At 35.1% G+C, this 72,089-nt stretch overlaps 2 protein-coding genes and 1 long non-coding RNA gene across 3 annotated transcripts; 1 reads left to right on the forward strand and 2 right to left on the reverse strand.

The window, feature by feature from the left end:
• Positions 1-22,825: 22,825 nt before the first annotated feature.
• Positions 22,826-24,348, reverse strand: LOC145596642 (uncharacterized). Its single transcript, XR_014103281.1, has 3 exons — positions 24,088-24,348; positions 23,560-23,634; positions 22,826-22,934 (listed from the first exon to the last, which is right to left on the reverse strand). It is a non-coding gene; the product is annotated as an uncharacterized LOC145596642 (long non-coding RNA).
• Positions 24,349-27,802: 3,454 nt separating this feature from the next.
• On the forward strand, positions 27,803-30,242 carry LOC145599341 (pentatricopeptide repeat-containing protein At1g32415, mitochondrial-like). Its single transcript, XM_081655737.1, has one exon. The coding sequence runs from the start codon at positions 27,827-27,829 to the stop codon at positions 30,047-30,049; it is 2,223 nt and encodes a 740-aa protein (XP_081511863.1). The 5' UTR covers positions 27,803-27,826; the 3' UTR covers positions 30,050-30,242.
• Positions 30,243-30,928: 686 nt separating this feature from the next.
• LOC145598555 (uncharacterized) lies at positions 30,929-41,407 on the reverse strand. Its single transcript, XM_081654929.1, has 10 exons — positions 41,173-41,407; positions 40,107-40,326; positions 39,857-40,011; positions 39,597-39,742; positions 38,921-38,983; positions 38,737-38,829; positions 35,850-36,011; positions 34,566-34,657; positions 32,586-32,737; positions 30,929-31,483 (listed from the first exon to the last, which is right to left on the reverse strand). Exons 1-10 carry the CDS (start codon positions 41,258-41,260, stop codon positions 31,179-31,181), a joined length of 1,476 nt encoding a protein of 491 aa, XP_081511055.1. The 5' UTR covers positions 41,261-41,407; the 3' UTR covers positions 30,929-31,178.
• Between the last annotated feature and the right edge of the window lie 30,682 nt (positions 41,408-72,089).

Below are 72,089 nucleotides of genomic sequence, written 5' to 3' on the forward strand. Positions count from 1 at the left end.
AGTCTCAACAAGTTGGAGTTGATTGTGATGAGACATTTAGTTCTGTAGTGAAGCCGGCAACAATTCGTACTGTTTTGAGTATTGCTATGGGTAAAGATTGGCCCATTCATCAGTTAGATGTCAAAAATGTGTTTCTTCATGGTGACCTCAAAGAAAAGGTTTATATGCATCAACCACCGGGATTTGTCAATCCTGATGCTCCTACTCATGTTTTTCGACTCAATAGGTCTCTTTATGGTCTTAAGCAAGCCCCTCGGGCTTGGTATAAACGGTTTGCTAATTATCTTTTGCAGATTGGTTTTGAATGCAGCAAAAGTGATAATTCCCTCTTTATTGTGAGACATGGTGCTAATGTTGCATATCTCTTACACTATGTCGATGACATTGTCCTCACAGCTTCCTCTGAACAGCTCAAGTGTGACATTATTGCTAGTCTTAAGTCCGAATTCTCCATGACCGACTTGGGGAAATTGAGTTATTTTTTGGGAATTTTTGTAACACGAACAAAGGACTTCATGATTCTTTGTCAGAGTAAGTATGCACAGGAAATTATTCACAGGGCAAAGATGGACAGTTGCAAGCCAGTTGTCACACCCGTCGACACTAAGTCGAAACTTGGAGCTCACGATGCTGAGCTAATGAAGGATCCCTCTCTCTACAAGAGCCTTGTAGGTGCACTTCAGTACCTCACTTTTACTAGACTTGACATTGCTTATGCCGTTCAGTAGATCTGTTTATTCATGCATGCTCCTAGGGAACCTCATTTTAACGCTCTTAAGCGTATTATTAGATATATCAAAGGCACTTTTAATCATGGACTACATTTGTATCGTTCTGCAATGACAAGACTTATTTCTTACACAGATGCCGATTGGGGCGGGTGCCCGGACACTCGGCGATCCACTTCTGGGTATTGTATTTATTTGGGTGATAATCTAGTCCCTTGGTCTGCAAAACAACAGGCTACATTGTCCAAATCAAGTGCCGAAGCAGAATATAGAGGCGTCGCTAATGTTGTTTCTGAATTATGTTGGCTCCGGAATCTTCTTCTAGAGTTACATTGCCCTATTCGACAGGCATCCTTGGTCTATTGTGATAATATTTCTGCGGTTTACCTATCTTCTAATCCGGTACAACATCAACATACAAAACACATTGAGATGGACATACATTTTGTACGCGACAAGGTCTCCCTGGGTGAGATCAAGGTCTTACATGTTCCATCTTCATACCAGTACGCAGACATTTTCATAAAAGGCTTACCTCACCAGTTATTTTTAAATTTCAGAGACAGTCTCAGCGTTCGACCTTCTCCCGCTTCGACTGCGGGGGTGTGTTAGATAATATGTTAATATTATCTTGTTAATATTCTGTAAAGATATATCTTGTGTAATTAGATTTCTCATGACTAGGGTATAAATCCTATACATATTGAATTAATGAGAATGCCTCCGATAAGGAGAATTACACTATTCTACAATATGATTTATGTTACAAAAAAAAAAGAAATTTAAATATGTCATACTTATACCAATCATGTTATATTTCAAAACTGACAACTCAAAATAAAAAACCTTCTAACTTTAATTTGTAATATGGTAATTTTCAACAGCAAATTGAATTTAAGATGTGAAACAACAAAGAATAGATTGACTCTAATAAAATTATAGTTTTATGAAATATTATCATTAAATTAGTAGCCCTATGAAATAGCAATTTATCACTAGTAAACGAAAATAATACCGGTTATTGGTAACCTTTTGTTTTTAATTTATATAATTCATGGTATTGATGAGGATTGTAGCTTAAAACTAGTTAAATTTTGTAACAGTGGTGTTACACTCAAGAGTTAGATTTTTGACTTTTATTGACCTCTTGACTTTGACCCGATTGACTTAGTAAATTGGACCTGAAAGTCGGTGAAAGATTTTGAGCTAAATAAACAAGGATAAATGAAAGTGGGTTGATATTAACTGATGGCCTAATATTAAAAGAGCTGTTTTAGAGGCAAAGTGGATAATTCAATTTTGAAAGAGAGTTGGTGCCAAGAAGCATAACTGCAAAATAGTTATGGGTGTCAGCCATAACCGCTCCAATTTGTCTAAAAATAGAAGCATGAAGACCGAAGGAAGGAGATACGCAAAGCAATCAACAACAAGAATTTCATTTCTTTTTTAGCTTTCTTAGTTTCCCTTGGTTTAGCTGCCAAGCAATAGCATAGTTTTCTTAGCATGTATTGAAGATTGTTTGTCTTTTCCAATTATATGGCCATGGAGGTAAGCTCTCCTTCAACTTATATAATTGTAGACCTGACTCTATCCTTTTATTAATGGATTGCTTTGACATCTTTTGTCATATATTCATCTACTTGTTTATTTAAGGAGTCTAATTAACTTGCTTTACTCTCTTTGGGAAAGCTTCCTTATTACTATTTGTTTTGTTACGTTAGCATGTTATCAATTTATGAAACCGGTAACTCGAGGGGCAACCCTCTATTACTTTAGAACAAGATAGGGTGTTTGCCTTGTTGGCAAAGAACAATATATATTTGCCTTAACAAGTGGTTAACAATTTTATTTAAAATTAAGTTCTCTTATTCTCCTTTATTCCTCTTTCCCCACGCACCTACTACGGCCTCATTGTTTCCTAAGTTAAAAACCATTAGCTAATTATCTTCTAATCATCATCCTCATTCATGGATGGAACATATTTAAAAGTAGTTTGGTGGGATGTTGTATTTTTAGAGAAAAAAAAAACCTAGGGGTGAGGAGATGGTATGATTGGTTTCTTAGGGTTCTCACGCAATAATGCGTGTAACTCTTGCCAATTAGGCGAAGTAAGATATCATGGCAAACTGAAGTAAATTACTACACTTGTACATATATAGTTGCTACGATAGAAAAGAGAGAAGAGAAGATATGAAGCAAAAGAAATTATTGAGGTTAATTTTTTTACTAGTTAGTAAAGAGAAGGCTATTTCGAACTAAGTCTCTCATTGGTCAACTCGCCTCAGCTACTCAGGCGATACCCTTTTAGAGTGGAGGAAAGTTGTAATACCTGTGTATTTTGAAATATATAAAAGATAAAAATCAGATTTTATTTCATATCTTTTACATTATATCCTATTATTTGATAGAAGGTTAAAACCCTATTTTAATTTAAATATGAATCTACGTTTTTTTTAGCATGTATAACTATTTATTTTTATTATAACCAATATTCATATGTATGAAGCCGTCAGTTTTGTGATATTTTGACCGAGAGTTCTTGCCTTTTACAATTGATTATCAATATCATGCAATCTTGAGCAATGTTTTTTTTTTTTTTGAAGTCAACCATCGTGATCGTCAAAGCATGTTAGTAGTAAATATTTATACTCATGATTCCATTATCATTTATCACCTTCATGCAAGTCAGTTACCAAGGCCTTCGCGATTCCTTTTTGTCGGGGCTGTAGATTATGGGATTGGTTTAGTCCGAAAGGTAATCACACCAAACTTTGGAGATGTTTGTATGATATTTAGTATTATTATATGTGATATGATTTATTATTTGTACTCTTTGCATAAAAATTATCATGATATTGTATGATTTGATTTGAATATCGTATTATTTTGTTATATATAATTTATTGTACAATAATTTCTAGAGTTTTAAATGTTGCTGCTATAGAGAGTATTGTTTTATTGAAGTTTTAGGGTTATTAATGCAGAGTATTGTATTTTGGATTGTGAGTTAATTATATTTGGGAACTATTGCTCTAAGAGTTGAGGTATTCATGAATCGAATTGTTATGTTATTTGGGAACACGTGCCATTATCAATCATCAATCAATAACTTATTACTACAACACACACCGAGAGTGACACGTGTCACATCATGGCGTCGTTTTTTCCTCCAAAACTCCCCTTCCCTTTTTATTTATTTTTTATTTTATTTTAATTTTTTTTGTTAACATTTTGATTCTATAATAATATAATTCCAAAAATTTTATGTTATCTTTATGACAATTTTTTTTTTTTGTTAATTTTTTTATTTTGATTCTATGAATATCATTCCAAATATTTTGTATTGCATGTCTTTATGACAAATATATTCTTATATTTTACTTGGTGTTCATAATTTTTCTATACACATTTACCTAAATAATTATTCCAAATTCTTTTAAATTGTCTTTCAAATGGAGTATTATTAATTTTGTTAAAAAAGTAATAATAAATTGATTCATATAATAGATGTTAAAGAAATTACTTTAAAAAAACACTTTTTCTTCTATTTCAATATGACTATATATTCAAATAAATTATAATTTTGTTTCTAAAACTTTACTACCATACTACGTATATATTATTACAAATTAAGGACTTATAGATTATATTATAACTATTAAATAAATGTTGTGTTTGACAATTATATCGTATATCTAATTCTAGGAAAAGGTAAAATATCAATTAATTTTAGTCTATTATTTGATTAGTTTTTTTAATGTCTATTAAACATTCATTTAAAAATAATTATTTACTAATACAGCCACCGGACCTGATCAAACCAAGCCCTGCTAAAAAAAACTATCGGGTTTAGACAGCCCAAAAAATCCATTTTTGTTTAATTATTTGCTTGCTTATTAATATAAATTATGACATTAGAATTTCTATATTTTATGTGTATGTTTTATCAAATTTTATTTGTTGGATATTCTTACAAAAATTAGCCTTACTGTGCATAGCACAGGCCTTAAGCTAGTTGAGATATTGTTTATTAGCCAGTGAATGGTTATTTGATCAGACTGTGAAATTAAATGTTGGGTATTATTGTTTAGTTCTTGGTTTGAGGTTCAGTGTTATATACCTTAGTCCTTGGCATGTTGGTAAGGTGATGATAATCATGAGTTAAGAATGAGGTACAATCTTTATTTATATTTTTCTATAGTCCTCTACAGTGGGATTTGGCCCGTATGTGGCCTGGTTCAAGGTGTTTTTTTTCTAGTTATTGAGAGTATTCAAGTTTTTATATTTGTTGGTTTGTTATTCGAATCACCCATGTCCAAGGCTAGGTATAGAACAAAGAGCATGGCACACTTGTTGGTTAGATGAGTTAAATGAGTAAAGTTCCGTATTAATATTCGATGTTGGGTTTGACAAAGGTTTTGAACTACATTGTTTAATTGAGCTAGTATTGTAACTATTCTATTATTCTCTATATTTTGATATGTTACGTGATGATTACTCAGCTTTTTGCTAATGTGTGTGTTATTTAGTTGTACTGTGCTACTTGCTTGTGTTTGTGTCCATGTCTTTTTTTTATGGTGGCCTTGCAATGATCTATTTTGAAATTTGTCTTTAATGGTGAGCAGACAAGATTATTTTACCAATTTGATCAAGTGATTGTAGCTAAAGGAGCTCAAGTGTTTTGATTAGTTTGTTTATAACGAGTTTGTAAAGGTTTATTAATAGCTCACCTAGTTTATTGAGTTGTAATTATTGGGATTTTGTAAGCCTTACCACTTAATTGATATGTTGTCAAGTGTGGCGGTGATACCTCTGATTTAGGTGTATGCTTCCGCAGTTTTATTCAAAGGTTGTTTATTTTTCCTTTAATTCTTGTTTATTTTCAGTTAGTGAATCGGGGGTGTTACAAAAGTGTAAGGCATCCCTACCCCCAAGTTTCCTCTATTGAGAATTGGTACCAAAACCTCATGGTTGTGTGATAATTAATGATTCTTACCGCTAGACTAAGTACTATTTGGTGTGAAATTGGGGTTGGAAAAATGGAAATTAAAATATTTCAACCTTTCACCTTTCTTCCCTTAAAAATCCAACCTTCTGATTATCCCATAAAAATCCAATTTTTACCTCTAGCTTCATCTAAAGATCCAATCGGCTTATAAATTGTTAAATAGGTTAATAATTTTTTTTTTCTTTTCTAAATCTCTTTCTTCCTTCTTTCAAAAAAGAAAAAAAAACCTCTTTCCTCCCACTTTAAAAAAAAAAAATAAAAAAAAAACAAAACAAAAACTCTTTACTCCCATCATGGCCACCCGCCCACCCTCTTCTATGGCTACCTACCACCATAGCCCTACCCATTTCCACCCTTAAACTCCCTGAACAACGTGAAACCCTCGCCATCACTTAAAACACCAACCACCACAAGCCCTCAACACCAGACCCACTAACTAGGGGTGAGCATGGGACGGGTACCCGTACCGTTAGTACTAATGGTTCGGGTACCCGATAACCAAAATCACTAAAAGTGATACCCATAATCGGAACCAATAAGTTCGGGTACCCGGATTTCGGGTAACCAAATTTTCGGATTGTGGCAAGGAGCCCTAGGTTTATTAAGGCAGAGAAAGGAAAAGAGAAAGCAGCTGAAGTTGGTGTTTCTGCAGTTATAAATGAGAAAGGTAGGTTGAAAGGGAAAGGGTCAGCAAAGACAAAAGCTCTAAAGTTTGATGATGTTGAGGATGCTGAATTTGATTACTCAAGTGAAGATTTAATTGATGAGGACTTGGACTGGGAACCTGGTAAGGAAGAATATGATGAAGGGGATGAGGAGTGGTTTACTGAAGGGTCAAAGGATATTCTAGAAAAGGTGACCAGAAGCTTGAAGAAAGGGTTGGGGAGTGAAACTGAAGAAGGGGCTGTGAAAGATAAAAGGTCAGAGCTGAGGGAAGACCTTGATATTGGAGATCTGCAACTGAACCTAGAGAATGAAGGTGATTCAGATAACTCTAGGAGTTTGTGTGGTTCTGATGAAGAAGAGGACACTGCTCCATGGTTCAGTGCTGAAGTGGACTTTGAGAACCCTATTCAGTTGAAGTTAAACCAAAAATTCAGCAATGCTCAAGTGCTAAGGAGGGCACTTAAACTTCATGCAGTTCAGAACAGGTATGAGTTCTACTTTTTGCATAATGACAGTTCTAGGATTACAATACAATGTAGGTATAGATGTGATTGTGAGTTTAACACTTCAACTTGTAGAATTCCTTCTTGTACATGTGTGGGGGGGAGTGAAGTGTCAATTTAAGGTCTTTGCTTCAAAACTTGTTAAGCAGCAAACTTTGCAAATCTAAAACATAAAATTGAAACACACTTGTTTAAGAGTGAGGAAGAACAGGATGCTTACAGCAGAGTATATAGCAGAGAGGTATTTAGAGGAGTTTAGGAGTAACCCTAGCTGGAGAATTAAGGTGATTAGGGCTAGGATTCTGAATGATTTAGGAATTGAAGTGACTTATTTTAAGGCATGGATAGCAAGGTGTAGGGCAAAGTTGATTATATTTGGTTATGCTAGGGAGCAGTATGCAAGGGTGTGGGATTATGGGAAAGTTGTGATGTACAACCCTGGTTCTGGGTGTAATATTGTTGTTGATGGTATTGATAGCCCAGAGCCACCCTTGTTTCTCAGAATGTTCATTTGTTTAAGACCTCTCAGAGATGGTTTTGCAAGAGGTTGTAGGCCACTTATTGGGCTGGATGGTTGTCACCTCAAAGGTGCCTACCCTCGGCAGATTTTGGTGGCAGTGGCTAAAGATGGGAACAACAATTTGTTCCCCTTAGCCTGGGCCATACGGGAGGTGGAAAACAAGGAAACTTGGGGTTGGTTTTTAGAGTCTCTAATGGCTATGTTCACACATGACCAAGGAGCTGGGCTTACCATCATGTCTGATAGGCAAAAGGTAATAATACCTTACTTTTTTCTTCTAATCTCTTTTTTTTTTGTCTATGTTTGAGTTACTAATATGTTCATTTATATTTGCCTTTTTTTAGGGTTTGATTGAAGCAATGGCTGATATTATTCCCAAAGCAGACCAAAGGTTTTGTGTTAGGCATATTTGGGCCAACTTCAAGCTCAAATTCACTGGATCAACATTTAAGGAGCTTTTCTGGAGTGCTGCTAGGGCTAACACTTTTGTAAGTGATCTTGTTTCCTGTAAAATGCTAAGTTAAGATTTATATGTCTAGTTTTTCATGTTATGTTTTACAACATGTTAAGGTGTAAAACGCTGTGTTTGAGATTGCATTTGATAGACACATGTTTTGTGACTTTAGTTGTTGTGTATGATTTTATATGTATAACCTATGTAGTACTTGTCCTGATGTTAATACATTGCAATTTGTCAGTTTGAGTATGAAATAGCCATGGAGTCTATCAAATTTCTTGATAAAGCTGCATATGAGTACCTAGTGAGTATTCCTCCCAAGCATTGGTGTAGACATGCTTTTCCACCAACTGCCAAGTCCAACATGTTGTTGAACAACATGTGTGAGACTTTCAATGCAGTAATCAGACCTGCAAGAGATAAACCAATTCTCACCCAAATGGAATGGATAAGGAAGTATATAATGAACAGGAATAATGAAAAGTGGGAAGATTCAAAAAATGTTAAGAGCAACTTAGTGCCATATGTGAGGCATGTTCTACATAGGATAGATTTTGTGGCAAGGGGCTGTGTGGTGCAGCCATCAAGGGACAACACATATGAAGTGCAGCTTTAGGATGACCAGGTGTTGGTTGATTTGGAGAAAGAAACCTGCACATGTTACCATTGGGAACTCACTGGGATTCCATGTGTTCATGCTTATGCATGCATGCTGGATATAAGGGGTGACATAGAGGCTTATGTTGACCCTAACTATACAATGCAAACATACAGAGCTGCTTATGAACCTGTTGTCCAACCAATGCCAGGTCCCAAACAATGGGAAAAAGTCAAAATGAGAGAACCACAACCCCCTACTTTTAAAGTGCAGCCAGTGTAATCCCCCGTATTTATAAATATATTATAAATGAATTTTTATTTTATTTATAATATTTATGTGTGTTTTTCCGGATTTAAGTTTTAAAGTTCCAAATTATTTTTGGGTTGATTATTGATTTTGCTCTAAAAGGATTTTTAATTGTCCATTCTACAATTTATGCCATACATATTAAACAAAGCTAGCCCATTTCATTTATCTAATTGGCCCATTAATTTTATGAGGCCCAATCTTAAAACTAACCCTACACCACTCTCTCTCCTATAAATACCCCATACATCCCCAAATTTTTCCCCACACAAAAGGTTAGTCTTATTTTTTTCCTCCTCTTTATTTTCTTTATTTTATTTTTCCTTTATTTTCTTTTTCCTTTTTCTTTTTTTTCTTCCTTTCTTTTCCTTTTCTTTTTTTCTCTTTCTTTTCTGTTCCTCCTACCTACGTGAGCCATGCTCACCTTGCTGCCACCCTTATGCCGCCAGCCACCACCGGCGCCCCCCCTGCCGTCGTCGCCGCCTGGTCGCCGGCGACCACCAGCCCAGCCACCACTCGTGGCTGCTCCTTCCTCTCTCCCCTTTGTTTTTCTTATTTTGCTTCAAAATTATTACTTTTGTTTTGGGTTTTGTTTTTGTATTATAAAGATTATATTTTTAGTATCAAAATCATGTTTTTGATAGCTTAAACCTATAATTTCATATTTTAATTGTGTTATATATTTTCAGATTTTATAATTAATAAACCTAGGGTTTTAATTTAATCAAATTGTGATTTTAGGGTTCTAATGAGCAATTAATTTGGGGCTTTTGTTCCTATTGTATTTACAATGATTAATTAACCATAAAAACATGTTTTAAAGGAAGTTTTAAGGACTTTAATGAAAATTATATTGCTGGAAATTTTTGTAAGTATTAATTTGTGATTATTGGTTGTTTTCTAGGAAGTGATTTTTCTCTAGGAGACTTTTAAGTAATTAAAAGTGGCGCAAAGGATTGTTTACACGAGGTGCGTACATGTCTACTTCGTTGTAAGTAGTATCATGTTTAGGTACCAAAGAAAAGAACTTAGTTTCATGATTAGAGAACACTTGGATGGAAATTGTTTGGTTATACATTTGATTAATTCATGTATTTATGTTTATGAGGCATGTTTTGGTGAATTAATTATGCTTGTATGGAATTATGGATGCAAGTATGTGGAATTATATTAGATTAATTGTTTGTATGGAATGTTGATACAAACATATTTTATTGGATTGGTTTATTAACCACATTTGGATGATTAAAGGATTGGAATTGAATGGTTTAAGTGGAATGAATTTATTAATTATTCCACAAGGTTATTATTTATTTATTTATTTATTTATTACTCAATCATGACTTATTAGTATGTTGAGTAAAGGTGGATTAAGCCGAAATGGCTAGGTGGGTTGACTATGTTCAAAAATTTTGGATAATTTGGAAGTTTAATGGAATTAAAGGTCAATTTGTGATGTGATCACCATTGTCCTAAATAAGATTAAAAGTGAATTGATGTATGATTGTTATGTATGGTCTTCTTGATTGAGTCGGCTATTAATTAAAATTGTAATCACGTAAAGTGAAACATGGATGAGCAATTGTAGACACCCATTTGTGTCTCCCCAAAACCAAACCCAGTGATGAATACCTTTCGCGTCGAATGATAATCGAATGAGGTGAAAGTGTGAAAAGTCAAGTGTTGCGGTTAGTTTTTATTAAAATTCTTTTCTTTCTGTTTTCGAAAACCCACTCTATTTTATGAAGACGTCCAATACGGTTTAGTTTGGTCCATGATAAGGGTCCAATAATGGTGTAGTTGGATGGGGCTTGAAAAGACCTTTCCAACGATATATTATAAGCCCAATTCCGATGAATAATGAGGAAGTTATGGCCAAAATACTAAACTGGGCTCAAACCGGATTTTTACCTACGACCCAATGATCATGAGGAGGGTCCAAGGGTTTAATCCTATTCCTAAACTAATTAGGATTGATTAGAATCTTCTATAAGTTTCTAAAATATCTTAATTATCCTTTTTTGAAAAGATAAGATTAAGGAATTTGATTTAAATATAAACTTTCCTTTTTTAAAGTCCTAATTCTATTCGAATTTAAACATGTTCAAAGACAGTCAGATATTATTTTCGTGCCTCATATTTTTTAACCAAATTTTATATGGTTGGATAGATCTTGAAATTATCTTTCCAATGATATATTATAATATTAATTCCGAGCTATAACGAAAAAGATATGAAAGGAATACGAAACTCTATCCAAAACTGACACCGTCCTACTATTTCGGCCATATCTTTTTATCTACAAAAGATTTTAATCTGATTCTACTTGTATTAGAAAGTAGATTTCAAGAGCTTTCCAACTACATATTATATGACTTATTTGGACTTCTAGCTCAAAAGATATGATAAAAACGAAATCTGCAAAAAAAACTGTCTTGTCGCGAAATGACAAGCCTGTCGCCTGGCGACAGGTCGAGTTTCTGGCGACAGGTCTAGTTTTCTGGCGACAGAGTGGAGTTTTATTCCTTATCAAATTCTATGATTTTCCGGACTATTTTCCTATAAATAGGGTCCTCGACCTCTGTATTCAATCATCAACTCTCATCAAGAATCATCCCAATTCTCTCTATTCTCTGTTGAGCAATATATTCTTTCTTTCTCTCTTTCTAAACTAGCCTTTTATTAAACACAATACCGCATACACAAGATTTAGAAACACCTAGCCAAGTTCGAAGTTGCCTTCGCCCTAGACGTGAAAGGTTTATACTTTTCTGAGGGTTTGGTCCCAAATCCAGTCTAAACTTTTTAACTCTTTCTTTTAATTTATTTTATTTAATTATTTAATTGTTCTTTATTATTTTCATTGAAGTTTACTAACTTGTGTATTTTATTATTAGAAAGAGGTACGAGGCATCAAAGTATGTAATCATTACTCTCTTTCAATGTAGAAAGCATGTTTATATTATTTTAATTCCTAGTATCATGTTAGGATGTTATTATTGTTTTCTAGTATCATGTTTAGGATGCCTTTACTCTTTTCTAATATCATGTTAGCATGTTAGTACCATGTTAGGTTAAAAGCTTTGATCTTTAATGTTTAGTGACATGCTAGGATTTGTTATTAATCTTGTTAGTATCATGCCTAGGATCTTGCTATTATAATTAAGCTTTATTATGCCTTATCATGATTATAATTATATTATGATTATTATTATATTATTCTTATTATTATGTTGCTTGATATTTTATTGTTATTGCTTGATCACGCCTTTTATTCGTGTTTAAAGGGAATTTGTACTTGAAATCACGCTTAATAAGATAATTAATAATTTGGTTTAGGCTAATATGATTTTAATTCAAGTGATCGCCAATAATAGTTTTATTTGTTCATTAATATTCAACCAACATAGATAAACAGGTTTAGGGTTAACCTAATGTTTGCATGTTAGTTAGAAAGCGCACATGAATACGAGTAGAACAAAGTAGAGGCCTATTTTATAGGGCGGGTCCTTTCTTTTGTAGATTGGATTCGTACCCTCATCCCCGAACCCTATTTGGTTCAAGACCTTATGGAGTTTACGATCTCCTGGATCGTTTTGGATTTACAAGTTCCTAAAACTTGTTGGCGACTCTTTTGCTCTAGCTTTCTTCCCTTTGGAATGCCACCATACTTAAGTGTATGATCACAGTGGGGTTCAAGCTTGGGGTTATGATGCTTGAAATATTCCCTACAGTTTTTGGCGACTCCACTGGGGAGGATTTCTATTTTAATTCCTGAAATTTATTTTGGCAATGATTTAGAATGAGCGGATGAGACTCGAAAAATTCTAAGTATTTATTGTGCGTAATTTTGATTAACATTATTGTCATGTGCATAAAAAGGTCCTCATGGGATAGACCAATGAGTCAAAAACATAGGATTTTACACGAAGGAAATTTGAGAAATTTCTTTCACAACTAGAATCGAAATAATACTGTGAAATCTGGAAAATTCTAAGAACACACATACCTGCTGAGGCATGTAGGAACTAGCGTCTAGAAATTAGAGACCGTCACCTGTAAAGAGCTTCTATCGCCTGGCGACAGTTCTGTCGCTTGGCGATAGAGGTTCTTTTGCGGCGACAGTTCCTGTAGTCTGGCGCCAAGTTCTTCCAATACCGAGCCAGGACTCTGCCTTCTTGTTTTGACCATTTCTAGTACTGTTGGCTCGATTCTACTTCCTGATTGAGCTTTTCTCACTTTTTTGAAACCCATATGTGTTCTACATATGGACATAAGCCTCTGGGGGTTCACGCTTCATCTGCCCAATCGAACGCTCCTAGCAACGACGGGTACATGCAAGTTTGTGAATCCACCAAACCATGGAAGCAAGTTTTTAACTTACGGGGTCCCATCCATACGCGCCAACCCTTCACGGTTAGGCTTCCGCGCGATGCATCCGGACTCATTGACCTAACCTATATCCTTGAACTTTAGAGAACTAGAGCCATGGTTAGGTTGCAAACTCATTGCATCATATTGTGACTACTTGACTACTTGTGCATCTCTTACTTATGCATAGCTTATGTGACTAAACTAACCGTTTGGTTTGACTTGTGTTTGTAAATAAGGTTTAATAAACTAACCAATGAATAAAGGACTTTGTTTAATTGATTAATTAATTAATTTGAACTAATAAAATTCCCTTAAGTCGAGTCAAATTCCTTTAAGTCAACCCGGATTTTTATTCCCGTATACTGCACAAGCGTCAACTTGTTTTGGTCATAGCCGGAGTTCTAGGAAGAACCATGAGTCGTACAACCTATGGATCTGTAGCCCCCGAGTTTTATGTTTAATTTGGCGTTGGTTTCGTCCCAATCAGAGTCACCGATCAAAAGTTATGACTTAAATACCACAGCCTGTCCAGTTTAGTGCATATACGTGAAGTTTTAATTTAGTCTTTGCTTGAGTCTAGTCACACAGTCTAGCCACATGGTCATGACACAAGTCTTAACATGTCACCAACACTCACTAGTCTTAGCACGCACTTTGTATATGTCATCATGACCATGTCTTAGGTTCATGCATGAGTCGATTTTTCCGTCATTTGAGTTAGGGTCCATTCTATTCCTAATTCTTCCATATTTCTTCATCTACATCTTCTTCCTACTCTCCACATACTTTCCTCCATATTTCTCCATCTACATCATCTTCCCACTCTCCACATACTTTCTCTACACATATCATTCCCTTCATTCTTTCATGATCTCTTTCCATCTATGCATGTTGAATCGAATTTGAGTCATGTGATTGACAAGAAAAAAAGTAATGATGAGACAAAACACAAGGCAAGCTTCTCACCAAGATTTCATGCTTTCTTCTTCTTTTTTCAAACCATTCCCCAATAAGTCTAGCATAGGCACCCTTTGTCTACCTTAGATTTATTACATAGGTTTTTTTTATTTATTTTGTTCCCCTTTAATAAATGAGCATTTCTTTTCTCACATATGATCATTGCATTGCATTGCATTATTCAAAAAAAAAAAAAATTCATGTCGAATTAAGCACAAGGCATACCCATGATTAGAGGCACCCCTTGTAGCCCATACATTATACCGTCTTCACCCTTTATATATACAATCCTTTTTTGATAAAACACTTTGAGCCTCGTCTAACGATAGACCTTACATTTTTCTTTAACCCACATCTACCTAACCTTGGGATGGGATGGTGTGTAACTTATGCAAGTTTTAAATATGAAAGCTTGAGTGATCTCAAAAGAATAAAAATAAAAATATAAAAATAAATAAAAGTGTACAAAAGGGCAAGTGTTCCAATGTCTTTGATATGAAAATATCTTTGATAAGAACACGTCTCAGATTGCGTCTCTTATCGAGTGCTCGGTACCGTGCCTGAGAAACATGAATGCCAAGTGAGTGATAGACCGCATGATCGGGATTGCCCACACTTATAAAAATAAAAAAAATGCAAAAGCAAAAAAAGAGAAGAGCAAAAAATAAACAAAAAAAAGAAAGAGAGCTCAAAAGTAAGAAAACTCAAGCATAAAAATACAAAGATTCAAAAGCAAGGTTGCACACCTTGGGGGCTTATCTAGGTCTTGAGCCTTTATCCCCTTCTTCTTCAACCTTTAGCCTAACCACGTTACAACCCTTAAAAAGACCTTTTTGAGGTATACACACACTTGCGCAAGGTTCGGCTAGAGCTACGTTTGGCCTGATTCCTAACGGATACGTAGGCAACCTCACAATGAGGTGCGGCCACAATAAAAATGCATTCATTTTCACATTCACACACTTACACCATGATCATATCAAGGGATCTCCAATGCTCATCCCTATTCATTTAGAGCTAGACTTGGGGGCTTGATCCTTACATCATTAGCCTACCTAGCCTAAGAGTCATCATTATTTGACTCTTATCAAATGATACTTTTCCATACACTTAGCCTTTGCAGCCTAACTTTAGTGTCACTTTCACACACTGCACAAATACATGACCAAATAGACTTCCAATTAGGAACCCTTTGTCATGAATTCTTAACATAACGTTGAAGCATGCTTTGTCATATCAACATCACTCATCACTCATAATCATCATTGTATCAAAAAGTATGAAGTGCATAGCCTCCGCGCCTAAGTTACCCAAATACTTTCATCATTGAGTCAACAATTAAGATAGTTTAGGAGGAATTAATCCTTGCACCTTGAGGGACAATATCGAACGCGTATATTTGATTAAGCTCATTCAACATGCACCATCAAACACTTTGATTCTTTATCACGTCTTTCTTTTTCAGGAGAAAGTCGGTACCCTCCACAAAAATGACGGAAAATTTTTGCTTTTTTTGCACATCACACACGAGTCATGTACATTGAGTCATGTCATGTCATATCACATCGAGTTGAGTCTAACACATGTGTCAAAACACATTAAGTCACACGTGTCAATTCACCTTGAGTCAACCTCAAGTCAGTCAGTCACATTGGGTCAACCTCAAGTTAGTAAGTCAACCCTAAGAAACACATCAAGCCTTAGGTCAACCCTAAGAAAAACAATAGCAAAGTCTATTTTGGCGATTCTTTTGATTTTTACAGGAATACAACCATTCAACAAAGCTCCTGTTCGCAGCCTATCAAACGATCTCAAAGCTCTTTTGTTCAGAGACGCGTGGACATATCATCAAGCTCTTTTGCTCAGAGACACGTGGGCATCCTTTCAAAGCTCTTTTGTTCAGAGACACGTGGACATATCATCAAAGCTCTTTTTTTCAAAGACGCGTGGACATATCATCAAGCTCTTTTGCTCAGAGACGCGTGGGCCTCCTTTCAAGCTCTTTTGTTCAGAGACGCGTGGGCATCTCATCATCAAGCTCTTTGTTCAGAGATGAGTGAACAATCCTCAAAAAAGACTCCATTTTACAGAGACGAGTGAACATCAACAACAGCAAGATGGCATTCCCTAGCTTGTGGAAAGTTGTCACAGCAACAAAAACGGTTACCCCCAGAGACGTATGCTCGACGGTGCAAGATACGCGTTTCTTAACTCTTTTATCTGTTTAACTAACATTGTTTTACAGGTTTCGGCGTTATAAGAATGATTTGGGATCGCAGAACGTTCTAAATCATTCTCCGTCCCTATCGATACTTTGACTTTTGTTTTCGAAACATGAGTTTCTCCAAACTCAGTCAAAGTGGGGGCTTCTGTAGACACCCATTTGTGTCTCCCCAAAACCAAACCCACTGATGAATACCTTTCGCGTCGAATGATAATCGAATGAGGTGAAAGTGTGAAAAGTCAAGTGTTGCGGTTAGTTTTTATTAAAATTCTTTTCTTTCTGTTTTCGAAAACCCACTCTATTTTATGAAAACGTCCAATCCAGTTTAGTTTGGTCCATGATAATGGTCCAATAATGCTGTAGTTGGATGGGGCTTGAATTATAAGCCCAATTCCGATGAATAATGAGGAAGTTATGGCCAAAATACTAAACTGGGCTCAAACCGGATTTTTACCTACGACCCAATGATCATGAGGAGGGTCCAAGGGTTTAATCCTATTCCTAAACTAATTAGGATTGATTAGAATCTTCTATAAGTTTCTAAAATATCTTAATTATCCTTTTTTGAAAAGATAAGATTAAGGAATTTGATTTAAATATAAACTTTCCTTTTTTATAAAAACTTTCCTTTTTTAAAGTCCTAATTCTATTCGAATTTAAACATGTTCAAAGACAGTCAGATATTATTTTTGTGCCTCATATTTTTTATCCAAATTTTATATGGTTGGATAGATCTTGAAATTATCCTTCCAATGATATATTATAATATTAATTCCGAGCTATAACAAAAAGGATATGAAAGGAATATGAAACTCTATCCAAAACTGACACCGTCCTACTATTTCGGCCATATCTTTTTATCTACAAAATATTTTAATCTGATTTCAATTGTATTAGAAAGTAGACTTCAAGAGATTTCCAACGACATATTATATGACTTATTTGGACTTCTAGATCAAAAGATATGATAAAAACAAAATCCGCAAAAAAAAAAACTGTCTTGTCGCGAAATGACAAGCCTGTCGCCTGGCGACAGGTCGAGTTTCTGGCGACAGGTCTAGTTTTCTGGCGACAGAGTGGAGTTTTATTCCTTATCAAATTCTATGATTTTCCGGACTATTTTCCTATAAATAGGGTCCTCGACCTCTATTTTCAATCATCTACTCTCATCAAGAATCATCCCAATTCTCTCTATTCTCTGTTGAGCAATATATTCTTTCTTTCTCTCTTTCTAAACTAGCCTTTTATTAAACAGAATACCGCATACACAAGATTTAGAAACACCTAGCCAAGTTCGAAGTTGCCTTCGCCCTAGACGTGAAAGGTTTATACTTTTCTGAGGGTTTGGTTTCAAATCCAGTCTAAACTTTTTAACTCTTTCTTTTAATTTATTTTATTTAATTATTTAATTGTTCTTTATTATTTTCATTGAAGTTTACTAACTTGTGTATTTTATTATTAGAAAGAGGTACGAGGCATCAAAGTATGTAATCATTACTCTCTTTCAATGTAGATAGCATGTTTATATTATCTTAATTCCTAGTATCATGTTAGGATGTTATTATTGCTTTCTAGTATCATGTTTAGGATGCCTTTACTCTTTTCTAATATCATGTTAGCATGTTAGTACCATGTTAGGTTAAAAGCTTTGATCTTTAATGTTTAGTGACATTCTAGGATTTGTTATTAATCTTGTTAGTATCATGCCTAGGATCTTGCTATTATATTTAAGCTTTATTATGCCTTATCATGATTATAATTATAATATGATTATTATTATATTATGCTTATTATTATGTTGCTTGATATTTTATTGTTATTGCTTGATCACGTCTTTTATTTGTGTTTAAAGGGAATTTGTACTTGAAATCACGCTTAATAAGATAATTAATAATTTGGTTTAGGCTAATATGATTTTAATTCAAGTGATTGCCAATAATAGTTTTATTTGTGCATTAATATTCAACCAACATAGATTAAACAGGTTTAGGGTTAATTTAATGTTTCCATGTTAGTCAGAAAGCGCACATGAATACGAGCAGAACAAAGTAGAGGCCTATTTTATTGGGCGGGTCCTTTCTTTTGTAGATTGGATTCGTACCCTCATCCCCAAACCCTATTTGGTTCAAGACCTTATGGAGTTGACGATCTCCTGGATCGTTTTGGGTTTACAAGTTCCTAAAACTTGTTGGCGACTCTTTTGCTCTAGCTTTCTTCCCTTTGGAATGCCACCATACTTAAGTGTATGATCACAGTGGGGTTCAAGCTTGGGGTTATGATGCTTGAAATATTCCCTACAGCAATAAAACTCTGGAAAGCGTGCACTTCTAGAGTATTGACAATTATGGGTTGGGGGTACACGGTGGTAGCCCGTGGCTTTTCGAGGCTTGTTTGATCAACATGTCCTCTTCTCTTTTGGTATTTACATTTTATTTTATAATGAAAGTTAGATGGGATCCTAGACAAACTTTGTGAGAATGGAGTCGCGCCTATTCTTGCATCACGCTAAACTTTTATTTCAAATGGTCATTTGGGACCAAAATGATTTGGTGGTTTGGACAACCTCGTCTATTGCTTACTCCAAATTAAATTAATGAATTAAATATAAAGAGTCAAGTGTTTGGAATTAGTTAGTAAGTATGTTGAGTCAGTTGAATTGTTTAAGTGTTGAGTCTTGATTAAATAAATTTGTGTTATATGTTTATTTACTTTAATTAGTTGAGCATGATAGGTTTTGTGCGTTGTAGCTTGTGTGTACTCAGCTTTGCTGATTGCGTGCTTTTGTGTGTGTTTTCTTTTGGTCATGGCCTTCGCCTTCCAATGACCCTGTGATGATCCAATTATTACACTTGTATTATTGGGGAGCAGTATTGCATAGGTTAGCTTGATGATGTGAAGTTTAGGGATTGGTCATTCGCATTGTCAAGGGATGGTGTGATTGAGCGTATTCGTCCTTTGTGTCGAACTTATCTATGCCTTGTTATTCATTTATGTTTTGGATTTTGATTATTGGTTTGGTTTTAAATAAGGGCCTTATATGGTTCCAATTTGTAAGCTTTGACTTATTGATTTTCTAAACTATGTTATTTTAAAGACTTAAGTTTGATTTTCCGCTGCGATACTTTGATAAGGCCTTAACGTTTTAACAAGTGGCGGTAGCATGCCAATGGTTCTCCACTAATTTATTTAAAGTGAGTGGTTTGGAAAAGGGAGAATTATTGAGGTGTTACAGCCAGGCAGACCAAAAAGCAAGAAAAGGAAGCTTGAGCCAGGGGCATGTTCAACTGCAGGTAGCACAACAAAGAGGAAGAAACAATGCAAACACTGTGGGGGTTTTGGGCATTATGCCAAGACCTGCAAACTACTTGCAGCACCAGAAATAGAAGTAAAAAACGCAGCAGGGAGACCCCCCTTGAACACAGCTTGGATGGTGGAGGAGAGAAAAAAGAAAGAGCTAAGGGCAACAAAAAAGGTAACCCTATTCAAGCTCAACTTGCTAACTCTGTTTTTGGTAGATTTTGAATTTACTACATGTCACTAATTGTTCCATTTTATGAAATCATGTCTGATAGATTGCAACAGAGGCAGGAACTGGAAGTCAACCTACCTCAACCCAACCTAGCTCCAGTTAAGCAAAAACAAAGAAAAAGCCTAGCTCTAGTCAACCTAGCTCAAGCAGCCAAACCCAAAGAAGGAGCCTCCAACCAAGGCAAGAACTCCCTCAAGTCAGCCTGCAGGACAACCAGCTCAGCAAACAAGTGTTGTGACAAGGGCCAAGATGCAGACCTTCAAGATGAACCTCACTTAGTGAATTCATGTGTCTAATTAGTGAACTATCTTCATTACTGAACGATCTGTTAGTTTCATGTATTTTGGTAGATTTTCTATTACTTTGATTGCCATCTGACAATTTAAAACTGGTATGTATATGTTGTGCATTGCTTTTAGTGCCTCCAAGGCAGTGTAAAGTAAGCTTCTTTTGTCAAACTACTTTTGAAGTGCTTACTTATTTTGCCAATGACCAAAATGCAAGAGTTTGTCATCTGTTACTATCTTCAAATGTTTGTCCAATTTTAAAGCATTTTTAAAGTCAACAAATCAGTAAATGCATAAAAAGGTTCAAACAAATACATCTATATATCATTGAAACCATTCTCATAACAACTCAAGCCATTACAAAATATTTAAATTAAGGTTCCATAACTTAGTTGATAGTAATATTTGTTAAAAACCCCTACCCATTAAGAAAACTACAACCATTGACAAGCTAATACAAATGATAATGCCCACCCAAACAAAACAGCTAATTGAACTACTCTTCCCTGCACTGCACTCTCTGTTCATTCTGCACCTGTCACCTTTTAAGGCCTTGCACCTAATCTTCAAATTATCAACTTCATTTAGTAGGTACATCCTTTGACCACTGATGTCTTCAACTTCCCTCTTCAATTCATTAACTTCACCCTTTAGCAGCTTCTTATCCAACAAGAGGTTGTTAATTACCCCTGTTTGCCAATCTGTCCCATCAGGTTGATCAACCCACTCAAAAGCTTTGCAGCCCCTTGTTTCTGTGATTGGATCATAGAACTAACAAGCTCTGAACTTCCTCCTTGGATTCTCCCTTGTCCAGCTAGTTAGCTTGCCCATTGGCACACCACAGTAGCATTTCTTTTCCTTAGAAGGGGAAGAGCTAACAAACGACATAATTTGCATCAAATTCAGAACAACAATTACATATACACATTTATACATCAACGAATCAACAATTTCAATAACAAATTTCAATTTTAATTAACTTATACGAAAACCCCCAAAAAGCTTAATTGATAAACCCTAGTTTTGCCCCAAATTTCAATTTCTGATACATAACACAATCTAACTATCAATTCGAGTAGATAAAGATTAAAATTAATACACCAATTGAATGTATGACATAATTAACAAACAACAAATCTAAATTTACCCAATTTGACTACACATAATTCATTGCATTCGTATAAACCCAAATACCTGTTTCAGTAGCTTCAAATTCTTCCACGAACAAAAATACAAGAAATTACTCCACTAATTTGTGTTATTTTGAAGCAAATCCATTTGTTTCAATGCTATATTAGGTTAAAATGGGGGATAATTGGGGAGAATCGTGCATATATAGAGGGATTCCAAAAAAGTATCCGTTGGAGTGGGACCCAGTAACAGTTCCATTAACGGAACAAAGATTTTGGTGGTAACTTCAAATTTTTATTTTTTTATGTGGTGTTAAAATAAACTTTTTTTTTTTATGGAGATGTTAAAATCCATTTTCACGCTTTTATCAGGTGTTAAAATCTAAAAAATCCTATATAAATTTTATGTTATTCTGTTTTAACGTAGTGTTATTTTAATTTACCTTTACGATTATAATGTTTGTATTATTCTATGCCAGAGCTGAGATTAAGAATAAAGTGCAACATCACCTTAGATTAATACCAAGTAAATTGCATTAAAATCATCATTAATTTAGAAAAAAAAAATTGTTGAAGAAATGAGAACAGGTGATTAAGAGAAAAACAAGAAGGATGAACTTGCAATTAGAAGACAGTTGATTGGATACACATATTATTTTAACAGAAAAATTTGGCAAAACAAATAATAATGTGAAGAAATATAAGAGGGAAAATAAGAGGGAGACCAAGAAGTTTTTATACTTACTACGTGTTTTAATAAGTTTTGTACTTTGACCGGTATATAATTTTAGACAATTTGATTGACTTAAATAAAACAAGAGGTGAGTGGGGTACTTGGAGTATTGATAAATTGTAAAATAGCAGTTAATAATTTATTAGAAAGTTATGAATGTGTGAGGAAAGAAATAATAAAAATAATAAAGTAGTAGTGGGTTTAGGTGGAGACTATTAAAGGAGAAATATATAACACTCCCCCCCCCCCCCCTCTCGTCCTTTTATTAAGAGCCTTTTTGAGTTTTTTCATGAAAATTAAGAAAATGGTAGATTCCTTAAAACTAGCACTGTCATAACGGTTTGACAGTTCGGGTTCGGTTCGGTAATAAATCGGGTCGATTTGAAATCGGTTTAAGTGTTAAGCGGGTCGGTTTCAGTTCGGTTTAAATAGTTATCGGTTCGATTCGATTTTGGTTTATTTTTGAGCGGTTTTAATTCTTTTCAGGTTGTAAACAGTTCGGGTAGTAAACGGTTCGGTGCAGACGGGTTGTGGTTTGTTAACGGTTCGGTGTAAACGGTTTTAATCCCGGTTGAAACATGTAACGCCCCGACCTCTAACTCGGGTATTAAGGTAATCTAAACAGCGGAATTAACCTAATTTGGTCGAGATGTCACTGCCGTAACTCCCACATGAGAGTTACAAGGCAACAGTCATACCTAACAACCTTAATTCATAAAGTATAGAAATCTATTCAGTACAGACATTAATCCTACTTCAATAATAGAAGATCTTATTTTAATAAAAACTTACTAAAGTCTTACTTGCTAATTAAATTAATAAATCATTCTCTTAAATCTATAAATATCTAGTGAGCTACTTAAGATAATTAAAATCCTCGCCACTACGTGTTCCCTTTGTTCCAGCAGTACCTAAAACAGAAAAACATCAAAACGGTGAGCCGAAGACTCAGTAACGTACTATTCTAGCAGCATAACATCATTTTAATTCATTTTAGTTAATAAAACAGGGAGAGTAGAACATATTAAAACAGGTAGTAAAACAACATTTCAGTAAGCCTTCGTTCATAACCTTTTTAATAAATCATTATAATCAATATACATATAACAGGGGTAGGACGTCTCCTACTAACAGGGGGAGCCAGTGCTCCGTACATATCAGGGGGAGCCAGTGCTCCATAACAGGAATGGGCCAGTGCCCTCAGGGGAGCTATTGCTCAATCATATCATATTATATTTATATTTTCTTATAAATTAATAGAAATCAAGAAATTCCAGTCATTCAGAATACTTTTATAAAATAGTATAACATCTTTATAAAATATTTATAGTGTATTATAATACTCATCATTACAGTATCCTTGTGTTTTCTCAGAAAAATCATATATTTCAAGGAAAGATTTCAGACAAATCATAGTTATAATCCCGCAAATCATAAAATATATTAAATACATAAATCACTTTCAATTCAATCGTAACATCATACTTTAATAAACGTATTTCGAAGGGAATTGCGGGTACTAGCAATAGCCGTTACCTCAATTTACAGTCTGATAACCTTCCTGTTACCCTTTATTCTATCGTTCTCACTGAGCTCCGAGGTCCGATTCCCCTTTTATATAACAAGAGTTAAAATTATAGTATTAGTAGGGAAATTGATTGGTATTTAAATAATTTAATCATTTTAAAGCTTTTACAAAAGAGGTTAGCAATCTTATTTAAAAATACGTAGCAAGTGATCAACAGAAATTTATTTTAAGAAATGATAAGGTATAACCTTTTTATGTAATATGCTTATACACCTACTTAGAAAACTATAGGTACTACGTTACTTCTATTACTCGTTTTAATAACAAGAAATGAATACTTATCTTTATCTAATAAATATACCAGTACATAGTACTAGTAAAACAAAGGTATTATAGTTATGATAAGCAAAATAAGATCATAATATCTAATCACCAAAATGTATACATAATCATTTCCAAAGAAAGTAAGAGTTTTTATCTAAAATAGAAGGTAAACTTATACTCAAAATTTTATTGGGGAAGAGTAAAATACTCACTTTGACTTGCACGAATGGAGTAGTGTGCTTTCTTAAGAACAAGCTATAATTGGAGGAGGAAGAAGAAGGGCGTGAACTAGGTGGTTGTGTGAGCTGGGTCGATGCATGAGGGAGGTGACAGTAGAAGCCTAGAGTAGGGGTAGGGTATGGTGGTGGTGTTTCTTACGGGTGTTATTTACTTGGTACTATAGAGAAGGTTTTGCGTGAGACCGTTTCACGTGAGTCCGATTTATAATACACACTCATCCTCCAACCACTGCCACTGCCACTATCTAGCCACTTGTAGTAGGCGGCCGGCGACCACCCTCCCCCTCTCATCCCCCACCCAGCAGTAGAAAAGACCTTATAAGACCCCCCAAATCTTCTAGAAACAACCATAACATAAACCACAAACACCAAGACGACAACAACACCCACATGAATAAAAAATGCAAAATCAAGAATCGTAATCGCACGAAGCTTAGATTCCTCGTCGACCCTTTAACCCCACTAACAACATCAAGAAGATGATGATCCTGCCAATTTCAAGCTCAATCGTCCCAGAAATCGTTGTTAATGTTTGTCTTCAGTTGAGTTTTTAGTTTTTTATTTTTATTTTCATGTGTGTTGCTGTTGAGAGCTATGATGAAGACCAACGGTGGCGATGATGGTTGATGATGGTGGATGGAGCAAGAAGAAGAAAAGGGGAGGGGTCTGATTGTTTGAGGAGCGCAAAGAAAAATAGGGGAGGTCTGATTGAGGAGCACGAAGAACAGGGTTTGATTGTCGGGATGTTTAATATCTAATCAATATTGTCTAAAATCTGATCAATATTGTCTAATATCTGACTATAATAATCTAATTTCTGACATTTTTAATCTAATACAAATAATTATAATCTAATATCTAACTATTACAATCTAATTTCTGACAATTAAAACCTAATATCTGACATTTGTAATTTAATATCTGATAATTATGATCTAATATTGACCATTATTATATAATTTCTGACACTTTTAATCTAATATCTGATATTTATAACTTAATATCTGACCATTATATATCTAATTTCTGACAATTAAGAATCTTTTTTTTTCTCTGTTTGTATGACCGAACTCACGTGAGTTCGTTTTACACAATACTTTGTGGGTACTATATATATATAGACTTGTAGGAGAAGGAAGAGAGGATTGAGATTGCTATATTAGTTGGATAAGCATGAACATTAGGCTCATCTAAATTTAGACAAGATGATAAGTGAAACCATTAAACATCCAATGAGAAAGAAGCAAAATTTAACTTTGCTCATTTTTCATTCTTAACCGTGAAGGAAGCAAGAAGCAAGAAGCAAGAAGCAAGAAGCAAGTTTAGGAGGTGGCTTTTGTCTCTTATGAAAAGCAAGGTTATTTTGGTCATTTTGCTTTCTCGGGCAAAAATACAGATTTTGATGCAAATCTTTAAACATTTTACTGATCAAAAATAAACTTTAAAATAATAACTTACTTTCTTTCGTAAAATTAGCTTCTGAAATAATATAATATTAAAATAAAATTCAAAACTAAAACATTAGTTCTTGTTAATAAGAGACAAATTAAAACCTTAATTAAGCTAATGAAATAAATATTAGAGTATAATAAATCAGGTTTTAAAATCTCGGGTATTACAAAACAGTTTCGGGTTGGGAATGGTTTCGGGTTAGAAACAGTTCGGTTCTTTTTCGGTCCAATTTATAACTAGTTCGATTCTTTTTCGTTTCAGTTTATAACTGGTTCGGTTCTTTTTTGGTTTAGTTTATAACTAGTTCGGTTCTTTTTCGGTTCACTTTATAACTAGTTCGGTTCTTTTTCGATTCAGTTTATAATAATGCTCGATCGGTTGTAAACATGTGTGCATAATTAAATTTCATTCAAAACACCTTTTAACTTGATTTAAAATTTTCTTTATAGTAAGCAGTTTGTAGCCGATTCGTTTATAAGCGATCCGGTTCATAAACGATTCGGTTTGCAAGCGGTTCGGTTTATAAACAGTTCGGTTTATATACAGTTCGGTGCAAACGGGTTGCGGGTTGGTAACGGTTCAGTGTAAACGGTTTTTATCTCGGTTCAAACGGTTTCGGGTTAGAAACAGTTCGGTTCTTTTTCGGTTCGGTTTGATTTCAGTTCGGTTTAGAACTGGTTCGGTTCTTATACGGTGTAACGTTATTCGGTTCGGTTCGGTTTCGGGTTCATTCACATACGGTTCGAGTCGGTTTTCGTTTTCAAAAAAACGGTTTTTAATCGGTTCGGTTCTCATTTGGGTCGGTTTGTTTTGGGCAGTTAAATAGTTTCGGTTTGAAATTTGACAGCACTACTTAAAACTATTTATTGGAAGTACAAATATGCATGTTGAGTTAGAAAGAGATAGTGAACAAGAAAAAGTGGTTGAGAACTATTGATAAGAGGGAAAGAGAAAATATTGAGAATTGATGTCAAAAGTACAAAAAAAAAAAAAAAAAATGACAAATCATCAAAAAAAAAAAAAAAAAAAAGAATAACATTGTACAAAGTACAACCTTTAAATAGAAATAGGCTCTTAATTTTGGTTATCTAAAAGTCGTAGCTTTTGCCAAAAGAAGAACGTGTAACACTTATCAAAATACGGCCGCATGTGATAAGAATAACACTTATTAAATCACAGAGAGAGTAAGTATTATAAACTAGCAACACACAGTTTTGCCCTTTTAGAGTACCATGTGAGTAATGTAGAAATTGCAGAAAGTAAGAGAGAAGATGTTTTTTTAAGTATTACAAACGGGCAAAAACTGTGTCGTTTTGTCCACTTGGAGAACCATGAAGTACTAAAGAAATTGTGGTACCACTATTCCTTTTTATTTACAAAATCGTCATTAGATAAACAAAAAATGTTTATCATTAAGTGTTAATGTATGACTCGCAATCGGGATTCGATTATGACAAGCTTGAAGAGGAAACGATAAAATTATACATGTGGTGACTAGTCTAAGGGCATGTTCTCATACGATTATTTTCAGTTCAGATCAGTTCCTAATTTCCTTCTCTTTTTAAATATTCATTTCAGTTCAGTTCAGTTCAGCTCTATTAACTTCAGTTCAGTTCAGCTCTATTAACTTCACTTCAACCGAATTCAGTCAATGAGAACAGGCCCTAAGTCATACATTTCATGATGACTTTTGGGTTATGATGATGGCTAGTAGTTTAGTCTTGCATGTAATGATGATTTTAGTGTCATGATTACTTTATTGACTCATACAAATACGGTGACGTAGGTGTCTTGTAAATTTCTAATTCTTAAGTCATGCTCCCTCCATTTGTAAATATTTGCTCCAATTCCCATTTGCGGCCGTTTATAAAAATTACACCATTTCCTTACGTGGAAATTTTCTACAAATAGTGGACCCAACATAAAAATTAATTTCATATTCTCTCCTTCAATTTTCTTACCGACTTAACTACTTTTGCCTTTTATAATTTTTTTTAATTTTTCCATGTATTCCACTGGCTCCATATTTTATTACTTTCTCAAATTTCTTCCAAAACTCCACGTATTAAGAAATTGAGCAAGTATTTAAAAACGGAGGGAATAATAATGATGATCAGATGATAATAATGACTCGTATAAGATTTGTACATAAAGTCTTCTCATGTTGATTGGATGGATACACACGGTTAAATAGTGTATTAGATCGATTTTATCAACATGAATTGACCCATTTTAATTGAAGGCTGAGATAATCTAGCCGATGCCCGCAATTCACTATGTTAGAAACTTGGTCATTTCTATATTAAAAACTCCAACTAAATTAATTCATCGTACTTTCTGTGTCTCTCAATTTGATTTTCAATCTGGGTTTTCCACATTTCAACGATCAAACTTCAGCAACAATGAATCCCAGCTTTTGGGTTGCTTGGTTAATGGAAAATTACAGCATGCACGCCAACTGCTCGATGAAATGCCCCACAGAAGAAATCAGTCTTCAGTTGTTACATGGACGTCTCTGCTCACTAAATTCACTAAAAGGGGTCTTGTTGCTGAGGCTCGGACTTTGTTTGATATCATGTCAGAGAGAAATGTTGTTACTTGGAATGCTATGCTTTCTGGGTATGTGCAGAGTGGTAGGATTAGTGAGGCGTGTAAGTTTTTCGAGGCGATGCCGGTGAAGAATGTAGTGTCATGGACATCAATGCTTTGTGGGTTGATGAGCTCTGGGATGGTTGAGGAAGGAAAGGCACTTTTCGAGGCGATGCCGGAGAGGAATGTTGTTAGTTGGAATTCAATGATTGTTGGGTTGGTAAAGAATGGGGATTTGGAGGGGGGGAGATTGATGTTTGAGGCAATGCCAATTCGGGATTCGGTTTCTTGGAATGCAATGATTAATGGGTATGCAGAGAATGGTATGATGGAAAAAGCCAGGGTGTTGTTTGATCAAATGGTGGACAAGGATGTAAATGTAATTACATGGACTACATTGATATCTGGGTATTGTAGGGCTGGAGAGGTGTGGATTGCCTATGATTTGTTTCGTCGAATGCCTGAAAAAAATGTTGTTTCTTGGACAGCTATGGTTGGTGGATTTTCTTGGAATTCTTACTATGAAGAAGCTATATTGCTAGCTCTTGAAATGAGGAGGGTTGGTGTGAAACTGCACGAAGAGACCTGTATTTCACTAGCTTATGCCTGTGCTGGGATCGGGTATCCTCGACTTGGTATGCAGCTACATGCTTTAATGATCACCAACAGTTATGAATACCATGATCATAGTGGACGGCTTTTAAATAGTCTGGTCTATATGTATTCTAGATATGGCTTAATGGAGTATGCTCGCTCTATCTTTGAGAAGAACAAAAGAAATCGGACGACACAATCCTGTAATTCTTTGATCAAGGGCTATATTCAGATTGGAAAATTAGACAAGGCTGATTATATCTTTAAGATTATGCCTATCCATGATAAAATATCAGTGACTTCCATGATCAGAGGGTATTTTGATGTTGGACAAGTAGCTAAGGCGTATGAACTGTTCAACAACATGACTGACAAGGATGACATTGCGTGGACAGTAATGATATCCGGGTGTGTCCAAAATGAGTTGTTTCTAGAAGCTATGAGTTTATTCTCAGAAATGTGGATGGAAGGTGTATTGCCTATACAGTCTACATACTCCACTCTTCTTGGAGCAGCTGGTGCGGCAGCTCACCTGGATCAAGGCAGGCAGTTGCATTGCTTATTGATTAAAACACAAATGAACATGGACTTAATTCTTGAAAATTCACTTATCTCAATGTATGGAAAATGTGGTCGAGTTGGTGATGCATACCAAATGTTCTCAAGCATGGCTTGCCATGATTTAGTTTCCTGGAATTCCATGATTATGAGTTTCTCGTTTCATGGACTAGCATATGAAGCTTTATCACTGTTTGATAACATGATAACAGAAAATATAAAACCAAATTCTGTTACTTTCCTAGGAATTTTGTCTGCATGCAGCCACATAGGATTGATGAAAGAAGGTTGGCTATTCTACAGAGCCATGAAAGAGGATTATGGAATTCAGCCTGATGTGGAACACTATATATGTATGATCAACCTCCTAGGACGTGCTGGGAAAGTTGAGGAAGCTGAACAATTTGTGTTGAATTTACCTCCTGAGCAAGGCGTTGCTGTTTGGGGTGCATTGCTAGGTGTATGTGGAGTTAACGAGGGAAATGGCATTGTTGCTGGCCGTAATTTCCAGCGACTCCTTGAGCTAGATCCTACAAATGCAGCAGCTCATATTGTTCACTGCAACATGCTTGCCGCAGCTGGCCAATATGGAGAAGAGAGACTTTTAAGGAAGGAGATGAGATCAAACGGGATGAGAAAGGTTCCTGGATGTAGTTGGATATCAAGTGGGGAAGGGACTCGTGTGTTCCTTTCAGGAGATGGAGCAAAATCTCTAGGTGATGAATTGTATCGTAACAGATGAAGTGTTGCGTGCACAATAACAATTGGATGAAAGTCTTTGTCTGCAGGAACTTCTCATACATTCTGTCTTGACTCTGTTATTCTGAGATAGAATAGGCCTGTAGTAAGAAAAGTTACCCAAGATTGAGGATGTCGATATGACTTGTACTTATAACAATTGTTCTAATATTTTGCTACAACTGAACCTGCAATTGAGTTATTTGCACACAATTGAGGACTAAGATGTAAGATCTACCATGTATACTGTGATTCATGAAACAAGAATCTCGTGTAAGGATGGATAATGCAGTGCTACGACCTGAATCAAGTGGACTTTCTTTGTCTCCTAATTATTTGGAACTAGAGAAGTAGAGATGCAGTTGTGCATGTCATGGGATAGCAGCGTATGTTTTGTGTGCCTGGTTGTATACTTGCATCCTCTGCATTCTCAGTTCAATGAAAGCCGGAATACAAAAGTAATAGGTGCTGTTCCAGGAAGCAAGTTCAAATAAAAATGAATGAAGTTTCACAACGATAAGACCAAGCGGGAAATGGAGTGTTTAGTTGTTTTTTTTTTAACAGCTAGTAAAAGTCTTTTGAGTATGTTAGCAAACCTTTTACTACCTCCGGTTTTTGCTACTCGCAACAAAGTAATATTTTATGTCTCACAAATAATACCCTTTATTGCGAGTAATAAATACCGGAGGTAGTGCTTAGTTTGTAATAGTTTTGTTAATTAAGCATACGTCAACAAAAATAAAATAAAATAAAATAATAAATAAAAATTATACAGAGTACTTGAATTACAATTGACAATGATTTTAGGAGGATAAATAAATAAATAGAATACAACAGAACGAGTATCATAAGGGTGAAAGGTACTATAAACAATCAAACATAATGTACATCAATATTAATCGTAGCATATAAATTGTCAATTAGAGTCAAATTACATCCAAACTATATGATTCATGACTGACATTTTTACTCCTAATGTCCTAACCTATGCACCTCTACAATTTTTTTCCCAGCAAGGCACCTACAAATTCTACTGAACAACAAAATTGACACCAACCCCATGGCGACAAATCCCTCTGGCTAATAAATTCAAAACTTCCTAGACTATACATCCCTAAATCACGAACAGATTACTACCATTTGAATAAACCCACCCGAGGGCCATTATCAACAACTGTCTCATCGGTGGAATCTGAACCACTACCAATTTCTTCATCTGAGCTATCATCAGCTCGAATATGTATTCGATCTGCATTCTCAACCATCCATTCACTGAATTCTGGGCTAGAGGTCAATTCAGCCATAGCTTGCCGAGTTGATTCCCGTGTAAACTCTTCCCATTCCTTCTTGGACATCTTTTGTTTAGGCACCTTGTGGAAGCTTGAATAGTAATGCTTCTGAGCATTCACCCTCCTATTAGTAGAAGGTGATGTCAAACCTGTCACAGCCAAAAGTTCAAGCATAAGAAGAATAAGAGGCTAATAATTTGTTAAACTATCACATATGTCACAACATTTGAACTAAATAAAAATAAGGAAATTTTGTCAAAAACCACCCATTTAAAAACACTTTTTTGTCAAAAACCACCCGGAAAAAAATTGTTGTCTAGAACCACCCAATTTTAAAAATTTGTTGTCAAATGCCACAAGAGTCTATTTTCTCACATTGACCCAGAATTCCGGCATTGACCCTACCCACGTGCCTTGCAAGTGACTTTAATAAGCCCCTCGTTATTGACTAAAAGGTCTGAAATTAGTAACACCCAATTGTTGAGAGCAACAACCTTAGATTATCCCTAATTTGTAAACTACTACCCACTAACACAACATTAGGCCACTAAATTCCAAAAAGGAAATCAATTGAAGAAAAAAAATCAGACGGCTGGGTTTAAGCCATCATATCATCATCATCTTCATCATCAAATTTCAAGAACTCGGGAGCTACAAACTGGTGTGACGCAGCTACACCTTGACCCTTGTTCTTCAACTTTTATGGACCTTGATTTTGGGGATCTAGATGCTTCTTGGTTCTGCCGCCGCTGCCGTTAACTTTTCTGACGACCGGAATATTCTTGGAATTCGGATTAAAGCTGAGCTTGCTCACTTTACTCCTTGTATGATACTTTCCACCTTGAGTATTCTTATTGCACTCTATTTTTCCGCTTTGTTTTATAATAAGTAATTAAATGGAGAATAGAGGAGAAGAAAGAAGAGAGAAGAGAGATAAGAGAGAGAGTGTAGGAACTCAAAAATTTTCAAAGGAAAAAACCAAAAGAAGAGGGAGGGGGTCCTTAAAAATCATGTGCAAGTCACATGGAGAAAGTCAACGCCGGAGATTTGGGTCAATGCCGGAATGTAAAGTCGGGTGGCGTTTGACAACAAAATTTAATAATTGGGTGGTCCTGGGCAACATATTTTTTTTTCGGGTGGTTTTTGACAAAAAAGTGTTTTTAACGGGTGGTTTTTGACAAAATTTCCTAAAAATAACTTTAATTTGGTAATTATAAGCTAAAAGAAATTGAGATTGTGAAAATTCTTTACCTCTAACAGGAGAGTTCCTCCAGTTAGGTGCAGCATTGGGAGACTTCCACACCTTCCCTTGAGGACTAGTTTTTGGAGACCTCCTAAGAAATTCGGCGCGACTGTGCCCAGGAGCAACCTTTCCAGCTTTTCTCCAATGAAAATTTATATCCCTACAAATGCATTAATATGTAAGTAATACACAAAAATACATTATGAAATAAGTAAAAGGATTTCACAAACAAAATATAAAAGCAATCCAGTTAGAATAAGTATAAGGATTTCACGAACATAATATAAAAGCAATCTAGTTAGAATAAGTACAAGGATTTCACAAACATAATATAAAAGCAATCCAGTTTGTCAAAAACGCTGAAAAAGACTACCTTAATCCATTCCTCAAGGTGGACAGCCAATATGGACTAAAGCCAACCCCCCCCCCCCCCCCCCCCCCCCCACCACCCACCAATTTTACCCACATCTATATAGTACTCCTTCCTTACCTAGGTACATTAAGTAGTTAGTAAATATTTGATTTAAGATAATTTCAAAAAAATATAGCATATTCTTCATTATTAAATTTAAACATCTACACTGGCAAACATTGCTATGTCTTCAGACGTTTTTTTCTTTAATATATGGATATCATCAAGGCCTCGAAGGGCTTTAAGGACAAAATGGAAAAGCTCAAAGTTTTAAAATTACTGAAATTAAAATATAATTTCTTGGATCAGACAATATGAATACAGCCATCAGGTCAAATAATGTAGTAGTTACTCAAAAAAAAAAAAGTTGAGCAAATTATGTAAAATATACCTTTTTTTACCATGTATAAACTGTATTTTAATCTGTTACAAAAATTCATTATCTTTCTACGTCTTTTGCTTTACCTTTTACTTTTCCTAGAGATGTCAAAAACTTAACCGACCGCCCCGACCTGATCTGACCCCAAAAAAACCCGATTCAGATTTCGACTTCTATGGACACAATAATTTAGCATGACTGAACTTTAAATTAGATCCGACCCGAATACCCGAATTGAAACCTCGACTAGTTTTTCCATGAGTGATACTAAATTACTAATGGCTAGCATGACCAAATGCTTCTGGTCACTTTAGCTAACCCTACTCCAACAGTTCACCACTAGCTTATGATAAAACTACCAGAACTCCCAAGACCAGCTATACTGTTAACAGAATTCTTAATATATGGTGAATGATAATTGTGATTCTTGCAATACTAATAATTTGAGCTTCATGTTCTAAAATCAGGCTCTATAGAAACACATTCAACGCACAACTCTTTCCTCTTCTATAGCAACAGTAATCAACTTTGTTGCTCCCATCAAAAGGTAATAAGAGTCCCAACAATTCCAATATATTATTAGCAACACCTGTGGTGTACTCACATTCCTTAATAAAGAAAAATACTGATTTCCAAACATGCTAGACATAATGACAAATCCCTAATATGTAATAAGGACCATAACCTAAATGTGCACTCAATCACAAGGCATATCATTCTGCATAGCTATAAGGCCCTATTTAGAGGTTCACGTAAATCATTTGGTGCAATTTGGCTATTCTAATCACAATACAATTTGACATCCGAATAGCAACGAAGTAACCTTAAGTTTTTTCAGGGCATAACTGCCATCATAGTATTCCTAAGTTAAAACCATTTTCATGTACTGGTGTGCAATCTATCCTTGATTGTTAATATTTTCCCTCATCTACGTAGCCTTGTCCCCCACTCTCCCACAACATGCACATGAACACTGTCAGCATTCCATTTCAAAGATAAAACAATAACTATTTCCCCTAACCTATGTAGGGGTCCCTGACTCCTGCAACATGCACACGAACTCTGTCAATACTTTATTTCTAAGATAAAGCAGATATGTGTTCCACAGGAAAATTAGGTGGTTAAGACACCCCAAAAAATGCTTCTCTAGTAGTGGCAAAAATATTAAGTAGGTTGGACATATTATGTTAAACATACCCAGAATCAGGCCACTCCATAGAAGAGATTAATGAGCACATCAACCAACACAGTACCACTGTTGCCCATGAGAACAAAGTATCAGGAGTGCCCTGCATGTAAAAAAGAAACAGTGTCATAGAAGAACAATCCCAACTGGCAATATGCTTGAACTTATAAAGTAGTATTGATGTATCATCATTTAAAAGTTGAAAGCTGACCAGCTCTTACGAGTCTTAACTCTACAAAACATCATATGAATACATTCATATATCAATGCCAGCAAAGAGATGATTCACCCTCTATCAATTCAAGATGCTATATGATAAGTTAAAGTGCTTTCCCCTGCCAATTTTGGAGACAAGGCCACATCAATGCATCATGGAATTAATAAAAGTTAAACACTTATGTAGAGACCATTCCATATTTCATTGTTACTAACAATGTCTAGAACATATACTTCCTCCATTCTATTAATATTGCAACAAGGATGAAATTACGCATCCCAAAACACATTTTATATGTTAAATATCTATAATTGTATAAGAGTAAAAATTATAAAAAGTTGATATTGTGCAACTATTTTAAGAGACGAATCTAACAAGATCCCACATGACTATATCTTGTTTAACGTATAAATCATATTGTATGGTCAAACAAGAGTGATAAATAGTGCTAAAAGTCCATTGTTGCAATATTATTGGAGCGAAGGAAGTATTTCTCAATACTTCATCCGTTTTTATTTTTTAATAATCGCAATAGGTATCATTTGCAAGCATTTTAAGGAAGATATTAGAAAAGATAAACAGACAAATTAGTTAAATTTACTTAAACACCGATAAATGGGAAGAGTTAGGAAACCAGTTTGAGTTGTATTGATATAATTTTCCATTTATCTTCCTTAGAATGTTTGCCACAGGGACATCATGTGATTATAAAAATATTGAGGAAGTAATTACAAGATGAAATTAAAGTATAGTTTAATTTTAAAAAATAAGATTTTTAATGCATTACATGAAGAGCCTAGTCGTCAAATCATGCAGCAATGGGCGGCCTACTGGCCACTACAGACCACGAAACACACATGGGATGGTGATTTCACAACTATGCAACTGTTATAGCAACGAAATTTTTTTGAAGCTGAGCACACCTGAAAATTCATTGTCAATGCTAGAAGCTCCTATCCCGTTTCTGGTATGATATATAGATGGGTGCCAATTAAATCCTCATGTGACCTTACATGACAACAGTACCTATTTTATTGCATCATATAATTGAAATCATTGTAGCAAAATTAAAGGTTACCTGAAGAATAAATGTACTCGCAATAATTCGCATTGCCCATTTCACAAATTGAGCAACTCCAACATCAACACTTCCATCATCTGATATAACATATCTTCGCACAATCCAGTAACCCAATGCAGCTCCCGCAAGAACAACACCAACTAATAGAAAAATGGATACCTGCAACAAAAGGATTTACACAAACACTTTATCTGGTTTCAAGAGACAAAGAAGAACTTTTCAGCAACTTATGCTTGCCTCCTACAGACAATAATAAAGTTGCAAAAAAAATAAAAAAATAAAAAAATAGAAACAGATATCAGCTCAAGTACAAATCTCAAACCAAGTTTCCAATTATTTACAACCACTGTAATTCTTGTATCTCTAATCTCTAGATTTGAGAACGCTTGATTCAGCATATACTATACTGACTTCTCTAATGTGCTTATATCACTGCCTTCAATGAATATTCTACTTTTATTACAATTCATAGTTGATTTAATTGCAACAAACAATAGAATGTTACTCCACTGTTGAAGATTTAGAGATAGGTAATAGTGTAATACAAAGTACATTTCATAAATGTAGCAAGTCATATGAAAGGAAGAAAGTGTAGAAGATGCTAAAGATGCATATACAGCATAAGTCACTTAGCAAAATGTAAACATGGTCTATTAATTACCAACTTAAAGCCACCTAATCTATAATTCTCCTGACTCTGCCATAATTACAATAACTTTATATCCTTGGCCTTAGTATTATATTTCAAAACTAGGATGTTATGACAGCAATAAAATTTGAATATGAGTGCGCGACTAATATACTACTTATACACCCTCTATCGTTTAATACTTAATAGTTATCGTAGTAATTGATGGAAGAATAAGTGGTACATAATTTATTGTGACATTCCCCACTAGTTCTTTAGCATTCAATTAGTACTACCAACTAAGAACCACTTAATTTTGTGGCATAACTAATGCTTTCAATATATACTTCACTTAGATTATACACATTTGCCAATGCATAACTTTGGCCTATGTTAATCGGACAGATAAAATCGCGAGTGTCGTGTCGACACGGACACGGACATGGGACACGTGTCTGACACTTCACTGTGCACTTGGACACTTCCATTGAGAGTGAAGAGGAAAAAAGAGGAGAAACATGAAAGAAAAACACATCTTTTTCGAAAATCACCATTGATATAGAAAAGATGGAGAGAAGAAGGCTGATATAATGGAGAATTTATCGAGTAAAGAATTAAAATTAAAAAAAAAATAGGGGTGGACGTAATGAAAAATTTATAACTTTTGTAACATATAATTTATTTATATAACTTTAAGTGACGTATTGATGTGTCCCCGTACCCGTGTCCAAATATCGAACAGAGTCCCCGTGTCCTAATATTTTGGAACTTAACGGATCGGTCTATGTAACAAAGACTTTGGCCATTAATAAAGTGAATTTTCTGTAAGTAAAGTTATAAATACCTTACATTTTGAAGACATCTATTGAAACAAATACAACATGATTTACTATTAATATAATGTTACCATATAACTAGTGATAGTCAAAGTGGAGCATGTAAATAGTATCAAACGTTAAAAGGTACAAGCTGCACCACTAAAAAAAATCGGTGCACGTATCATATATGGATCTAAAATAAGTAAATAACACCAATTTTATGGATGGAAGATTTTAAGCGGATTTGATACGGATTATGGTGGAGGATAGATATCTAGGTGAAATCACAATGACTTAATTGTTGATTGGTTGACATAGGAAATGAGTTCCCATAGGATCATGGGAAGTAATTTCCCTCGTCCATTTCCTAGGAAGTGACTTAGCTTTGTTTGGTTGATAATATAGGAACTTAGATTTCCTAGGAGCTTATTTCCTATGTTTTATTGTATTAGTTAGCTTGATTATTTTTATCTAGGTTAACGAATTTGGAGAGAGAAAGAAAGAGACTAAACTATTAGTGATAATAATGCAAGTAGGCCCCACAATAATCATGGGAAATGTGACTTACCAAGGGGGAGCTTGGTAAGTGATTTTCCATGTTTCATAGGAATTGAAACTTTCCTTGGAATTTCCATTTCCCCCAATTTGATAAATTTGTGTCAACCAAACAACAAATGCAATATCCATTTCCTAAGATATAGAATTTCCAATGTCTTTTACCTCTAACCAAACAACACCTTAGATGTTCCAAGTTTGAAATCTTAATAAGACAAGGCTAAGCTCTCAATCAACAAAGAACGCAATTACACAAAGATAAAACCACACACAGAAGTGTGGTTTTACATTAACACTTGTCTTATAAGCCTAAAATCTAGAATATTGCCATAAAATAAGATGATAAAATAACTAACAAATCAAAGCCAACAATTAATTGTCTTCTATAAATTTATAAAATTCAGTTAAACAATTAACTTTGGGTCAACTTTTTGTTCCTATAAATATATAGAATTAAAGAAATAATAACTAGAACAGAAACAATAACAGCCAGAGCAATAACAATAAGTCCAGCCTGAACAAGAATAAAATTAATAAAGTTCATCAGATCAGAATGGACAAAGGTAATACTAGGTCAGAGAAGTTCTAAAGAGGAATGCTTCCACATACAAGAGCACAAATAAGATTTTCATCAATAAATCAGTACATAGGACAGCAAAAATTGGTAGCCTTTTCACTAAAATTTAAATTTGGGGGTGGTGAGGGGCACTTTAGCCGGTCATGTCCTCGATGCCTATTTAGTTACTATGTTTGTTTGGATTCCAGATCTTATCTTGGCCCCCTCCACCAGATTCTCTTTCCATGCAGGTGCTTCACTGGTGTGGGAAGATAATAACAACATTTAAACCATACTTATAAAATTGATCAATGAAAAAGAGCTTACCGGATTGTGCATCTCCTCACTCAAGCCAAAATTCACAAGGATGGAATTCACAAGCATTGAAAACTGATGCAAGAGAAAGGACCCAGCTCCCAACTGATTCGAGGCAGAAAACAGAAAATGAAGTAAGTTGTAGTCCACAGGAAGCTTATAAAACAAAGAGTGGAAATTGGATACAAACACTTACCAGTGATCCATATATAGTCAGATAAAAGAAATTTTTGCGGCCTGTTGGCAATAATTTCATCCCCTGCACACCAGGCATATATAGATGTAAGAAGATGATAAAAAAATAGCTATAAGATGACATTTGAAGGAAAGCACAGAACCTTAACCCATGGTATAGCTCATAAAAAATAAAAAAAAAAACACACATCAATCAACTAATTCTATCAATTATCAGAACCAAATAACCACAACTAAGATCAAATAATGAATTAAGGAGTTTCATACTACTTAATATTTGGTAGAGGCTTACAGCAACCTTTTGTCCTTAAAGAGAAAAAAGGACTATAATTGGTCATTTTAGCATTAAGGTCAGATACATTTTTCTGACAAGAATAAAGTCAGGGACAAAATAAGCTAATTTGTAAGAAGATAGGTGATAAAGAGCCATCTGACATGTATTCAGATATGGGAGTGCTTGTTAAAGACTTATGGATTATAATGCACAACAGCACAAGGAAAAATCTTAATCGATATGAGACTAGAATCACATATATCCCCACCAGAAAGAGAAGCAAATATGCAAAAATAGAGTTATTACACCATATTGTCAAGTATATATGATCATAAATAAATTCAATGGAAATGAGCCTCAGGGAATGATGTGCAAAATAACAGCTAAAAGAGAGAATTAGTACCTGGAAGAGAATGATTAGGACAACAAGTAGTATCCCAATAGCCATTGTACTGCTATAGTAAAAAGGCACCCAACTGCTAACAGTTGGTGCAACAAATAATAGAACGATTCCAAATGCAAGACTGATAAGACGCCAGCGTTGGAATTCTGCAAGAACATCCAAAATATAGACTCCATAATTAATAAACAAAAGTGGAGGAGGGGTAGAGAATATATACTACAAAAGTAAGAAATGTATTAGGGGTAAAAAAAGTGCTCAACCTTCTTCAGCTGAGACTGTGACTGAACCGGATATATCACGAAACTTGACATCAATGTATTTATCTTCATAGGGAGAAATCATAGAGCCCCATAACCCCTTGTGGACGGGTTTCCATGCGTCCTTTTCACACTGACACATTCCAATTGAAACATTCCTGCAAAGACATTATAAAACATGAGTATCCACTAAAATTTTGCTCCACATTTAATTCAGACAAAGTACAAAAGAAAGATATCATTATCCACTTACTTATGCAGGCATATCTGAATTCTGTTGTGTAACCTCTCAGGAATGACAACAGAAGGTGCCACTGTAAGACGAATTGAGCTTGCATATCTCTCAAGTTTAATTCTTGAGCAAGGAGCAACGTGAACACGCTCACATGATAATACTTCTTTACTATCTTTAGGCATATAGCCCTGCAAGGTGACAGGTTTGATTACGAGATGTGGATTCTCCAAACCGATAGCTGTAGCAAAATAAAACCAGGCTTAGAGCACTTCCACAAATGTACATTGATAACAGTTAAAAAAATATGTAAACACATCAATCAAAAAATCAACTTGTACTCGTGTTGTTAGTGACTATCAGATAAAGCTAAGCTTATAAGCTGAATTTCAGGTTGTATATTAGTTTAAATTCCACCATAAATAATTATACCACGGATTATATACATTGCTCCCTTCATTCCACAATAATAAGTTAATAAGCCAGAGTATAATTTTGTTGTTAAACCATGTAAGCTTCAACAATTTGTTTTCATTGCCATATCATAGTAAAAAATTCTAAGTTAAATCAACAATGTTAACAAAAAACTTACAAATATATCTAGTATTTTTCACGTTGGAGCTCAATACCTACAAATTTTGCAAGCTTCAATGGACAAAGTTATTGAGATTTAATCACCACCGAAGTCTAATTTGATTAGGATAAATGCAAACAACAAGCAATATTAATTTCATACACTTCTCATAAAAAAATCTTTCCACTCTACAAAATTAAACCCAGACCCAATACCCAAATAACGCAGCTTTCTCTATTATCATATACCCTTTTCTTCCAATCATCAACAACAACAAAAAGTTACCCTTTTCTTCCTATTAACAGTTATAATTAAAATTGCAAATTTACATGCAAATATGAATTGAAAACAACCAAAATGATTGTTCATCAAATTTAAACACCTAATCAGCAAAACAAAAGCTTCCCAGACATCAAAATACAACCAACATAAACCCTAATCAGCAGAAATCAAATTAACATTGAAAAAAAAAAAAAACAAAATTAGGGAAAATTAAAGTGAGAAAGAACATACTTTGAATTGAAGAGTCTAAGCAGGAGCAGAAGAATGTTGAGAGAAAAAGTATGAGAAAGAAGAGATGAACTTCAGAGGAAAACTCCATTGTTCTCGTGTTTAACAGCTTAGTTCTCACGCATCTCTCTCTTTCTCTCTCTTCTTGTGTTAATGGTGAGAGAAGGAAAGGGGAGAAGAAGAAGAAAGCGCGGTTGAATGAAGAATTGAATGAATGCCCAAAATCCAAAAAATGGGGGTTTCAATTAAGTTTTCTGGGGGATTTTATATGTGGGTCAACCAGTCGTCTTTTCTTAGCTTCGTGTCTACGCTTTACATGTGGGTAGACCTAGCAATCCTGACCCAGACCCGAATGACCCGACCCATGACCCGACCCGAAATGAAGTTGACCCGATCTTGACCCGACCCAAAATTGACCCGAACAGACGCAATACCCGAAATTGACCCGAACTAACCCAATACCTGAAATGGCATGAACTAAAATTACCTTATAATTGAACTTAAAACTATCTTTTTGGCCCGTTCAATGCACGGGTTGTTACTTGTGTTAATTATTTTTATATGTAGGTATGCTTTTATATGAAGTAATTGTTTTATTTCTAAAACTTTAAAGAAAAAAAAGACTGAGGGTAAAACTGTGAGAGAAGATGAAGGAATTTATTTAGATATATATACATGAAGATTGTGAGATATGAAAAGATATATTAGTTTAAATTATAATTAAGTCTAAGAGATGAAAAGACAATTTTTATTTTTATTCATATGTTTATGTAATGTGTACTAATTAATTGAACTTTATTTTATGTTTATGTTTCATTTCCACCATAATAAAATTTGCAAGTTGTAGAATGCATAAAGAGTTAAACATAAATATTAAGCGAGGTGACATGTGTCATATGGGGTATTGAGTGACTTGTGATGCCATGTGTCATATGAAAAATTTGTGGTTTGTGTTTTTAAATACTAAGTATAGAGTATAGATATAGATTTAGATATAGATATAGATGTTTTGTACCAAAAATAACTCAAATTGCTCATCTTTAATCGTAGGAGCTCATTAACTGAATTGGTAGTGTTGTTAAAACAATAACAGAATATATACAACGTATAAAATTATTGATTTGAGCTTGATTCACAAATGAAACAACCCGAACATGACCCGAACAGATTTTGACCTGACCCGAACATACTTGACCCGAATTAACCCGACCCGAAATTGACCCGACCCGAACTAGACCCGATTCCTGACCCGAAGTTGACCCGAAACTCGAATCGACCCGACACATACCCGACCGAAATGTTAGCTGACCCGAAAATGACCCGACTGGAATGACCCATTTGCCAGGTCTATATGTGGGTCAACCAGTAGGCCATCCCGTCAAAAAATAAATAAAAAAGACCCTAGGCCACAATTTTGTAAAATAAATAACTCTGGTGGTAACATGATAAAAAAAGTTAAGTTTAAATGACAATTTGGTAAAAAATGATTTTTTTTTTATTTACTTTTTTTTACATGAAATAAAATTTCATTGATAAAATATAGTCAAACGACACTTTACAATGCAAATAATTCTTAAGAAATCTAAACACCCAACACAAAAAATATATCACCATAAAACAAAATACTCCGTACATTGTACATTCGATCAACAATAGTCTTATTAAAAAACTTCATCTAAAGAAATACAATTTGTGAGTTAGCACTAATTTGGCTTATGATCCACTGATGCATAGTCGTATGAATGAAAATACATGTGTGGTACTTTAGATACTTAGAGAGATTATGAAACCCTAAATTATCATTCCTTATCGGACAAACAATCAGAAACTAATCTTCCAAGCAAAATGCAACTACCCAATTCTAATCTTTCATAAGATAAGAAAAGAAAATCATACTCCAAACTCCCACAAACGAAGACAACAAACCCAAAAATTGGGAACAAAACTCTCATAAAGAGAGAGAAAGGAGGATTATTAATAGGAAAATTTGATTTTTGCTACCTCTAAAATACACTATTTTGACTTTTGTTATCCATCTAAATTTTTATTTTATTTTACTACCACCTAAAAAAAAAACATAGGTTTTGCTACCACTTAACAGAATTATTTACTATTTCTGTTAGTGGGGCCCAGCCACCGTTTAGCCACCGTCTAGACACCATACCCCCTCAACCACCCTCCACGTCAGCCACACCTCCTCCATCCTCATGCCGGCTGCCGGCGCCCAGACGATTCCTTGCGCCGGCGACTATAACACCCTAAAAATTCCTTTCCTTTAAAAATACCTATTTTACTCTTTAAAATATGATTTAGGAATAATCTAAGACATTACCGCCACCGTGAAAACGGCTAAGGCAATTATCAAAGACACACAGCGGAAGACTTAAATCAAAACCATTCAAAACGAGTCAACTAAAAAGTCAACCAAACGAAAGTAAAGTTAAAACCAAAGTAAATGGAGTCAAATAAAATCAAACTACAACTTGGAACCATTAAAGGCCCTTATTAAAAACCAAATCAAAACCATAACTTTGCGTTAGTCCACATATAACAATACCATAAATAATCAAAGCATAAAAACACATCATAATCAAATAAAAACTAGCATGATTCGCTCTTCACTCATGCCCCGTCATGAATATGCTTCAATACCTGAAAAGCTTATCTCTACTTGTTTCCACTACTCTCCATTAAAAATGGGTCATCATAGGGCCAAGGTTAAAGACAAGGCCAATGAACATACAAACACACAATCAGCAAAGTTGAGTACATAAGCGTAATTAACACACTAACATGCTTTCCTATCAACACACACTTACCTCAATGCACCTGTTTACAAGCACACAACATACAACAAAATTTCTCAACTAGACAACTAAATAATTTATATAGCGTTGATTACGCATCGAACGGGTTTGCAACTCTACCTCCCCCAAATAATTGAGGTTACTGACACGGGAGCTAACCGTGCCAGCATCAAAACCACACATAGGTGGCGGAATTCCTGCGCATAATAATAAATAAAAGGAATGTACAGCGTCATGTACTACAGTAGAAGTTATGGTTAAAACCTCATAACTCCCCCCATATGTTCATACTCAAGGTATATATGTTTCAAGAGTTTTGGTGCGTAATCTTTTTCACTTTACGTTATTTACATATTATTAAACTTGATGATGACTCTCAAAGCATAATGATTCAATCAACAATAATTATTCAATCAATCAAACAGACCAATTTAATTCTTGAATAATTAGTGACCACATAAAATCTAATGTTGAACCCTTTTAAAATCTACCTCAGTGTCAAACACCTTAAACGCATAAAGCGCCACAAATCATATCCCTCGATGTTAAAAACACCTTAAGTGCACTAAGGCACCAACATACAATTTATTCCTCGTGTACATAGAAACTAATATAGCTCTTTCCTCATGCTTATAGCATCAATAAAAATTATATGAACCATAATAAAATTCCTTTCCAATATTCCAAGCCAAATTAAACATATAGTTTAATTAAGCATGCACTCCAACATGCCATAAATAAATGTATGGTTCACACAACATGTGGAACAATAATTTTTCAACCATCAATCCATCACAAATAAATCATGCTTCCCAATTTAATCAACAATATCAATAATTCACAATTTCCAATCAAAATCTTAGCATGATACTACTTGGGATTAATTTAAAGCAAGCCTAGCATGATACTATATCACCAAAATATGTTAAATACGCGTACGTACCTTAAATATGATTTTAAAATCGCCACGACTAGTAAAAATCACTCACTTCAAAGTCTCCTACAATTTAAAATCATAGAAGAGTATTAAAATCCACTCTACACAAATTTCCAGCAATATATACTATTATAAAACCCCTCATAATTTAATTAAACTGAAATTATATTAAAAACATCATAATTTACTCCCAATTAATGGGTAATTGAAATTTCTTAAAAAAACTTAATTTTAAATGCTTTACTAAAAATTCCAGCACTATATTTTAATTAAAACTTGTTGCAATTAAGCCTTAGAACACTTTAATCAAAGATCTAAACCACTATACATCATATTCCTTCAATAATTTACAACTCAAGAACCTAGGGTTTCAAAAATTGGGGCTTTTTAATTAAAAACATAATCTGAAAATTAATTAACATAATACTTATAATCAAAAATCAAAATCAAATCCCAAAACTCATAAATAACAATTAGATTTAAGCATAGATTAGTTTTTAACAATAAAGATTACTTTTTTTTATAATCGAAAAGGGGAGGTGGAAAGCAGCGGCAGCCACCACGCCAGCTGCCAGCGCCGGTGGCTGCCTACTGTCGGCGGCTGACGCTGCTGGCGGCGGTGGCCACCTACTGCCGGTGGTCGACAGTGGTGGTGGGAGGACGAGCAGCCGAAAAAAAGGGAAAGGGGAAGGAGAAAAAGGAGAAAGAAAAAGAAAGAAAATAAGGAGAAAGGAGGGAGAAGTTGACCTTGGGTTTTCTCCAAAAGTGGGATATTTATACCCCTTCTCTACAAATCCTTTTTCCCTAACTTTCCTCTTTTAATTTTCCTAATCCCATCTCTAATAAAACTTTACTAAATTAAAACTTTTCTTAACTTAAACCCCAACTTAATTAAATTAATTAATTAAATAAACTTTCCTTTTATAATTACTTTCAAACTTATTTAAAATAAATAATTAAAATACTTTAAATAAAACAATTCAATTTAATCAAATACCTCTCAAAATACTTATTTTAATTAAAATACGTATAAAATAAGAGGTATTACAACGACCCCACCCCCCTTCCTTTCCCCCACCCACGCTGCCCACCACCTTCCTCTTTCCCACTCTCGGCACCGGAGCTTGCTCAATCTCAGGTGAAAAGGCAAGAAAACCTGCCATCTACGGCGAGAAAGCGCCAATTGTACCCTTCCCCAATTACTGACCCTTTCGCACTCTCACGTTACCTATTACTAACCCATTTCATCATTATCAATTATCAACCCTTCTTTCTTTCCAACTCCTACTGAATTACCAGTATTGCATCATTTTCCTACCTTTGCAACACCTCCACCACAACTACAACCATTACCTAATTTCTATTTTCAACCCCCATTACATCAATTTTATAATCGTCACTTAATTTATCTACCAAAAATAATGCATCCTCCTCCTAATTACTTTTACTTTCCAAATGCAAATCTAATGTAGGAACAAAGACTGATTTGACCCCTTGTTTCCAATAATTGGAGCAGGAGTAAGAGAGAAAATCGGCGGCGGAGTAATGACGGAATTAAGGCGGTGGAAGAATTCTTTATTAGAGGAGACGAGAATTCTGTCGAGGCCATGAATGGCGATGTTAGACCTCGAGTATAGGTCAAGAAATAAAACACGAACTCCATCAATGGCGACACGACGACGACTAGAGGACGTGAATGGAGAAGATGACTAAAGGGCGCCAATAGCCTGCATGGGGAGGGGGAAGGGTGGCTGACAGTTAGTGGTTGTGTAAGGAGGGTGTTCCCATCGTAGGGGAGCTTTCTCCTTAAATGCCCATGGCCATTTAAAAGCCTAGGACTTTACACTTATTAGGCTGTATTAGGATTTGAATTCCTGACTGTTTGGGGGACCTTGAATTAGAATTGATCCTACCATTACGCTTTTTTGTAAGAAACAAGTAAGGAGTTGCCAATGAGTTTTAGGAAAACTCATAAACCTCGTTCATGCATTTCTCAACTCATAAACCTCGTTCATGCATTTCTCCCAAGTAGAGTTCAAGGGATATTTAGCATGAATCGTAAGTTTACCCATGCCCAAATGGGTCTACGTGTACCAGAGATGAGTTCGGGAGCGAGGGTACTAAAATAACGTTCCTTTTAGGGAGGAATCGCTATTCTAACCCTAGTGCGGCCTCTACTAGCTCTTCTTTTTTCACAATTTCATCACCAAACAATATATGCAACGTGATACCTAAAAACTAAGTTAGTTGATTTTATTTACACGCATTAATCACATAAAAATTACATTGCAACAAATGTAGTTATTCTTATTTAATTCAAATTCGTGAAAAGAACAAAATAAACAATATTCGCCTTGTCTTAAGTGATAAAACAACAATTAATTATCAAATTCTAGTCTTGATTAACGAAAGAGTACTATGTGGATTAATTAATTAATTAAAAGTTTGTTTAAAGTGATCAAATAACACTAATTAATCAATTAAAGTTATATAAACAAGAAAAGAAAAGTGATTTATCTAAGTGCTCAAGAAACTAACCGTTCTTTTATGCTAAACCTTCATCTTATGCATTTATGGACTTTCTTTCTTCTTCGTACATGTAGACACCCAAATGTGTCTCCCAAAACCAAACCCAGTGATGAATACCTTTCGCGTCGAACCATAAACGAATGAAGTGAAAGTGTGAAAAGTCTAGTGTTGCGGTTAGTTTTTATTCAAAATCTTTCTTTCTGTTTTCGAAAACCAACTCTATTTTATGAAAAAGCCAATCCAGTTTAGTTTGGTCCATGATAAGGGTCCAATAATGGTGTAGTTGGATGGGGCTTGAAAAGACCTTTCCAACGATATAGTATAAGCCCAATTTCGATGAATAATAAGGAAGTTATGGCCAAAATACTAAATTGGGCCCGGTTTAATCCTTACATACGGCCCAATGATCTAGGGGGAGGACCTATTATTATTCCTAAAGCTATTAGGATTGATTATAGTCTTCTAGAATCATCTAGAAGGTCCTTCTCATATCCTAGTAGAATTAGGACTGATAATTATGTATACGAGTTTTACTTGGAATAAAATAACGTTTTATATGGAAATACGATTTTAGCCTTCGTACGGACTTTGCGACTCAATTTTATTGATAAGGGGACTCCGTACTGAAAGCGTGTTGAAAACCACTTTCGTCGCTAGACAATAGTTTTGTCGTCTCGCGACAAAGCCTGTCGCCTTGCGATAATTTCGTCGCCCGGCGACAAAGCTGGTTGTTGGCGATGAAGTGGAGTTTTATTCCTTTTCAAATTTTGACTATTTTCTATCGGATTCTGGAATGTTTTCCTATAAATAGGGTCCTCGGACCTCCGTTTTAAATCATCTACAATCTAAGATCACCTAATTCTCTCTCTTCTCTCTCGAGCGATATAGCTTTTTTTCCTTCTCTCTTTCAAAACTAGCTTTTACCAAACACAATACCATTCACAAGATCTAGAAAACACCTAGCCAAGTTCGAAGTTGCCTTCGCCTTAGACGTGAAAGGTTAATACCTTCTGAGGGTTTGGTCCCAAATCCAGTCTAAACTTTTTAACTCTTTCTTTCAATTATTTAATTTAATTATTTGATTTATTATTTCATTGAAGTTTACTAACTTGTGTATTTTGTTATTAGAAAGAGGTACGAGTCTTCAAAGTAAGTAATTAGCTTACTCCTTATTTATTTCAATGTAGAAAGCATGTCTAGATTTGATTAATTCCTAGTATCATGTTAGGATGTAGTATCATGTTTAAGGTGCCTTTTATTCTTTCGAATATCATGTTAGCATCATGTTAGGTTTAAAACTTTGATCTTTGATGTTTAGTGACATGCTAGGGTTTGTTATTAATCTTGTTAGTATCATGCCTAAGATCTTGTTATTATTATTAAGCTTTATTATGCCTTATTATGATTATGATATTATTATGATGATTATTATGTTGCTTGATATATATTATTGTTATTGCTTGATCACGCCAATGAATGTTTAAAGGCAATTTGTACTTGAAATCACGCTTAATAAGATAATTAATAATTTGGTTTAGGCTAATATGATTTTAATTTAAGTGATTGCCAATAATAGATTTATTTGTGCATTAATATTCAACCAACACATATTAAACAAGTTTAGGGGTAACCTAATGATTGCATGTTAGTCAGAAAGCACACATGAATACGAGTAGAATAAAGTAAAGGCCTATATTATAGGGCGGGTTTGATCTCTTTTAGATTCGATTCGTACCCTCATCCCCGAACTCTGATTGGTGCTAGACCTATTGGATTTGGCGATCACATGGATCGTTAAGGAGTGTAACCTTCACCTCGTGAAGGATTTACAAGTTCCTAAAACTTGTTAGCGACTCGTTTGCTCTTGTTTCCTTCCCTTTGGATGCAACGATACTTAAGTGTATGATCACAGTGGGGTTCAAGTTTGGGGTAATGCTTGAAATATTCCCTACAATTTTTTGCCGACTCCGCTGGGGAGGATTTCTATTTTAATTCCTAAAATTTATTTAGGTAATGATTTAGAATGAGTGGATGAGACTCGAAAAGTTCTAAGTATTTCATGTGTGTAATTTTGATTAACATTATTGTCATATGCATAAAAAAGGTCCTCATTGGATAGACCATCCGAAATGAGTCAGAAACATAGGATTTTTACACGTAGGAAATTTGAGAAATATCTTTCACAACTAGAATCGAAATAATACTGCGAAAACTGGAAAATTCTAAGAACACAGATACCTGCTGAGGCATGTAGGAACTAGCGTCTAGAAAACAGAGCACGTCGCTTGTAAAGTGGTTCTGTCACCTGGCGACAATTTTGTCGTCTGGCAACAGGGTTACTTTTGTGGCGACAGCCTCTGTTGTCTGGCGCCAAGTTCTTCCAATACCGAGCCAGAATTTGCCTTCTTGTTTTGACTGGTTCTAGCACTGTTGGCTCGATTCTACTTCATGATTGAGTTTTTCTCTCTTTTATAAAACCCATATGTGTTCTACATATGGCCATAACCCTATGGGGGTTCACGCTCCATCTACCCAATCGAACGCTCCCGACGACGACGGGTACATCCGAGTTTGTGAATCCACCAAACCATGGAAGCAAGTTTAACTTGCGGGATCCCATCCATACGCGCCAACCCTTCCAAAGGTAAGGCTTCCGCGCGATGCATCCGGACTCATAACCATGGACCCTCTTTGACTAACCATATCCTTGAACTTTGGAGAACTAGAGCCATGGTTAGGTTGCAAACTCATTGCATCATATTGTGACTACTTGACTACTTGTGCATTCTTTGTTTGTACATAACCTATATGTGTTCGTGCTAACCGTTTGTTTGACTTGTGATTAAGTCTAAATAAACTAATTAATGACTAAAAGGACTTTGTCTAATTAATGAATTAATTAATTTGACTAATTAAAGGCTAATAAAACAATCAAACTGACTTAGTACGACTTTAGGCATGTCCCTTTAGAGTAAAAATACTAGAAACAGTCCCAGATTAATGTTCCAGCAATGGCGCAAAAGTTTGGGCCGTGGAGCCAAAAGCTGTTGTTTGTCGCCTGGCAACGATTTTGTCGTCTGGCGACGAACTTCAGTTTTCGGCGACAGTTCAGATTTTTGCTCGAGTTATCACGACGAGTCTAACAAAACAGTTTCACTACTACAAAAATAAGCAAAGAGACCCGTTAAAAATTGCCTTAGAGAACCGTTTAGGACAGGTCTCTATCTCAGGGGTCTCTTTGTTAAAGAGACCTTCTCAGTGTGAGGGTCTGTTTTAAAAAACAAACAGACCCGTTAATAGAAATAAGGGGTCTGTTTGGTGTGGTATATGATTGATACATATAAGGGAAATAAACCTGTTATTTGTAATAGGGGGTCTTTTTGAGGGGTGTCAAAAAAAACCCCATATATCAAATAACGGGTCTGTTTGATCCCTTTTAATTTAAAAAATAAAATTATTGCATTAATCTATTTTTTTCGCTAAAATAAAATTGCTAATTCTTTTTTTGGCAAATTACGAAGTATTATTTAACATCAATAATAATTATGTGAAAAAAAAACCAATAAAATTATACAAGATTATTACATAGTTACAGATCTAAATTTACAAGTAAATAATTACAAAATATAAAATTAAACTCGTTGGTTCAACAAGTTGTACAAACCCAACTCTAAACATATAACATATAATATATACACTAACCAAATTCATAGATCAACTGATATTCAACATTCACAAAAGTATTGCAGTGGACAAATTTGCAACTTGTGATTCTTTATTACAAAATACTTGAGAACTTTCGTCCTCCACCTCCATTAAATTGCTTCCCATAATTGAAAATTTCGTTAATTACTGCAATAATCAACAACAAACCACACTAAAAATGAATTTACCAGCCATAAGAACAAAGTGGACTCAGAAATTGAGAATAAATAATATAGAAATTAATCCTTGATTAAATTAGATTTTAAACACTCCAAGTTGATGAATATGAAATCCCAAAATCAAAATAAAAAAATCTTCAAACCCAACCAGTAGATCTAAAAAATACCCCAATTATCAAAACACATTCATTCCTTTAAAAAATCCCCAAAATAAAAAACCCAGAAACCACCATCCTAACCAACATCAAAGCCGCTAAAAATAGGAAATAAGATGACAACGCATAATTTTACACAAGTACTAAATGCAGTACAAAATAACCTATATGCAGAAATTAATTATTTATATGAAAATATTAAAAGACTAAAATACCCTTAATCAATTTTTAGAACTCAATATCCCATTTTAACTTGAACGTAAAATTCAACTTAAAAAATTCTCCATTTTTTTACAATCTACATTTGCTTATCCCGCGCCACTTTGCTAATCCCATAAATTTTTGCTAATCCTAGAAATTTTACATTCAATTTTCCTCCCATCTAAAGTAATTTATATGTGTAATTTCATTCTTATTTTATATATAATGTTTCGTTCTTTTTTAAAAATATATATAATGTTTCGTTCCTTTTTTTTTTAATTCGGGAATTACTGTTGACCCCCGGAAATCTTTTCCGGGGGGTATTGTTGACCCCCGGAAATCTGATCCGGGGGGTACCATTGACCCTCGGAAATCTTATCCGGGGGTTACCATTGACCCCTGGAAATCTGATCCGGGGGGTACTGTTGAACCCCAAAAACACATCCCGACACCCTGACATGCCTCCGAATAAAATCGTGTAACATCGAAATTTTATTTTGTTTGATTGTTTATCTATAAATTCATTTTGTAGAAAAAAATACAACACATAAATTTCATACCTCTAAAAAAATCGTCGTACTGCATTTCATTGTTGTCAATGAATTTTTATAGTATTGAATAATAAAATAGGATGAAAGGTATAGGGATCGGATGATTATATAGTTAAAAGTGTAAAGGATAAATAAAAACAAGGGAAAAATTGGAATATCATCATTTTAAAAATATTAACTTATTCTGCATTTAGGTAAAATTGTCCTTGCATTTAGTACTCCCCTAATTTTATGGTTGAATTCTGCAATTTCACAAAGAAATAAGAAGAAGAAAACACACATCATGGCTGAATCCCAAAATACAATCTAGGCGACGGAATGACAGAGTAAAATCACGAAGGAGAAAGAAAATAATATACCTTAGAGCGCGAGTTCCTTTAGGAGATAGTAGGAGTCTCTTCAACATTTTAGGAAATTTGAATCGCTTGAATAGAGAAAGGAAATGGAAGATAGTGATGAAATTAAATGAGGAGGCGTTGAGGAGGAGGTGGAAGCTACCACCGACGCTAAGAAGGACGCCGGTGGAAGCAACAGTTTATGCTCCAAGAGAAAAAAAAAATTAGAGGAGAGAGAAAGGGAAATGGAAAGCGGCGTGAATATGAAGATGGAGGATGAAAAGTGATGGGAAATGGGGAAATGAAGATAAAGAAATACTCCGTAGGGTTTGCTTTAAGTGGTGGGCCCTTACACATATAAGAGACCCGTTAAGTCAATTAAGGGTCTCTTATTTTTTTTTCCCTCCATCTTTTGGTGGGCCCTTCGATACATAAGAGACCCGTTATCTCTAATATCATATCTATTATATTAAAGAGAGCCGTTGAATGAATTAACGGGTCTTTTATTATAGGTTCCTTTGACCATTTTTGTAGTAGTGTTTGCTAATCAGTTTGACCAGTTTGTTAATGGCTTTAGCCATAATTAGTCCTTAATTGAGTCTAAGCACTTAGTCCCGTGGTCATACACAAGAGTCAAAGCATGTCACTTGCACTCACTAATAAAGCTCACACTTATCATGTATGTCACACTTTGACCATGTCTAGAGAGTCTCGTATGCGCGTGTTTTACATCATTTTTTAGGGGGGTAAGTCGGATATTAATCCTCCAATTAAACCACTTGTTTGAACCCATTTCCAAAAATATGCACCCTATTTTTTGCTTTAAAACCAGTAAAGTCAAAGTCAATTTGAGTTAAGTCATTAAAACAAAAAAAGGTTTAATTTACAGCGCGTGGTCAAGAAAGGAAGGGCGTCTAATCAAGGACAACACTTTCGTTCAAGTTCTACTTTTTGACAAACCAATCGGTCGAAAAAGGAAAGCTAAGAAGATAATGTCAACTCAAGAATAAGTCAACGAACTTAGGAATGAATTGGCTAACATAACTGAAGTGTTAAAGGCTTTAACTCTTCAAATTCACGACCCTGTGAAGCAACAACAAATGGAGCTCATGCAATATTGCTTGAGCAAAATATCCAATGACTATAGATTCCAGGGCATTAGTTCGCAAGGGGTCTCGATAGACAAGGAACTTCTTTCGCAGAAGTTCAATGCCAACGACATCCCAAAGTTCAAGGCAACGGACATCCCTTATTTCCACGTAAGAGCTTTCGAGACAATAATGAATATTAAGGGGATAGATAAGAAAGTCTTTCATTCTTTGTTTTCTTTATCTTTAGAAACCGTTTATCAACAATGGTTCATTTCTCTTTACAAAGAGAAAACCTCTACTTGGGAATCAATTGTAAATGCTTTCATTGATAGGCACAAGTGTAATATTCAAGTTGAAACTGATCATAGGGAACTTAAAATTCTTAAACAAAAAGAGAATGAAGGTTTTACTTCTTTCTTTAAAAAGTGGAGGGAAACTTCCACAAGAATGATTGAGGTGCTTAAAAGAATCTGTAAGGATGTTATTAAGAACCTCCAAGACAAGTAGTCTAAGCATCTTAAATATCAAAACAACTTGCACACTTTTAAGATCGTCTATGACATTGGAATTAATATTGAAGACGACCTAGCTAATAAAAAAGCTGCTAACAATAACTCCAACAGTGGCTGGAAAGGAAAGAAGAACGACAATCTTTCTTCTTCCAAAACCACCCACTCAAACAATGTTAGCACCTTTAATCTAAATGAAGTCCTCGCTATGAACAATCAAGGACAAAAGAAACCATTTAGGAGGAACTTTACTCCTATTGGTATGAGTTATGGCACCGCATTTGACCGTTTACATGCAAAAGGTCTTATAACTCCCATTGGACCGTTTGGGGATTCACCTGTCGAAAAGAGGACAGCTAGCTGGAATCCCAACGCACATTGCAAGTATCACCAAGGCAGGGGCCATCTAACAGAGAATTGTTGGAAGCTTAAGGAAGATATCCAAGATTTGATCGATAATATTAAACTCCCATTGCCCCCTGCAAGCAAGAAGCCAAGCATTAATAATGCACCACTTTCCGATTCTTTGGCTATTTCTGATGAGGAAAACCATGTTGACCCCTCGACTTTCATTAAACCAGTCGAAGAAATTCATGCCATTGAAGAAGATGAGGAAATTTTTTTCGATGCCATGAGTGAGTTCCCTCCCGGACAGGAACCCGTAACTAGGGAGGAAGTATGGATCCTTATACAACCAATGAGGGAAGGAATAGACTAGTTACGCGAGACTTTCGAATTCGCAAAGATGGTTCAAAGTAAACATAAAAACAACAAAGTTCCACCCATGGAGAGGAAGCCATTTTCTCTCCAAGTGATTGACACATCCAAAAAGAGTAATAGGCCATACACTCCAATTGGGACTTCTTATGAAAATATGTTCAAAATGCTCTCCGAGAGTGGTAAAATTCAACCTCTCGAACCGAGACCATTTGAATCACTAAAGAGGACAGATAGGTACTACTGTCTATATCATCAATCAGGAGGACATACTATAGAGCATTGTTTTAAATTTAAGGATTTAGTCCAAAAACTGATTGATAATAGGAAACTAGTCCAAATTCCTCGAGAACAAGATGATACTATCAATGGAGTTTTGGACAGTGATGAGGAGGACGTCTATCTCAAGGATGTGGAAGAACCTCCACTTTCGTTAATATATCCAGTAGGTGACATTTGGGATGAAGAAGATTCACCCATAGATGTCCTCACAAGATCTGGGAGAATGCAACCTCCCATTACTACACAACCAATTCCTACTACTGAACAAGTTCCCATACCAATTATAGAAGACAACGATGTTGTTAAGCAATTAAAAAGGACCAAGGTCGAGATGAACGTATGGAAACTTCTAGCTACATCCCGAGAACATAGAGTTGCGGTCATGGATGCTTTAGATAAGGTAGGAATAGATTCGGACACCACTCCTGAGGTGTTAGCTAACTTTCTCACGAGTGATCTTCCAAGTCCTATCAACTTGATCACCTTTTTCGACAAAGATCTACCGTCGGAAGTTGACAAACACAACAAAGCTCTAAAGCTCACAATAATTTGCAAGAGAATGAATGTCCCAATGACTCTTGTAGACAATGGATCGGCAATTAATATTTGCCCACTTAGAACTGCGAGGATGTTAGGAATAAGGGACGAAGATTTATCTCCATCAACACATGGAATAAGAGTCTACGACAATTCTCGTCGCCAAGGCTTGGGAACAATCACTATGAATGTAACGGCGGGAGTAATAGAACATGCCACTACATTCCAAGTAGTGGACATTAAGGCTTCATTCAACCTATTGTTGGGATTCCCTTGGCTTCATGATCTTAAGGTCGTCCCTTCATCCCTTCATTAACAAGTAAAGGCTTTAGTTGGAGGGATTCCAATCACAATCGATGCTTCACCCATGAGAATCAAAGCGGTAGAAAATCCAATAATCGACGTGGAGCACGATGAGAATGATGAAGATTTGTGGGGCTTTAATGAAGAGGTCTCCTTAATCGAGGAAGATGAAAGGAACCCTCTTCGCTATGACCTCCACTCTAACATGATAACAAATGCTATCCTTTGAAAACAGGACACTTTCTAGGAATGACTCTTGGAAAGAAGAAAGAGATATCAAAACATATGGGACTACCTGGCCTCCCTAAATTAAATACTTTCGGACTTGGTTTCGAATCGATTCTCGAAGATCTAAAGCGAGCCCGGGAAAAATCCAAGGCACGTAGGAATGCTCGCACACAAAACAAAGCAATCCCAATGGATCAATACCCTCTTACTCTAAATGGACAATTCATAAGAGAGGGAGAGGATTATCCATGTCATGAATTTCCAGAACCCTTTGTTGTAAGCGGCATAAGGCAACCTGGGTTCGAAATCTTTCTAGATGAAATCCCAACTCCTATTCACAAGGAGAAAGCACCCCCATGCTTCCACTTTAATGTTATGGGACTCCTCTTTGGGCACGAGAAGAATGAGCCAAAGTATATAGAGGATAACTCCTCACTCATTCAAACAGTCCTACAAAGCGAAAACTTCGATCCTTCGAAGCTCATCACTCCAGCAGAGGATTTAGTGCAAGGATGGCGCAAGACTGTGAAAGTAACTACCACAAGTGGAAGAAAGATCTCCATAACGACAGGATAAGGACCAATGTTCGAAGAGTCGTCTGAGTTAGAGTCTTCCCCATCGAGTCTTCAAAGTCCTTAGCTGTAGCACCTCCCTCTAATTCTTCTACTTTAGCACCTACTCCTAGAATTTTTAGTAGTCAAGTCCCAGCAGACATTTCTTTATTTGATGTAATGGTTTCCGAATTCAATAATATGTCTTCTTCTCCTTACTCCTCGTGTTTTTCTTTAACCCAAGATGATGAGCATTGCTTAACTAACAATGAAAATGACAAAGATATCATTAAAGAAATAGAAACACTTGAAAATAAAACACCAGTAATTGAGGACACTGAAACGCTTGATATCTCGAAAGATCCAACCATTAAAAGAGAAGTTAAAATCGGACTCATACTTAATAAAGATGAAGGAACCGATTTAATCAATCTACTTAAAGATTTCATCGATGTATTCGCTTGGTTATATGAAGATATGCCAGGTATTAATAGAGAAATAGCTCAACACACTATACCACTAATTCCAGGAATGAAACCTGTAAAACAAAAGTTGCGTCGAATGAAACCCGACGTAGCTCTTAAAATAAAAGAAGAAGTTCAAAAACAAATAACTGCAGGTTTTATCAGGGTATCCAAATACCCCGAATGGGTCGCAAATGTGGTCCCAATTCCAAAGAAGGATGGAAGGGTTCGAATGTGTGTCGACTATCGAGATCTAAATAAGGCAAGTCCAAAGAACGACTTCCCTTTACCACACATCGATATCTTGGTAGATAATACAGTAAATCACGCGCTTCTCTCATTTATGGACGGATACGCAGGGTACAACCTGATTCTCATGGCCGAAGAAGACATGGAGAAAACAACATTTATAACACCTTGGGGTACTTACTTTTACACGGTAATGCCATTCGGGTTGAAAAACTCGGGTGCCACTTACCAACGAGCAGCAACTCCCTTACTCCATGACAAGATGCACAAAGAAGTTGAAGTCTATGTGGATGACATGATTGCAAAATCAAAAGATCGCCCAGGTCATCAAGTAGCCTTAAGAAAATTCTTCGAAAGGCTAAGAAAATACAATATGAGGTTGAATCCATCCAAGTGTGCTTTTGGAGTCACCTCAGGAAATCTCTTGGGATATGTCATAAGCTCTAGAGGAATAGAGATAGACCCAACCAAGATCAAAGCAATCATGTTAATGCCACCGCCCAAAATCGAGAAACAAATTCGAGGATTTATTGGCCGGTTGCAATATATAAGTAGGTTCATATCCAAGCTAACAACAATATGTGAGCCAATATTCAAGAAACTTAAGAAGAATGTGCCAGTAATATGGGACGATGAGTGTCAAAAAGCCTTTGAGAAGATCAAAGCCTATCTCGCTAATCCTCCTGTATTAGCCCCAACACTTCCAGGTTTTCCTCTTAGACTGTACTTAACAGTCACCGAAGAGACAATGGGAGCTATGCTCGCACAAGAAGTAGAAGGAAAAGAGAATGCCATCTACTACTTGAGTAAGAAGATGCTCGAATATGAAGCACGCTACACACCACTTGAGAAATTGTGCCTCGCATTAGTATGGGCCACAACCAAGTTAAGACGTTACATGCTCGTTCATACGGTCTTTGTAGTGTCTTAAATGGATCTACTCAAGTACTTATTCGAAAAATCTTCACTAAACGGGCGCATTTCAAGGTGGATAGTCAACCTTGCCCAGTTTGATGTAAGGTTCACGCCTCAAAAGGCTATTAAAGGATCTGTGGTCCTGGACTTCTTAGCGGATTTTCTAATAGAAGATTCGACACCAATACACAATAACGAATTTCCAAACGAAGACTTGATGGTCACGGAAGATGATACTTGGACTCTATACTTCGATGGAGCATCAAACCAAAAGGGATGTGGCGTAGGAGTATTAGTATCACCTAAAGAAGAACACGTTCCAATCTCCATAAAGCTAGATTTCGACGTTACCAACAACGCTGCGGAGTACGAAGCATGCGTGGTAGGCCTCGAAACAGCTTTGGCATTGGGTGTAAAGAAATTTCTTATATTCGAAGATTCCTCTTTGATCATCAACCAAATCTCCAAAAGATGGAAAATAAGGAGCGAAATCTTAGCCCCTTACCAAACTTATCTGGAAACTCTCACCAACCAATTAGAAAAGGTAGAATGCACGTATCTACCTAGAGAAGAAAATCAATTTGCCCATGCTTTGGCAAGACTAGCCTCAATGGTTAGGATTCCTACGGAAATTGAGCAAATGTCTCTAACCATAGAAAATAGGCATAAACTAGTGTACATTCAAGCTATAAAAGATGATGAAGTGGTCCAAGAGGAAGAAGAAGAAGAAGAACCATGGTATACAGACATACTCAACTATGTCACCAAAGGAAAATACCCTCCTCATGCTGACAAAAGAGTAAAACGAGCTTACAAATTTTGGCTTCCCAATATGTACTCATAAACAACGAGTTACACAAAAGGGTACCTAAGGGTCGAGCTCTCTTATGTGTAGGCAAAAAGGAAGCCCAAAGGATTATGAGGATAGTCCACGAAGGAGTATGTGGAACACATGTCAATGGCAAAATGCTAGTCCAAAAGATAATGCGAGAAGGATACTATTCGACTACCATGAATAGGGATTGTCATCAATACGTAAAAAGATGCCCTAAATGCCAAATATATGCTAACTTGCAGCATGTTCCTCCATCTCTACTTTACACCTACACATCACCACGGTCATTCTCAACATGGGAAATAGATATTATTGGATTAATCACCCCTCTTAAGACAGGAGGTCATGAATATATTCTAGTAGCAATCGATTACTTCACAAAGTCGGTTGAAGCACAATCATATGCTAAACTCACCGCGAAACATGTAGCACTCTTTATCGAAAGAAACATCATTTGTCGATACGGAGTCCCACATGAAATGATAAGTGACAATGGAACTCACTTTCAAGCTGAATGTGAAGAACTGCTACAAAAATATGGCATTTAACATCACCACTCTTCCCCTTATAGACCTCAAGCAAACGGAGCAGTCAAAGCAGCTAACAAGAATTTAAAAACTTTCATCGAGAAAATGACAGAAAATTACAAGGATTGGCCTAACAAACTCCATTTGGCACTTTGGGGTTATCGCATGTCAATCCGTACATCAACAGGAAATACGTCATTCTCCTTAGTTTATGGAATGGATGACGTACAACCTGTAGAGCTAGAAATACCTTCTTTATGCATTGCGTTAGAAAGTAAACTCGATGAAGTTGAATGGACTAGAGCAAGGTATGAAGAGCTAATTCTACTCGATGAAAAGCGACTAGAAGCTCTACATCACACCCAATGCTATCAAACTCGTATGGCTTGACACTTTAATAAGAAGGTCAAGACAAAAAACATCAAAGTAGGAGACTTGGTGTTAAAAGCATTAAGGAAAAATGTTTTGGATCCAAGAGGAAATTTAGGCCTAATTGGTCTGGAACTTATATTGTCAAAACAATCCTGTCAGGAGGCGCAGCTAAACTAACTGACATGCATGGTAATGAATTCTCAAACATGACAAAATCTTGACCAACTTAAGAATTACTACCCATAATTACTTGAGTAGGACACTCAAGAGAGCTACGTTTGGCCTGATTCCTTAGGAAAGGATACGTAGGCAACCCTTTTCAGGGTGCGGCCACTTTAATTATCACAAATCTCGCATCCCAACATCGACAAAAGCATCAGCACAAAACATAAAGTCTATCGCCAAATGACAGACCCTGTCGTCTGAAAACAACATTGTTGTTGGCGACAAACAGTAAAGTCTGGCGACAAACTTAAAATAGTGGCACTAATCTTCTGTGGATGTCTGGGCAAATTTTGGTGTATTCTGGAAAATTTTCGACTTCCGTACTCGAAGATTTTTTTTGGAAAAACTATTTTAAGTTGTTTTCATTGCTTTAAATAAGTTAAATGTAAAGTTAATTTAAATAAAAAGCTAAAATTGCATTAATAAAATAAAGTAAAACTACATTATTGATGGAATTTAAATAAAGCTTAAGATTAAAATTAACTTAAAAACTAAAATTTGTCTAATAAATTGAAAGAAAAGCAATGCTCTAATCTTTCTTCTCTTTCCTAGCTCTCTTCCAATTCTTGTCAGTGTCTTCCTCTTCATCCATCACTTTCGTTAGAAGACATCCATTAGAGGATCTACAATCAATTTTACTATGGATAGTCTCTCCTTTAGCTAAAACTCCATGCTTTTTCTCTACCCAAACCTTCTTTTCTGTAAAGTCTACTTTTCTTTTTCCTTTGTTAGCACTTTTCTTCTTAGGCATCACAGGAGTCTTGATTTCAACCTTTTCACCTAGGCGTTCCTTAGCAGGAATTTTCTTGTCACCCAGACGAGTCTTCACATCGGTTTTCTTCTCAATTTTTTCTTGTCCTTGTGCGATCTACCAATAAGCCATTGCTTCACATCATTGGATAGAGAAGGTGAAACCTTTTGGGTAGTCACTTCCCGTAAAGGCCTAGCACACCAATAATTGTCAAATCTATCAACTTCTTGCGAAACAGGAAATTCATAAGGACAACGAAGATCTTCAGAAGGAATAGTTTGAGCAAGCCCATATTGTCTCTTCACTCTAGAGGGATAATAAAAGGTTAATTTGGACAAGCTAGGAAGGCGGCAAAAGGGTTGTTGGTTGACACCAATCATCTTTTCAATCTTCCACCAAGGAACAACCCACTTAATGGAAAAATCACAATTGGCAAATATCTTGCCCCATTCACGGCGGCCCATCTTCAAGGAAAAGCGCTTCTTTCGCTGCACAAAGAAATTGGGAGTATTTTTCAACATTGCCAGGAGAACTAATTAATTCTAGCCTCTCCATTAGCCACATCTGCAAAATTCAATGCATATAAGTATTGCTATACAAAAACATATTTTTAATTTCTGTAATTAAGAATATTATTTTTCTACCTGTAATAAAATTGGAGAACCTCGAAGAGGTGCTTTTGGATTTTTCTTCAATTCATCTAGACTAAGTATAGTCTCTCCAATAATTAATGGCATTGGATTTCTCCCAGATTCAATTTGTTCTAAAACAAATATTATAATTGCTTGACCTTCATTATTTTTACCATTAGTAAGAAGATATTGGCTAAGCATGCAAAAGAGAAAAGCTCTTCTCCTATAAATATGAGAAGATTCAGAGCGTGGTGTATCAAAATGAAAACGTGCAAATTCTTTTAAATCGACATTATTACCATGCACAATACTTTTTAGATCTTTATCCCTAAGGTCTGGGAAACGCTCAAAAGCTTTATAATAATACTCACTCACCCTAGACATTACCGCAAGATTTAATAAAGGAAAGCCTAGAATGGCACCAAATTCTTCCGGTAAAGGGCTAATTGAAGGAGTTATGTCTTCGTCGTGTGCAATTACTAGATATATAATTGGATCAAACTATGGAGATAATTAAGTCAGGACATTTGGGTTGTCTTTTGTCCATAGCTAGAGGTACTTACGATCTTTGGGCTAGCAAAATAGTTCAAAGCCCAATTGGACGGATCCTATAAGGTCACACAAAGGGGGCTAGATCGAGCATTAGAGGACGAGGCCCATCATGGGCCTCATCACTCTAGTTGGTCGGCCATGTAGGGGATTAAGAGGGTCTTTGGGCTTCCTGTCCTAGTCTAAATATAATGGGATTATAAATTGACTAGGTGCCTAGGGTTTGCATGTAAGGAACTAACTGATCATTTGATCAAACCCTAATTAGCAAACACGAAACCCAACCCCTCTCATACTCCTCTCTCACATGGCTCTCTCCTCCTCCTCGGCGCACGGTGGTGTCTCGTGGTGGTGGTGGTTCGTGCGGCGGTCGGTTGTCCGAAAAGGTGGTGATCTCGTTTTTCCTCAATCACTCGACCAATCTAGTATCTGGTGGACGGCTTGTTCGAATCTCGTGGACTAAGTAGAGGAGCAACACTTGGGGCTCTATTCTCTCCCTGATTTGCCTGTCGAATAGCTACGTGGTATTCACGCTTCAAAGGTATGATTATGTGTCTTGTGTGTTATGCATGTGATTCTTGGGATTAGGTGCTTAATTGAATATGATTCATATTATTTCCACTGCGTAGTACCTATAAACTCCTACAGTGGTATCAGTTAGCCTCTTGCATGAACGCGCTTGATCATAATAATACGATTATTTGATGTCCACGTTAATTTTATAATCAATTAAGAGGGAGAAATTAATTTAATTATGGTTCAATGGTTATATTTGATGTGATTAAGCTTTTGGAATAGATTAAATGCGATTTAATTATGCTCAAATGGCCATGAAGAGGATCGAATTAAGCCCTAAATTATTCAAAAATTTCGAACCCTAACCCTAATTTACTCGAAAATTTCGAACCATATTACCCTTAAAAATATGATTTTTGATGCTTATTTTGGTTGATTACGTTTTAAATTTGTTTCATAATTTTAATTTGATTGACTTATGCATAAAAATGTTTTATGTATGATCATAGATTTAATTTTAAAAGTTAGAATTAAATTGAGATTAATTTTACGATAAACTCTAATTTTAAAGTTGAATGTGATTTAATTTTAATCTTATGGACTGATTTAACATAATTATGATAAATGTTATTTTAATTAGATTAAAACACACAAAACAAAACCAAAAAAAAAATTTATTTATGGCCGGCAACCGCGGCTGGGTAGCGCAGCCACGGCGGCTGCCGACCAGGTGGCAGTCCAAGAAGGAGGGTGGAAGGGCAGGAGGTCCGGGGTGGCTGTGGGCAGCAGCGTGCAAGCGTTGCATTGCACGGCTGCTGCCGTGGCCACCAGCGTCACTGTTGCATCTGCTCTGCGGCAGTGGATGCCATAAGGTAGCCAACCACCGTGGCTTGGCTAGCCATACACGGTGGCCTACAGCCACAACAGTGTTGCTGCACGCTGCTACCTTACGGCAGTGGCTACTGTTGGCAGCCAGCCACCGCGGCTAGCTTCGGCTGGCCAACCACGGTGACCGGCATGTAGCACGGTTTTCAAAAAAAAATTCTGTTTTTGAAAATTTTTTCAAGAATAATTACAAAATTATTTTGGGATAAAATTAGTTTTATTTTGGATAAAATCGTTTTATTTTGGGATAAAATCAAATCTTTCAAAAGTTGTTATATTTGATATTATCCATATTTAAGTTGTTAAATTGGTAATTATCCTAATTAAAGTGGTTAATTTTGGACAAGAATGATTAGGATATTCTGAGCATATTCCAAAAAGATAATAATTGATTTAAATAATGTGATTATCCCATAATTAGATTAGGATATAATTGATTTTAAAATTATTTGATTGGCTAGTAATTAGGATAGAATCTCCTAAGTTAGTTAGGATAATCATGGAAGATTAAATATGATTTATCTTTCTAGATTAAAATATGATTTGATTCTATCTCGTGACTTAATTAAATATATAATATTTTATAAACCGTCATGAATAATATATGATATTATCTAATTATGATTATACTATAAGATATTTTAGGAAATGCGTTGACTTTATTATGAACATTCGATGTTGTAGTTTAGACAAGCATGTTGAGTAATTTATTACATGACACTTTTATAATATATGATATTATGTTGCTATATATAGACTAGTATGGCCCATAGATTCTTAAATACGATATGCGCATCATGATGTACTTTTGTAATCTAATTACGGTCTGCGTACCGTTAAGTATTTTTGTAAATTTTATTTTAAATATATAGAATAGTTATTCAAATAGTGTTAGTTCAAAGAAGCCCATGAAGTGAAGGCCCAAAGGAGCAAAGTGGATGGAGATCCATGATGATTCAAGTGGAAGCATTTTCATTTCTAGTTTTCTTAGGACTAAGAGGCCATACTATGTCATGCTTTATTTTATTGCATTAGTAGATTATGCATGTTAGATTTATTTATGTTGATTGATGATGCGTTAGAGTTCACTAAATAATCAAAACATAATAAATCTAGGTCCCAGTAATATTGAGATTGCTTTTCCAATCAAAAGCCCGATGAAACCTTTGATATTTATGATGGGTCATGCCAAAGAGGGTGTCATATTATATCTTTGGGGAGTGGGGGTAAAACAAATTTTACAATTTTGATTGGTTATGCTCAACAAGGTTACCTAAAGAGTTTATAACCTTGAAGCAAAGGGAAATAATTAAACATGTGATGGTTAATTATTCAACCAAGAGTTACAAGAATTGTAATCAGTAAAGAGTTTACTCACCTTGAAAATGTAATGGTTGATGGTAGGGCCAAAGTTCGGTCAATTATTGCACGAATAAAGGGTCTTGGAATCACTTAAAATTCAATTGGGATCATTTAATTATTGAATAAAGTGTTTTAAAGTTACCTAATTAATTCGTTTATGGTACTTTAATTATTAAATTAAACATAATTATTAAACTTTGCCTTATTTTGACATAGATGGATAGCCGTAACAATGACAACAGTCATTCTTTACCACCAACAATGAATACAAGGCTTAACTTTCTCAACTTCAACGATTGGGAAAGGGAACTCTCTCTAGCACCCACTCACGAGTTCTTTCTCTCTCTAACAACCCTCTCTTTGTTTCTCTTTAGTTCTTCCATTTAGTTTGTTAATTACTCATTTTCTTTTGAATTTCTCCAAAATTATGATTTTAGAGGCCAATTATAATTTAGTCTCTCCCCTCTATCAAAGATTTAATCAAATTTAATCAAGAAATTAGCAACTTCAAGTCCAAGCTCTCAACCAGAGGCTCTCAACCTGCGCTTCACATTAGATTGGCAATTTTTCCTTCTGTTCGAATTTTTTCTATGTTACCCTATTTATTAAATTGTAACATTTTATAAATTAAATGACATACTCCGTAGTAATTTGCATTAGAAATGAAAACATCATCTTTTAAAAATTGAAATATGATACTTAAATAAATTAGTTAAAAATCAGGTTGAATCAGCTCAGATTAGGATTGACCCGAACCCAAACAAATCAAGTTAGGGTTGAGCAAGTTGACCTGATAACTTAAACAAGTCACGTTTGGGTTGGGTGTTTTTAACCCGAATTTATATAGTTACGAACACGAACCCGACCTGACCTAATAGGTTTGACAGCCCTACCTAAAACCACCCCCTTTCCTTTCCGCCAACCCCGAAAACCACCTTTCTCCCTTTCTCTGGTCTCAGACAACCTCGTAAATGATGGTGACATGTGTCCCTTAAAACTAATGATGTAGTGACATGTGTCCCTTAAATAAAAGAAAAAAGACAATATTGGTAAAAAATAATCCCAACTTTTACGTATTCACTTTAAATACTCTCAACATTGGACTATTTTTAAATAATCCTAACTTAATTTGGGGGTCATTCACTCAAAATGGTCCCAAGTGACTGGTTATCTGTTAAAGAGGTAAAACAATTTTAATTTAAGTGACACATGCCAAAAAATAAACATAAAAACATTTAAAAATAAAAAATAAAAAAAAACTATGTACCACCCACCCCCCCCCCCATTTCCAGCAACTCGCTCCCACTACCCTACGCCGTGCCCAGACTCCCCCTCCCCACGCCAACAAAGCCTCTCCCCCTATCCTTGTTCATCAGTCCTTCCCCCTAAACCATCAACCCAAAACTCCCATCCCCCACCCCAAAATCTCATAAACGAGAAAATACAAGTTGATATATAATATAAACATAACTTGTTAATATAGGGGTACAATGGTCATTTCATCTAAGTTAGTGAGGGGTTAATTTGTAACACCCTAGAAATTCCTTTTCTTAAAATACCTCTTTTACCCCTTTTAAGTACGAAATAGGAATATCTAAGACATTACCGCCACCGTGAAAACGGCTAAGGCAACTATCAAAGATACACAGCGGAAGACTTAAATTCAAAACCGTTCAAAAGAAGTCAACTTAAAAGTCAACCAAACGAAAGTAAAGTTAAAAACCAAAACAAACGAAATCAAATAAAATCAAACTACAACTTGGAACCATTAAAGGCCCTTATTCAAAACCAAACCAAAACCAAATCTTTGCTTTAGTCCACATATAAAATAACACCATAAATAATCAATGCATAGAACACATCGTAATCTAATAGAAACTAGCATGATTCGCTCTTCACTCATGCCCCGTCATGAATATGCATCAATACCTGAAAAGTTTATCTCTACTTGCTTCTACTACTTTCCATTAAAAATGGGTCATCATAGAGCCAAGATAATGATATGGACAAAACACACAAACATACACAATCAACAAAGCTGAGTACATAAGCGTAATTAAACAGACTAACATGCTTTCACCTATCAACTCACCTATCAACACACACTTACCTCCATGCACCTATTTACAAGCACACACACAACATTCAATAAGACTCACTAACTAGACACTAAATAATTTATTTAGCGTTGATTACGCATCGAACGGGTTTCCAACTCTACCTCCCCCAAATAAATTGAGGTTAACTGACACGAGAGCTAACCGTGCCAGCGACAAAACCACACATAGGTGGCGGAATTCCCGCGCATAATAATAAATAAAAAAGGAATGTACAACGTCTTGTACTCCATTAGAAGTTATGGTTAAATATAAAACCCCATAACTCCCCCCCATTGTTCATACTCAAGGTATATACGTTCCAAGAGTTTTGGTGCGTAACCTCTTTCACTTTACGTTATTTACATATTATTGGACTTGGTGATGACTCTCAAAGCATAATAATTAATTCAATATTAATTATTCAATCAACAAACATATCAATTTAATTCTTGAATATTTAGTGACCACATAATATTTAATGTTGAACCCCTTTTAATTCTACCTCAGTGTCAAAGACACCTTAAACGCATAAAGCGCCAAAAATCATGTCCCTCGGTGTTAAAAACTCATTAAGTGCACAAAGGCACAAACATACAATTTATTCCTTGTGTACATAAACACTTATATAACTCCTTCCTCATGCTTAAAACATCATTAAAAATTATATGAACCATAATAAAATTCCTTTCCAATATTCCAAGCCAAATTAAACATGTAGTTTAATTAAACATGCACTCTAACATGCCATAAATAAAAATGTAGTCCATATAATCATGCCAAAATATAATTTTCCAATCCATAAACCATCACAAATAATTCATGCTTCACAATTCAATCACCAACACCAATAATTCACATTTCCATATATTCATAAACCTTAGCATGATACTACTTGTAATTGATTGAAATCAAGCCTAGCATGACACTACATCACCAAAATATGCTAAGTACGCGAACGTACCTTGAGTACGATCTTAAAATCGCCACGACTAATAGAAATTGCTTACTTCGAAGTCTCCTACACATTAAAATCATAATAGAGTATTAAAATCCACTCTAAACAAATTTTCAGCAATATATACTATTATAAAACCCCTCATAATTTAATTAAAATAAGCTGAAATTATATTTAAAACCCCAAACTTAAGTCACAATTAATGGGTAATTGAAATTTCTTCAAGAAACATAATATTAAGTGTTTTACATAAAATTCCAGCACTTTATTTTAATTAAAACTTGCTGTAAATTAGTCTTAAAACACTTTAATCAAAGATCTAAACCATAATACATCATATTCTTTCAATAATTCATAAATCAAGAACCTAGGGTTTCAAAAATTGGGGCTTTTTAATTAAAAACCAAATCTGAAAATTAATAAACATAATTATTATAATCAAACATCAAAATTAAATCCCAAAACTCATAATTAACAAATAGATTTAAGCATAGATTAATTTTAAATAAGAAAGATTAATTTTTTTTTTCGGGAACAGTGAATGACAGTAGCAGCCACCACGGCACGGCTGGGCTGCTGCCGCCCCTGCCTGTGCTGCGGCTGCTGGCCGTGCGCCGGTGGTGCACGGTGGTGTGGTGGTGGTCTGGCCGTGCAAAAAGGAGAAGGGAAAGAGGAAGAAAAAGAAAAGAAAAATAAAGAGAAAAGGGAGAGAAGTTACCTTGGGTTTTCTCCACTCTGGGCAAAGTTAATTTGCCTCATAAAAGGGATATTTATACCCCTTCTCTACCAACCCTTTTTCCCTAAACTTTCTTCTTTTAGTTTTTCCTAATTCCTTCCCTAATAAAATTTGTTAAAATCATACTTTCTTAAAATAAAACCCCAACTTTTATAAAATAAAATAATTAAATAAAATTTCCTTTTATAAAATATTTCCAACTTACATGGAATAAGTGATTAAAATACCATAATTAAAATATTAAAATTATTTAAATACCTTTATAAAATAAATATTTTAAATAAAATACGTATAAAAATACGGGGTATTACATAATTGGACCGAAGAAAGATTCCAGCTGATTCCTGCTATTTTTGTCTTGTTTTCAAAGGAATCAATGTTAACAACAATTTGTAACTTCGTTAATTCACCTTCAACCAAAAACATACCTTCGGCTCCTTCTTCATGTACTTCTCTTTATTTCAACCTCAATACCTCCATATAAAGTGGGTCATAGTATGTAGGGCCAATACAAAGAAAAGCCAAACACAAACACAAAAGTACGAATTAGCAAAAGCCGAGTACATATGCACCAATAGGAATAATCACAATAACATGAATATCCTAGCAATAGACAATAAATAAATAAATAAATAAATAAAACATGCTTGTCATACAACACAAGTCAACTTACCCTTGACTAATGACTCTACTTTAATTAATTAATATATATCTTTGGATTACGCATCGAACGGGTTTCCTTCCTAAAAAATAGCCCATTAAAAATGGAGCTTCCAATCAGGGAGCCACCCCCAATTGGCACCTACTATGTCACACCTTGGTGACGGAATTCCAGACCATAAATAACAATAAAAGAAAGTACAACGTCCTGTACCCCTGTAGAAGCTATGATCAAATATAAAGTCACATAACTCCACTCATGTGTTCATACTCAAGGTGTATTCTTTCCAAGAGTTTTGGTGCGTATCCTCTTATACTTTACGTGAATTTACCAATTTAACTTGTAATGACTCCAACCGAACAATCAAGAATAAATAAATCAACATTCAACACAAACTTCCAATTCATTCTTAAATTAATTAGTGAGCACATACTATTTATTTTAATTAAGGTTCCTTGCCTAGTTTTGTGCACAAAATTGCACGATTACTACCTTGGTACCTAAAATGCACTAATAACTTCCTTGACTCAATCTCAACTATGTGAACACCAATTGTCCAACTTGACCAATTAAAACTGTCAATGACATTCCTATGACAGAAGTGGGTTTAGTTGTCAAAATTTAAGATATTAATTAAAAAAAAAAAGCTTTGTACTCATTATTATAAAAAATTTATAAATTTTTTAGCTTTTTAAAAAACGGTTGTTTCATCATATACCCTTGAGTTTTTTGTTTATTCACCATATACCCATGAAATTTTTTAAATTTGTCATATACCCCTATATTATTACAAAAATTCACCATATACAAGATGAGTGGATTTTGGTTAATTATGCATCGAAACCACCTTGAATCTCTACCCCCCCCCCCCCCCCCAATCCCCAAAACCACTCCTCTCCTTTCTCCAACCCTGAAACCACTCCAAATTTCCATAATCATGTCTGTATGATTGAATCTGAGGATGAGAAAAGGAAATTCTGGGTGGTTTTGGGGGTGGGAAAAGGAATGTGAGTGATTTTGAGGGTAGGGTAATGTATTTAGGTGGATTCTAATCATAATATAATTAACCATAATGATTAACAATGTCAACAATCATTAGTCATCAAGGGTGTATGGTGTATTCTTGTGAAAACTCTCGAGTATATGATAAATTTAAAAAAAGAACAGGGGTATATGGTGAATAAACAAAAAACTCAAGGGTATATGTTGAAAAAACCATTTTAAAAATACTTCGATAATTTGTAGTGAATGATGGTGACTAAAATGTACTCTGGTGACCGAAATGTCACATATGGTCTTTAGTTACCAAGTTGGTGTAACTTTAATTATAGAGACTAGGTTGTGGTCAATGAATGTGGTACACCTTAAGTTGGTGTCACTAAATTTAATTTTGCCTAATTTTTTTAATATCAATTTCACACTAGATTTCAGTTTTAGCAAAATGCACATACGCACATGCTAGTTGGGTTGGGGTGGGCCTAGAAAGGGTGTGTAGCACGTTTGTGAGTGTGTATATCTTTTTTGTACTTGTTTTATTATTTTTTTAATTTTTTTTTTCTGAAAAATCTGTGGGTTGATTACATGCAATCTTAAATTACCATATTTTGTTGATTTGTTGTTCATTAAAGCTGATTTTATTCATAATTTTTGCTGATTCAATGCCTACTTTATACTAATTATTCCGCACCTAAAGAAGACCAAATTCATTTATTCTACTTTTTGGTTAGCCTATAACTTTAAAGCCAAGGAACACCGAGCTTTGTGAGAAAACAAAATTATTCACTCTCTATAATTAACAAAAAGTCACATTCTAATCTTTTTTTCATTCCTCAATATATCTCTTCCATTCATCAACGAGACATAAGTCCACCATATCTCTAGTCAGCTAAAATAAGTTATTTCGAATTGCTAGTTTTTGTAAGTCATTAGCTTTTAGTACTCGATCAACCAAATATCTACAACCAGGTAAGCTGTGCAATTTATTTTATTGTAATTTTTAATTTTAAAGTCATTTTGTATTTTGAAGTTATTTTTAATTTTTAATTTATGGGTTTGAATAAAGACTTAACATAAGAATTTTTCATTATGATTTGGTTTTCTTTCCTAAAAATTTACATCCAATAAAATTGTGAATTTTTCATTATGATTTGGTTTTCTTTCCTAAAAATTTACATCCAATAAAATCGCAACTCATAAAAATTATTTTATGTATAGAGATTTAATAAAATAATAATTGAAAAGATTAAAATTAATATAAAAGGTAAAATAATATGTAAAGCGTTATTAGTTGAATATGTTATTTTTTTCCTAATATTGATTTAATTTTGCAAATATTAATATTTAATGCCGCATTGAATCTCAAATATATTTATAGTTTTTAATTATGATTTTGGTTAAAGAATCCATTTTTTCTGTACGCAAATCGCATTCTATGGCTTAGTTTGATTATATAGTGATTTTTTAAAAACTAAACGTTAATTAATAAATAACTTTGTGCTTTAAAAAATTTAAATTTATAAAATTTAATCAAAATAAAAAGTATTAAAAAACTAAAATATTGAGAGTTAGTA

Source organism: Chenopodium album, chromosome 20 (genome assembly GCF_948465745.1).
Source record: "Chenopodium album chromosome 20, dcCheAlbu1.1, whole genome shotgun sequence".
Taxonomy (NCBI): domain Eukaryota; kingdom Viridiplantae; phylum Streptophyta; class Magnoliopsida; order Caryophyllales; family Amaranthaceae; genus Chenopodium; species Chenopodium album.

Bases quoted from the DNA above. Each gene is read 5' to 3' on its own strand.
- LOC145599341 (XM_081655737.1), top strand. From the start codon at position 27,827: ATGCCCGCAATTCACTATGTTAGAAACTTGGTCATTTCTATATTAAAA.
- LOC145598555 (XM_081654929.1), bottom strand. From the start codon at position 41,260: ATGGAGTTTTCCTCTGAAGTTCATCTCTTCTTTCTCATACTTTTTCTC. The intron at 36,012-38,736 runs GTAAGCTCTTTT...CTTTTGTTGCAG, and splicing joins GTGAGGAGATGCACAATCCG to GTATCCATTTTTCTATTAGT. The intron at 34,658-35,849 runs GTAACCTTTAAT...TTTTACATGCAG, and splicing joins CGAGTACATTTATTCTTCAG to GGCACTCCTGATACTTTGTT.